Here is a 72,089-nt window from a genome sequence, read left to right on the forward strand (position 1 = left end):
AAAGCTGAGCTGGAGGCAGCGAAGAGGTGGTGGTATGAGGAGGCTGCACGTAAGCGCGGCTGGTAGCCAGAGAGGCAGCCCCAAAAATTTATTGGGGGAGGGCACACGGGGAGTGGTGTTAAGCCAGGTAGGAGACCTGAGCCAACTCCCCGTGCTTACCGTGGAGAGAGAGCGACCGGGCAGGCACCGTGTTATGCAGAGATGCGCACGGTGTCCCCGGTGCGTGTGCATAGCCCGGTGCGGTACATTCCAGCACCTCGTATCGGCCGGGCTAGGGTGGGCATCGAGCCAGGTGCCATGAAACCGGCTCTACGCATCTGGTCACCAGTGCGTCTCCTTGGGCCGGGGTACATGGCACCAGCCCTATGTATGGTGTCTCCCATACGTGTTCATAGCCCATTGTGGCTGATTCCACCTCGCCGCACTGGCATGGCCACGGGGAGTATTCAGCCAGGTAGGGTTGGGCAGGCTCGGTGCTTGAGACCTGTAGTGCACCTCCACGGTCCGGTCTATCCGGTGCCTTCTCCACGCACCAGTCTGCCTGTGGCAGCCCCTCGCACCAGCCCAGTACCACCAGTGTCAACATCACGCACCAAGCCTCTTGTGCGTCTCCAGAGCGCTGTACGCCCTGTTCCTCCTCCCCGCACTCGCCCAGTGGTGCGTTTCCCCAGTCCGGTACCACCAGTTCCGGCACCACGCACCAGGCCTACTGTGCGCCTCAGCAGGCCAGAGTCTGCCGTCTGCCCAGCGCCGCCTGAGCTGCCCGTCTGCCCAGCGCCGCCTGAGCTGCCCGTCTGCCCAGTGCCGCCTGCGCTGCCCGTCTGCCCAGCGCCATCTGAGCCGCCCGTCTGCCCAGCGCCGCTAGAGCCGCCCATCAGTCAGGAGCCGCTAGAGCGGTCCGTCAGTCAGGAGCCGCCAGAGCCGTCCGCCAGTCAGGAGCAGCCAGAGCCGCCCGCCAGTCAGGAGCCGCCAGAGCCGCCCCGCAGTCAGGAGCCGCAGAGCCTCCCGCCAGTCAGGAGCCGCCATAGCCGCCCGCCAGTCAGGAGCTGGCTTCAGCCGGAGCTGCCTTCAGTCTGAGCTACCCCTCAGTCCTGAGTTGCCCTCAGTCCGGAGTTGCCCCTCAGTCCGGAGTTACCCCTCTGTCTCGGAGTTGCCCCTCATTTCTGGAGCTGCCCGTCAGTCCGGAGTGCCGTCAGTCCGGAGTTTGCCGTCAGTCCGGAGTTGCTCCTCAGTCCGGAGTTGCCCCTCAGTCCGGAGCTGCCCCTCAGTCCGAGCTGCCCTCAGTCCAGTGGGGCCATTTAGTAGGTTGCCAATCCTAGGTCGGCGGCGAGGGTCGCCGTTCCTAGGAGGACACTAAAGCCGACAAAGACTATGGTGGAGTGAGGTCCACGTCCTGCGCCAGAGCCGCCACCACGGACAGATGCCCACCCAGACCCTCCCCTATAGGTTCAGGTTTGCGGCCGAAGTCCGCACCTTGTGGGGTTACTGTCACGTTCTGACATAGTTCTTTTGTGTTTTCTTGTTTAGTGTTGGTCAGGACGTGAGCTGAGTGGGCATTCTATGTTGTGTGTCTAGTTTTCCCGTTTCTTGTTTGGCCTGGTATGTTCTCAATCAGAGGCAGGTGTTAGTCATTGTCTCTGATTGGGAACCAATATTTAGGTAGCCTGTTTTTGTTGGGTTTGTGGGTGTGTCTTCTGTTCTTCGTGTGTCTGCACCAGACAGAACTGTTTCGGTTTTTCACATTTGTTGTTTTGTATTTTGTAGTGTTCACGTTTATTGTCTTTATTAAAAATGATGAACACTAACCACGCTGCGCTTTGGTCCTCTCCTTCGTCCACAGAAGAAAGCCGTTACAATTGCAATATTGGCATTTGCAATATCCATATCGCAAGAGGATGCCATATTTTGAAACGCCACTTAGCCATCTGTAATGCCCTTTTTTAAACTTTTGATTTATTGCTTGAGTTGACGGAGTTCTCTCTCAGTCTCTCCTCCATTGGTCGCTTTCCAATCCCACATACACCAAGCCCTGTCACTCAAGCAGGCACTTCCTCGTGCTCGAGATTCAGTCTGCATGCACTGACCAAACAGCAAGCAGTCAACAAATTTTTCCAAACAAGAACAACGCAGCTTTCCACTTTTCTTCCTAATATAAATCGACGTTTTCTGTACTATACTATTCGTTTGTGTAACTTTCTCTCGGAAGAATGCTAGTTAGTTGATTTTAGCAAGCTGCAAATGTGCCTAAAAGATGTGTGTTAGCCCTTAATACTAATCGCTAGCTAGCTAATCCACAGAGATAGGACAAAATTTGTAACCAAGCGTTTGCTCTAATACAGGCCATTAACAGTGGTGGAGTAAATCAGCATTGTTTGTGCAACAGCTTGTTCTTAATCAGAGATAATATTCTAAAATCTTTGTCTGAATGTACCCATCTATTTAAATCTAATTAGGGCCCCGTGGGAAACACCTACCAACACTTTGGCTCCTACTCTGTCACAACCATCCCCTCCCTTACTTTTTCCTTCATTGTCACAAAACTGCATTCTAAGTGCCCACTGTATTCCAACTATAAAATCATAATGATCATTCCATTTCTATGATTCCAACAGTTGACCAAAATGTTTTGATCTGTAATCACAAGTAAAATCGCAATCATAATATTTGGTACAAAAATCTAAAATAAAAATTATTTTCCCATATCGTTCAGCCCTTCTGGGAACTAACCAAGTCGATGAGTGTGTATGGGGACTGGACATCACTAAGTGCAGAGTAGAGGGACAAGCTCAGACGAACAGTGTAGTCCATTCCTGCCTCAACGCTGGTCTTGGGATATCTGAGCAGACGAGAGAGAGATGGATGTCACAAAACACTACACAAAATCACACACAAGAAAAGGGTGTGCAAACAAAAACAGGCATAATTACAGGGTGTATACAGTCTCAGAGTGGAATCATATACACAAAACGTACATCACATACTACACACACACTTGCACACACTTGCATTACTCACTCTCTCACACGCAACAGACATACACAGAGAGAGATATTAGGTGTGTGTTTACTGTGATCCAAGGTGGAAGAATATCATTTGGTTGTCATCATCAGGCATGGTGTTGACACAGCGGCAGTTTGTTGAGATCACATTGGGGCGCAAGACTGTCATCAACACCTCCTCCCACTGGTTCTGTCATATTTGTGCGTACTGGTAGCGAAGTCAGGTGCAGGAGAGCAGAGATTTGAACAGGCGCACACTTTATTTAGGCAAAAGTGCAAAACGCACAAAACAGTCACAAGAATTATGTTTAACAATAAACATCTTCGTGAAAAATAACACGGAAAAAACAAGCCAGTCTGGCGTGTCAACAAAACACACGTAACACAAACAATCTTACAGAAAGATATGATGGGGAACAGAGGAATAAATACATGTAGATTGATTGGGGAATGAAAACCAGGTGTGCAGGGAACAAGACAAAACAAATGGATACATGAAAAATGGAGCGGCGATGGCTAGAAAGCCGGTGACGTCGAAGTCGTGACAGGTCCGGTAACTATGCCAACACAACAGGTTCATAGACATTGGAGTTTGATACCCCTGGTCAGGACTTCCCCGAGAAAGGTGGAGGGAAACATATTTGCTGATTTGTGTAAGGCACAAGATGAGTTAAGGAACACCCATGACCCCAAAATCCTTAGAAGAAAGATGTCAAGGTCAAAGGTGACTCACAGGTCCAAACTCGGCATTCTCTGCCTCATAGGTGTAGTGGTCCAGGGCAATGAACTAGACTAGACCTTGTCAGACATGTTTTCTACACACACCCTGATCTGTCTCCTGGGAAAACAACTGCAGTGAGAGACAGTAAAAATTTGATGTCAGGAAATGTAATAGACAGAGTTCAATTGGAGTTGACAAGTTTTAACATGTTAGTGTTGCATTCAAGGTCATTTAAAGACTGCTGCTGTATCAAAAGAGGCAACTATGGATAATCATTTTGCCAAATAAGTGATAACATACTATGTCGGATTGAGGCGAGCTGTACCAATCCACGTCACTCGTCAGTCAGTATGGTTCAGTATTTAACAGCTTGCTGTCATTTAATGCCCAACCCTCGTCGTAGAGAGCTATCCTCCTGTAGGTTTTCACTTCATCCCTTACCTAACCTACTTCTACACATTCAGTATATGTCCATCCTCTGTATAGAACCATATTTCTAACCAAATAAACAACGGTTGGACAAAGTCAATAACATGTCATCCTCTCTGCTTGATAAATATCATAATAACAATGCCTCCATACAGCGTCAAAGCAATTAGAGGAACTCTCAATACCACTAATGATTAAGTTAAGGGATGATTGATAGAAATCATGGTTACCTGCAGGAAGTTCCCAGAGTGCTGTGCATAGAGAGCCAAGGTACATGGAACAGAGTGGACTCCTGTAACTCCTATTTCTGTGAGATAAGCAGAGAACAACTTCCCGACCACATACTACAAGTGGGCCTGCATGGAGACAGGGATGGAGAGAGAGAAGATGGTTGGAGGTCATTCTCGTATATTGTAACTGCAACAAAAATGCCTGAGTAAAGTAATCAAATGTGTATTTCAAATAGACTGTATCTCAAAGTACGCAATTAGATCTTTACAATGTTGGCTGTTTAGTTCTGAGTTTGACCTCTCACGGCTCCCTCTCACCCCGTCTCAATCAAGGGCCTCTTCCCCAGTGAGGGCCTTCCCTGTCTGTTCTCCCCCTGCCTCTCCCTCCTCCACCACTCCCTCCCAGTCATGCTAGTCTTCCAAGACCTCCTTCTCTACTAACCCCTTGCTGATTTAGCCAGGTAGCTACAATAATCTTGGTTAAACCAAAGATACTGGTAACTTTTATATGTGGGTAAACATTAGATAGATAACTAGCTAACTAGCTAGCTAGCTAGTTAGCTTCCTCGCTAGCTGCTACAGTAGCTGACCTAACCTATGTAGCTTGCCTAATCAATAGCCTGCTTTTGATTAGGCAAGCTAGGTTAGTTAATTAGTTGGTTGGTTAGGTTCTTTACTGAAAAACTATTGAGCTTACCTTTTCATCATTGGTCATCATCCCTACTTCACCACCCTCACCTTGCATTTCACCGGCAAAATCCTGTAGATAACACAGCCACAAAGTCAAAACTGTCTGCATCATAAAAATTTGGGAAAACAAAAATGTGCTTGTTGGTCTTAATTTAAGGTTAGGGAAAGGCATACGGTTAGCAGTGTGGTTAAGGTTAGGGTTAGGTTTAAAACCAGAGTTTAAGAAGATAAATTGTTTAAATAGGCGGGGTTTAGACATAATAATTCTGACTTTGTGCAAAACAAAACAAAATCTCTGCTTTTGAATTAATATTTTGTGTGCCGCAATGATATTCTGCTTTCTCAGTCACAATGCAACTCTAGTTTAATCTGCATCCCCCCGCTGCCTGTGTGCTTGCAGGACCCATCCTCTACTCGCTCGACTACATTCTGCGCTCTCGACTGGTCTGTGCACTCGTGGGACTCATCCTCTGCTTGCGGGACCCATCCTCTGCACTCTTGACTCAGTGTTTGCTTGCTCAATGATGTTTCATCTTGCTCGACAGCGCCATCTCGCACGCTGATTTGATGCCATACACCTTGGTGGTACATGCACTGCCTCACTGCGTGTGTGTGTGTGTGTGTGTGCGGGTGTGTGTGTGTGTGTGTGCGTGCGTGCATGCGTATTATGGAAAACTGCAGTCTGTAAAAGAGCTTCTTTGTGTGGGTGGGTCTAGTTTTGCAGTAAACAGTGCATGAGATTTCTCTGGTGAAATGTTACTGATCAAATCAAATGTATTTKTATAGCCCTTCTTACTTCAGCTGATATATCAAAGTGCTGTACAGAAACCCAGCCTAAAACCCCAAACAGCAAGCAATGCAGGTGTAGAAGCACGGTGGCTAGGAAAAACTCCCTAGAAAGGCCAAAACCTAGGAAGAAACCTAGAGAGGAACCAGTATATGAGGGGTGGTCCTCTTCTGGCTGTGCCGGGTGGAGATTATAACAGAACATGGCAAAGATGTTCAAATGAGCATGGTCAAATAATAATAATCACAGTAGTTGTCGAGGGTGCAACAAGTCAGCACCTCAGGAGTAAATGTCAGTTGGCTTTTCATAGCCGATCATTGAGAGTATCTCTACCGCTCCTGCTGTCTCTAGAGAGTTGAAAACAGCAGGTCTGGGACAGGTAGCACGTCCGGTGAACAGGTCAGGGTTCCATAGCCGCAGGCAGAACAGTTGAAACTGGAGCAGCAGCACGGCCAGGTGGACTGGGGACAGCAAGGAGTATTCATGCCAGGTAGTCCTGAGGCATGGTGTTACGGCTGTCTAATGCCTCCTCCTCGGATGAGGAGGAGGAGTAAGGGTCGGACCAAAACGCAGCGTTGAATGAGGAAATAATGAATTTATTTACAGACAGACGAAGACGGTAAAACTCTTAAACAAACTACAAAACAACAAACGACGTAGACAGACCTGAACTTGAGAACTTACATATACACGAAGAACGCACGAACAGGTACCTGTCTCTTATACACATCTAGATGTGTATAAGAGACAGGACGTAGACAGACCTGAACTTGAGAACTTACATATACACGAAGAACGCACGAACAGGTACAGACTACACAAACGAACGAAAACACGAAACAGTCCCGTGTGGTGACACAGACACAGGAACAATCACCCACAAACAAACAGTGAGAACAGCCTACCTTAATATGGTTCTCAATCAGAGGAAACGTCAAACACCTGCCTCTAATTGAGAACCATATCAGGCAACACATTTAACCCAACATAGAAACACATAACATAGAATGCCCACCCCAACTCACGCCCTGACCAACTAAACACATACAAAAACAAGGAAAACAGGTCAGGAACGTGACACATGGTCCTAGGGCTCAGGTCCTCCGAGAGAGAGAAAGAAAGACAGAAAGAGAGAATTAGAGAGAGCATACTTAAATTCACACAGGACACAGGATAAGACAGGAGAAATACTCCAGATATAACAGACTGACCCTAGCCCCCTGACACATAAACTACTGCAGCTGATACTTAACACTTTCCCTGAGTCTTCCCACCTTCTCCACCTGGCCTCAATACCTTTATGCATCCCCAAAGCAGGAAAGGGCCAATTATCCTCTCACAAGATTTCAGAACTTCAAACTAACACATCAAACTTGATAAGGGGATGGGATGTTGAAAAAAATAGAGCTTTGGGAGAGGTTTCCATTCAGGGCATGTGTGTTCACTTTGACATGCCTTTTGTCCAAGCTGTGACTGCCTTGCTTGTTAGTTCAATAGAACTGCTGGAGGTTGTAAAACTCCTACTTGTGCCTATACTGAAGCAGAGTCATGTGGCAACAGAATCTTGTCTCAAATCAAATCAAATTGTTWTAGTCACATGCGCCGAATACAACAGGTGTAGACCTTACAGTGAAATGCTAACTTACGAGCACCTAACCAACAGTGCAGTTTAAAAAAATATYGATAAGAATAAGAGATAAAAGTAACAAGTAATCAAAGAGCAGCAGTAAAAAATAACAATATATATAGGGGAGTGCCGGTACAGAGTCAATGTGCGGGGGCACCGGTTAGTTGAGGTAGTATGTACATGTAGGTAGAGTTAATTAAAGTAACTATGCATAGATGACAACAGAGAGTGGCAGTGGTGTGGAGAGGGGAGGGGGTGGGGGCAATGTGAATAGTCTGGGTAGCAATTTGAGTAGATGTTCAGGAGTCTTATGGCTTGGGGGTAGAAGCTGTTTAGAAGCCTCTTGGACCTAGAATTGTCTGATGATTGGTGCTGGACCAATTGGCATATAAAGAAAAGGTGACAGGTTGATGAAAAAGCTTAGCAACGGATTCGAAATTGTCATTTAGTAGTATCAATATCCTAAATTTACAATTTAATGGCAATTATTTTGTTATTGATAACCAAATATCTATGCTGGTCATCACTAGTTACCATAGCCACAAAGTCATAAACCCTGTCTATTTCTACAATTTCTCCTCTTAAAATCTGATTTGAAACCTAACCCTAACCCTAACCTTAAACCACACTGAATATAACCAATTTTGACAATATGTCTGTGTTAACTAGTGACAATCCTGAAAACACCAGTAGAGCCATTCTCACAAAAGCTCCATCAGTTCCAGAAAATGTATTTGCATGAGTATAATTTGCATGGAATACAAGAAAGGGAAAAGGGTACGCCTAGTCAGCTGCACAACTAAATGCATTCAACCGAAATGTGCTTTACACATTCAACCCAATCCCTCTGAATCGACATCCATTTAAACCGGCGCCCGGAGAGCAGTTGTTGTAGGAGGTTAACTGGGAAGAACAGCACATTTTTCCACCTTGCTAGCTCGAGGATTTGAACCAGCAACCTTTCGGATACTGGCCCAATGCTTTTAACCAGGGCATCCCAACATCCATTTTCTCATTGAACCATAGGAGTACAATAGGTGACAACAACGCAGAGCACCCAGAGACATCCAACTCAGCGAGGGCAAAGATGGACCCAACTGCAGMACCACTCAATCAGACCAATTCTAACCTGTCTGACTCTGCCTGCATTAAAAATGACTGGGTGGACGGGCACATGTACCCAGCAGCCTACTCCCTCTTCTTCATCGTGGGCTTCCCGGCTAACTGCCTTTCTCTGTATGTGGCCTGGATGTTAATGAGGAAAGGAAACAACTTGGCCGTGTACCTGGTGAATCTGTCCATCTCAGACCTCCTCTATACGGTCTCCCTGCCTGTATGGATCGAGCTGGCCCTGGGTCGGCCCGTAGGGGACACCCTCTGTAGCCTGGTGTCTGTGGTGATGTACAACAGCTTCTACATCGGGTCTGGTCTCCTCTGCTGCATCTCAGTGGATCGCTACCTGGCCGTGGTCTATCCTCTCTACTTCAACTGGGTGCGGCAGGTGCGTACTGCAGTGGCAGTTTGCGCTGCATTGTGGTGTGTAGAACTGTCTATCCACATCTATCTTCTTCACCAAACGGGGGCGCTGCAGGACTTCTCCTCCAGGCGGCTGTGTAAGGAGGGTATGCCCATGGCCCAGGCGGACGCCCACGTTGCTCTGACCCGGGTGGCTCTGGGGTTCCTGCTCCCCCTTCTCATCATGACCTTCTGCTTCCATCAGATTGTTTTGGCACTCCGCGACAGTGCCTCCTTGCTGGCCCGGGAGCGGAGGAAAGTCAGCCTCCTGTTGCTGCTCCTCCTGGTGACATATGTGGTGGCCTTCGCCCCCTTCCAGGCTGTTATGTTCCTCAGAGGGGTGCTGGAGCCAGGGGAATGTAGCATGGCAGTGAAGCTCAGGGACCCATACATGGTGCTGGTTGCCTGGACGACACTCAACAGCATGCTGGACCCTATTTTCTACTGTCTCATCAGTCAGAGTGCCAAGAACGAGATGACTAAAGTGCTGCAAAGATGCAATAGATGTAGCAGTCGGTTAAAGAAGTGCAAAAACATTTACACAATTACATAAGCTAAGAAAAGATTCATGATAAATCCATTAAAAGTATTTTACTGTGAAAATGTCATGAAAAAAATCTGAATTGGGACCTGTAACTAGCCTCTTTTGTATGAGTGACCTTACATTGTTAGTAGACAGTAGGCTCCAGTATAGAGTACTGTAACTAACCTTATTTGCAATATATTCAAATGGTGCCTTTGTGAGGCTATTATAGTACTGTTGTTTAACAATCCACTACTGTATAATCTTGTTYAAATYTTTTCTATGCAAATGTATATTCAGACCCTAACACATATTTCTGTGAAGGTACAATGCCTGAATAGTATCTGATAAAGTTATGGTATCCTATATCCTTCAACTATTTTATATGGACAACCTACAGGTAATTGCCAAAATAAAATAAAAACAACATAACCTGTGTTAGTAGGGCATTGGGCCACCACGAGCCGCCAGAACAGCTGCAATGCGCCTTGGCATAGATTCTGCAAGTATTTTTCCAAGACAAATTGCATAATTTGGTGTTTTGTTAATGATGGAGGGAAACACTGTTCTAGGCGCGCTGCAGAATCTCCTATAGTGTCCAATTGGGTTGAGATCTGGTTACCCAACACACACACACACACACACACACACACACACACACACACACAACACACACACACACACACACACACACACACACACACACACACACACACACACACAAAACCCCTATGATCCTTTGAGACCACTCTTCAAAGTGACAGCTCTTCTAGCAAAATATGGAGCAACTGGGCATTTTTATACATGACCCTAGCATGATGGATGTTAATTGCTTAATTAACTCAGGAACCACACCTGTGTGGAAGCAACTGCTTTCAATTCCTTTGTATCCCTCATTTACTCAAGCGTTTCCTTTTTTGGCAGTTACCTGTAAGTACAGTGCCTTCAGAAAGTATTCACACCCCTTGACTTCTTCACATGTTGTGTGTTACAACCTGAATTGAAAATGGATTAAATTGAGAGTTTGTGTCACTGGCCGACACACAATAGCCTATAAAAGAGTTTCCCAAATAATGACTGATTCACTTTTTTATTGTTAGATATTATAGACTGTAAAACACCAGGAATTCAGCTCCAAGTGATATTATTTAAGATATCTGTTCAAGTATTCCCATGCATAATAGCGAATGTGACCGTATACAAATGTAAGCAAGGTTTAAATGATTATGTTTTAGTCAAACTTATACGTGTCTGTTTGGGCTTCTTGCTGTCCATTTGCAATTACATATGTTTTGTAATTATGTTTTCATTATACATTCAGTCATTTAGTAGACGGTCTTATCCAGAGCAACATTCATGAGCAATTAGAGTTAAGTGCCATGTTCAAGGCACATCTACAGATTTTTCTCGTAGTTGGCTCGGGATTTGATCCTTGACTTTTCGATTACTGGCCAATGCTTTTCACTGCTAGTCTACCTACCTGTACGGCCCCCAACCACCCACGTCCGTTCCTGACCTATTTCTGTTAGTTTGTTTATATGTGTTAGTTGGTCAGGAGTGGTTGGGTGGGCATTCTAGTTTTCTGTGTTCTATGTTGGTTTTGGGTTGCCTGGTATGGCTCTTAATTAGAGGCAGGTGTTTGGCGTTTCCTCTAATTAAGAGTCATATTTAGGTAGGTGTTTCACAGTGTCGTTGTGTGGTGCTTGTCTCCTGTGTTTGTGTATGTCGTTACGCCACACGGGACTGGTTTCGGTTTGTTTTGTTCAGTGTTTTTATGTGTAGGCTTTTTCCTGTTCGTTGTGTTCTCGTGGTTATGTGAGTCCGTCGTTCAGATCTGTTACACGTTTATTTGTTTTGTTAGTTTATTTTGTCAAGTTCGTGTATTCGTGTTTTTCTTTAATAAATCATGTCAACAAACTCAGCTGCATTTTGGTTCGATCCCTGCTCCTCCTCTTCTGATGAAGAGGAGGAGGAAGCCGTAGCAGATCACCACCAATCCAGAACCAAGCGGCATGAGTTCAAGCAGGATTATACACAGGAATCATGGACTTGAGAGGAATATTGGACGGGAGAAGTCATGGCCCAGTCGGAGAATATCGCCGCGCTCGTGAGGAGATGGAGGCGCGAGAGCCCAAGAGCGTTGGTATGAGGAGGCAGCAAGGAGACGTGTGCTGGAAGTCCGAGAGGAGACCCCAAATTTCTTGGGGGGGAGCTAAGAGGTAGTGGGCCAAGGCAGGTAGGAGACCTGCGCCCACTTCCCAGGCTTTCCGTGGAGAGCGGGAGTACGGGCAGGCGCCGGTTACGCAGTAGAGCGCACTGGTGTCTCCTGTACGAGTGCATAGCCCAGTGCGGGTTATTCCACCTCCCCGCACTGTAGGGCTAGATTGGGCATTGAGCCAGGTGTCATGAGGCCGGCTCAACGCGTCTGGTCTCCAGTGCGTCCTTTCGGGCCGGCTTACATGCACCAGCCTTACGCATGGTGTCCCCGGTTCGCCTACATAGCCGGTGCGGGTTATTCCACTCCCCGCACTGGTCGGGCGACGGGAGCATTCAACCAGGTAAGGTTGGGCAGGCTCGGTGTCAAAGGGCCAGTACGCCTTCACGGTCCGGTATTTCCGGCATTACCTCCCCGCCCCAGCCCTAGACCACCAGTGCCTACACCACGCACCAGGTCCAGTGCGTTTCAGAGCCGTTGCTCCTCCACGCACTCTCCCTAAGTGCGTGTCTCCAAGCCTAGTGCCTCCAGTTCCGGACCGCGCACTAAGCACATGTGCGTCTCCTAATCCTGTGCACCACTGTTGTTCTCCCGTACTCGTCCTGATGTGCGTGCACTCAGCCCCGGTGCCACCAGTGCCGGTACACGCACCAGAATATAGCACGCTTTTGAGAGTCCAGTGTGCCCTGTCCCTGCTCCCGCACTAGGCTTGAGTGCGTGTCCTCGTCAGGTGCCTCCAGTTACGGCACCACGCACCAAGCTACAGTGCGTCTCAGCCGGCCAGAGTTGCCGTCTGCCCAACGGCGCAATGAACTGCCTGTCTGCCATGAGCCTGCAAGCTGCCCGTCTGCCATGAGCTTACAGGCCTTCCGCCAGACAGGAGCAGCCAGAGCTTCCGCCAGACAGGTGCAGTCTGAGCCATCCGTCTCCGCAGCGCCATCTGAGCCATCCGTCTCCCCAGCGCCGTCTGAGCCATCCGTCTCCCCAGCGCCGTCTGAGCCATCCGTCTCTCAGCGCGTCTGAGCATCCGTCTCCCCAGCGCCGTCTGAGCCATCCGTCTGCCTGAGCATTAGAGCCGCCCGTCGTCCCGGCCGTCAGAGCGAGTCAGAGGATCTGCCAGAGCCGCCACCGACAGGATCTGCCAGAGCCGCCAACCAGACGGATCTGCCAAGCCGCCAACCAGACAGGATCTGCCAGAGCCGCCAACCGAGCAGATCTGCCAGAGCCGTCAGCGGCCATGAGCGTCGGAGCCGTCAGCCACAGGCGTGAGAGCGTCAGCCCAGCCATGCAGCGGAGAGCGTCAGCCAGCATGAGCGTCGAGCCGTCAGCAGCTAGCGCGAGGCGTCAGCAGCATGGCGTCGAGAGCCGTCAGCCAGCCATGAGCGTCCAGAGCCGTTAGCCAGTCATAGCTGTCCCTTAGCCCGGAGCGGCTATTTACCCAGAACGCCCTCAGTCCAGAACTGTCTCTCTGTCCGGAGGCTGCCTTTCAGTCCGGAGTTGCCCTCTATCCTGATCTCCCTCTCTATCCTGAGCTACCTCTATATCCTGATCTATCCTCTGTCTTGAGCTATCCCTCTGTCTTGATCTCATCCCTCTGCCCGGTGGGCCCTGTTGTTGATGTTACCAAGAGGTATTGGTGGGTAAGATGAGGGGGGACTTTCATGAGGGAGATGAAGCTGGATTGATTATGGTGGGGTGGGACCTCGCCCGGAGCCTGAGCCACCACCGTGTCGATGCCCACCCAGACCTTCCCTAGACTTTGTGCTGGTGCGCCCGGAGTTCGCACCTTATGGGGGGGTTATGTCACGTTCCTGACCTATTTCTGTAGTTTTGTTATGTGTTAGTTGGTCAGGACGTAGTTGGTGGGCATCTATGTTTTCTGTTTCTATGTTGGTTTAGTGGTGCCTGGTATGGCTATATTAGAGGCAGGTGTTGCGTTCCTCTAATTAGAATCATATTTAGGTAGGTGTTTTCCAGTGTTCGTTGTGGGTGTTGTCTCCTGTGTTTGTGTATGTCGTTTACCACACGGACTGGTTTCGTTTGTTTTGTTCAGGTTTTTTTGTGTAGGCTTTTTCCCTGTTCGTTGCGTTCTCGTGGTTTATGTGAGTCCGTCGTTCAGATCTGTCTACACCGTTATTTTGTTTTGTTAGTTTTTTTGCAAGTTCGTGTATTCGGTTTTTCTTTATAAATCATGTCTACCAAACTCAGCTGCATTTTGGTTCGATCCCTGCTCCTCCTCTTCTGATGGGAGGAGGGGAAAGCCGTTACACCCACTGAAGAAAAATTGTCAGTAGCTGAATCCAGTTGATGATCCCTGCCCTATAATGTCAACGTGGATAAAGAAATGAAAAAATGAAGATGTCAATTTTTATTAGTCACATGCGCCAAATACAACAGGTGATTTGATGACCTTACAGTGAATGCTTAATTTATAAGCCTTAACCCAATCAGTGAAGGTTTAAAAAAATTATTGTTAAGTAAAAGTTATAAAAGTAACAGTGATCTAAAGAGCAGCAGTAAAATATAACAATATATATAGGGGAGTCCGGTTACAGGAGTCAATGTGCGGGCACAGGTTAGTCGAGGTACTTGAGGTAATATGTACAATGAGTACAGTTAAAGAAAAGTGTTAAATAAACATATTTACATCTTCAAATTGAGGCCAAAAATAAACTGGACCAGTGTGCCATATAAATTGACAAAAATGTTGGGAAGAGATTTTGGATGTACCCATTTCCATGCCACAATGGATTTATGAATGATATGCAAAACACGCCGGATTAAACACTTCGAGTTTTTCTATTTACATTACTATACGATTTGGCAACTAATACTGTATATATATATGGGGATACAATCTTCCAGCTCTGCAGATTCTGGCTGTGAGGGGCTTTATCTTATCATTATTTGTGTATTGTCCAGATGTCGCTCGATTTTGGTCACAGTCCAGATATGCTGAGAATGGCAACATTGCCTGAATAACGCTGAACAGTAGCCATACTGGGTGAATTTGAAAAGCCATAGGTCACTAATCAATAATATTAATTATATATTTTAGCAAAAAAAAATTTTTTATTTTAACAATCTGTAGAAGCTATGAGATAAACGGTTCAATTATTTTGTGAAGCATTCACAGCACAGTTGAAAATATATGCGGCAATAAGAAATTAAATGGAATGGGATGTTGACAGATAGATGGGGGTTGATGGAGCTGAAGGTGGGGACTAACTAAGAGAATGTTTTAGTTTACTCCCAATTGGGGATCGGTGGTAGGGTTTGCGGGAATAATCTAACGGTATATTCTTTTAAAAAGTATGGTATGTCTATATTAGGTATGTGTATGTTATTATATGTGTTATGTTGCATGCGTGTATGGATATATTACCCAAAAATAATATGGGGATTGGATGATGCAGACAATTACATTGATGGAGCACATTCTTTCCGCAATCTTAAGCTGATTCACCCCTTTAGAAAAAGAAGGAAAAAAGCATGGCCAGCCGTAGAAAAATGCTTATTGATCATTCTCGATTATTGAGATTTTATCGTAGTGACAGTGTTTCCGAGCTCATGCAGTGGGCAGCTGAGGAGGAGGTGCTCTTATTCCCATGGACTACAGTGTCTTTTTGGAATTAGTGCTGCAGGATGCAAATTTCGGGTAGGAAAAGCTAGCCTTTTGCTTTTCCTAATGATGAAGTATATTGGTATCGGACACTGAAAAGCTTGCATATCGTGGGGCTATTTCGATGCGTAGTGCAGTACGCAAGGAGTTTTGGTGCTGGTCAAGGGCAGTCAAATCTGTCGTGAACCAAGGGGCTAGATCTGTTTTAGGTCTACCTTTTTTGAAAGGGCTGGCGTATTTAAGATGGTGAGGAAAGAACTTAAAGAAACAGGCATCTCTACGGACAGGATGAGGTCAAATCCTTCCTGAGATTTCCTTATATTTGTGTGGAGATTAGAGGCATCTAGCTGAGATTGTAGGACGCGGGTGTTACGATAAGGCACATCAATTCAACATATGGTGTCCAGGTCAGCTGGGGTGGGGGGTCTATAAAAGCGGCAACCGCAGGGAACTTATTTCTGGAGAGATGGATTTGTAAAAGTAGAGCTCAAACATGTTTAGACTAGCCTGGATAGTATGACACGAACTCTGCAGCTTCTTCTCCATAGATTGCAAGCACCTTATTCTTCTTAAACTGCACTGTTGTTAAGATAAGTGACTAATAAAGTAACAATAAAAAGTACATCGATACGAGGCTATTCGGTGCCCGGTACCGAGTCAGTGGGTGAGGTACGGTTAGGTGAGGTAATTGAATGTGGTGGGGGTGAAGTGTCTCTGCTAGAATGAAACGTGGTAGCAGCAGTGTAAAAGAGGGGGGGGTTCTTGAATTTGTACGAGCGATTTTATTGGTGTCAACAGTCTTATGGCTTGGGGGTAGAAACTGTTTAGAAGCCTCTTGGACCTAGACTTGGCGCTCCGGTACCGCTCTCCGTGTGGTAGCAGTGAGAACAGTCTATGAATAGGGTAGCTGGAGTCTTTGACAATTTTTAGGGCCTTCCTCTGACACCGCCTGGTATAGAGGTCCTGGATGGCAGGAAGCTTGGCCCCAGTGATGTACTGGGCCATTCGCATTACCCTCTGTAGTGCCTTGCGGTCAGAGGCCGAGCAGTTGCCATACCAGGCAGTGTTGCAACCAGTCAGGATGCTCTCGATGGTGCAGCATCTCYTCTAAGTGATACTTATTGCATTGTAGGCTGACTTGCACAATGTTTTCGTTTGCTTGTCATGACAGGAGCTGTCCTTTTGTCTGGTGCTGAAAAGCATTCACTGGTGCCTTGGAGAGCGCCATTCAACTTTCAGTCATTCCTCAATGTTAATACGATTTAGTCTCAGAACAATATAAACTTTCATTAAAATTGTGTTTGATATCATCATGTTATATTAGTCGCTTTACTTATGTAGTAAATAAATGTTAGTTGTTGTTATTTCACTCATTTTTTCTTCATGTGGTTTTGTTTGTCTCTCCACCTAAAAGGAACTAAGTGATCTAATTTATTAAATATCATGTAGTCATTGCGCTGGCGCAGACAGAGCGAGCCTAGTCAAATGCGACTTGGACATGGCCCTCCGCAGGCAACGATAGCCTTCAACATTACATACACAGAACAGAAAGACGCCAGGCTGATTCCGTCATCATGTTTAAACTGCAGGCGAAGACTCATGTGAAACAATACAATAAGCCACATTCCCGAAGTCATTTTCCCTTTCAGTTATCGTCAACATGGTTTAACATTCGCTTTTCCCTTGTGCGGGGTACCCCCATGAGAGGTAGAGAAAAATATAAAATAGTTTATTTTCCCTATGAGTTGTATCTACAGCTGTGTTTATATTTTTATATTGTCCCTCAATCGTTCTCATAATCAATGCAATACTCCTTCTGTCGTTGACGAGTATAACAATTTATTGATCAATATAGCATTTCAGAAAGTCCTCTCTTATCTCTCTTCATGCATGATCGATATCCCCCAAAAATTACTTTTGGGTTCATCAGGCTTTCACGTGAGGGTAAGAAACTTGCATTGCGCCTCTGCCGTGGTTCTTTGAATCCAGATGATAGATTTTCGTGCTGTTATTATTCCTTCTTCATTGGCAATTCTTCACAGCGTCCAAAATCTAAGTAATGTTGATAAAAGAATTGGTGGTCCGTGTCCTCTCGAACATTGGGGCGTCATCCGCTACGGTGTCTACTCGAGCGGAGTCCACCTGTAAAACACCTCCGGAGCGGGAAAACTACTCTGCCACAGTCACATGGTGGAGAGGCAGGCTCGAGCGCGACGATTGGAAATCTGGAGATACGTTAATCTGTGATTGGGGCCCGGAGGGAGGAGTCTGCTGAAAAGGAGCGGGCGGGAGCATTGCGCGTCCGAGCCTATGTGTTTCAGCTCTAATATCTCACATATCAATAATTCAACGCGCAAGAAGAAGACCCCGCGCTATGTATTCAACTGCGCTTCAACTCGACAAGGGCCTCGTACCGCTCTCGACTGGTTATTCGATTACGGAGTGACAAGAAAACGCGGGGAGGCTTGAGCCGAGAGGGGGGGAAAAGTTAACAGTGGGAACGACTGGGTAAAGGGGGACTCTTCATTAAAAAAATAAAAATAAACGGGTAAACCAAACCTGTCTTTGACCTTTTCAAATACTTAGAGAAACACACAAGAGGTTTAATTCAAGAAGCGAAAGGGAGTTGGTCATTTTAATAGGCTGAATTTTGCGGAAGAGAAGAAGTACTATATTATCTATCGGAGAAATCAGAAACGTTCCCTTTCTTTGTGCGGGATACAGCAACGAAGTGCATAGTGAAGTTGCCGTAATGTTGACGCTCCTACTGGGTGCAGTGTGGCTAGTGACTCTAGTGAACGCTCAAAACGAGACGGAACCCATCGTACTCGAGGGGAAATGTCTGGTTGTTTGCGATTCCAACCCAACTTCGGATCCCACCGGGACGGCGCTCGGGATATCGGTGCGCTCCGGTAGCGCCAAAGTGGCTTTTTCCGCGGTGAGAAACACAAACCACGAGCCCTCGGAGATGAGTAACCGGACTATGGTTATCTACTTTGACCAGGTAACTTTCACTGGACTGTCTGTCTGCTATATCATACTGTATGGCTGCCTTGGTCATGGGGAGCGAGTGTCTGGAGGGGGTTTGGATGACTGTTGTAAATCTATAAAAAAGCTCACTGGCTATTCTATTCGTGAGGTGGAGAATGGAGGCTCGCTGTTTTAGATGTATATATTAGATGTATAGATAAAGACAGGTGAAAGTAGTCAGCCTTTGAATATTTAAGTTCCTTTTGATGATATGAAATGAAGTCTGACATCTCTCCAAATAATGTAATACCATGTCATGAGGGTGAAGTCTTAATCCATGCTACTCCATATCTCAAAAGGTTAATCGCCGCCAAATGGCTATTCAATTAAATTAAATGTTTCCGCTTGGGCGGATTTTGATCTCACAAAATTAGTAATTTGAGCCTCAAAACTTCATCGATGGATTCATTCCAAAATTGATTAACTTGGTTTCTGTAATTGTTTTAATTTTAAACTAACAAAGTTATAGTCAAATGCCATCTGAGCTACAATACATTGCGTGATTTCCTTTTAACTTTGTAATTGAAAGACATTATAAAGTATTTATACTATGACAACGACGAATGTCTTTGATGTTAGTGTGTCTTTTCCCTTTTCACATTCTTTCTCTCTTCCCCAGATACTTGTAAACGTTGGTAAGAATTTCGACGAGGAAAGGAGCAATTTCATCGCACCGCGCAAAGGGATTTACAGTTTTAATTTTCACGTGGTGAAAGTGTATAATCGCCAAACGATCCAGGTCAGTCCACTGTAAGCCTACAAATAATGAATACTTTATTTAATATGTGTGTGTGTGTGTGTGTGCGCGCGCGCGTGCGTGTGCGTCACGCACACCCGCTGGTAGACCTCATACAAGTTGAATACACTTAGTACATTCAAAAACGATTCCCCTAGAAATAATTTGTAGATTTGTGAAATGTCATTCCCCAGAGAAAATGGTCGTTTGCAGATGAAAGTCAGCCACTGCATCATAATTAATCGATAAGCGTATGGAGACATTTTGGCGCAAGAACAGCCAGTTAGCCAGTACAGTAGCTGCGGGTGCAGTTTCTGGACCTTGGACAGCGGCAGCGTAGAACTCCTCTGTCCTGCTGCGTGACTTGGCGTCTGCATTTGACAGCAAGTGAAAAGTCTAAACTGGTCCAAATAGACCAAACCCAAACAGCTTCACATACACATATACATATTTTGCCGCGCAAATCCATCGAGCAGCGACTCACAACTCATGTTTCCCATGCAAGAAACACAAATGGAGAAGCCTAATCCTTTGATGCGTTAAATAAGCGAATACACTTGATCAGATGTAACCCTCTTTAAATAACATTTAACACAGACAACGTGGCTTTTAAAACCAGCCCCTCTTAATTAGATTGCATATTTCACTAATTAAACCCTGGTCTAATTATGCAGTGAAATCCACAGGGCTACAGTATTACATTCTCATATTTATCTCATATTGGAAGCTAAATTAATTAATTGAAAACAAACCAGGCAAGCAAAATTAAAATGAAAAGCCCTGTAAAACCATATTCATCCATTATGTCATTGAGTCCAACTAACCATAAACAGAGGTACAAATTACAGACACCTGTCTCAAGCAACTAACTACAGTACACTAAAACATATTTCACTGTTAATTATTTTGTCACAAAAGATACAATTACTTTAAGATAACAAATGTAGCATCCTCCATATATCTGGAAATCAAATAACAACGAGGAGAGGATTCACAGCTCAGTTCAGCTCTGATACACTAGTCCAACAGCCACAACTGCTGTGTTAAAAACTCACACTGTTTGATTGCCTTAGAGCAGTTTGTCATGTGGATACAGAGGGAGGGAAGAAGGGGGGTGGGAGGGAGGGAGGGAGGGAGAGAGAGAGAGTAACAGTAACATAGATTTACATGGATTGGTTGAGATAGAGATTGAAAACGTTCCAGTTTCTTTCTAGAAGGATGTGGACACAGGAGGGTCTTACAACTCCAGTGTTTTGCTATTGAAGGAGGAATACAGGCATTACCATCTTGAAACATCCATAAATAGCTCACCTCCTCATAAGCATACACCATGGTCATTGAGTGTTACATATGAGCCCCAACTACAAAGTACTGAACCCTGAAAAAATCTATTACCCAACTAATCAATAACAGTAGTTTAGTATGAGTCCCTATACTAGTGATGGAATTTCAGGATTTTGGGCACTGGCCAGAGGGGCATGTAGACCACAGTTTTCACTAGCCTTGGTCCAAAATCTGTGCTAGTTGGGCATATTTTCTACTAGCCCGTGTCTGAAAGGTACTAGGCTCGTGCTTGCGGACTTTAGCGGGCTAGCTTAATTTCATTTATGTAAGAGTAGGCAAACAGCCATTCAAACTGACAGTGAGATGTGAAGGCTACAGAACCTCACACTATACGGGATGGGGGCTCTTGAGATCATCCTCCACATGCATTAAAGGGAAATTTCACAATTCTTCAACTTCATATTAATAATCTCCAGCATCACCCCAACATCAACATCTGTGAAAATGGCACGTTTCTATGTTTTGTAGTTAAAAAAAAGGCAGAATAAGTTAAGTCTTTCCATGACATCATCAACCAATTAGTAGACAATTAGTAGGCAATTGGTAGGCAATACCTACTCACAATTGGTCAAACTCACACGATGCACACAGATGATGTCATTGGAAACACTTATCTTCCTTAATCTTTTTTACTACAAAACATAGAAACGTGCCATTTTCACAGATGTTGATGTTGAGGTGATGCTGGAGATTATTAATATGAAGTAGACGTTTCCCTTTAAAAGAGAAGTGAATGTGTAGATTGCATAAGGTATTGAATCATGTGAGCACATGAGTGTTTATTATGAGCCACCATAACCGCTGTAAAAATATGTGCATTTTATTAACAATCTTCTCCATGAGTCTCCCTCATGCAACTTTGATCAAGTAAAAAAAAAAAAAATTTAAGTGCACCATACTTTTAAAGATTACTTCTCTCAAAAACATGACATTTCTAAATATATCCTTGCTGCCCACTGGCCAGTCATTGTGTCTCCCTTCACCGAGTAGAGAGAAAGTGGTCTGTTGTCACGTCACTGCTGTCGTCTGTCTGTTTGGACAGGAAATGATGTGTCATGAGAGGAGGATGTCTTCTTTTTCATTACAGCTAAGTGCTGCATTAAACTGTGGGCGGAAACACACTCACCAAATATATATCTAAAGCTTCTCTCTCTGGGCTTAATTGGGTGCTTACGCGTTAATGAATTCAGCAGCTCAATGGAATGCTGACACCATGCACCAGCCTTTATGCCATTTACACATTACACTGTAATTTGCAGTGGCTGGCATGATTGAGTGGTGGTGTTTTTGGGGAAGGGGTGGTGATTATCAGACTCAGTGATCAGACTCACAGAGAACACTAAACACAGGGCTCAGTCAGGCGGTGAGTTGGTACACGTGGTCTGTGTTCCTCACCCTCTCACCCTTCTTCCTAGCCTCCCCCTCATTACTCTGCTGAGAACAGGACCATCCTGCCACTGTTCTGTCACTAGTTTATTAGTTCCATACATCACTGCCACAGAAGAGGGATGTGCCCCAGTTTGACCATCCAGCTGAACGAGGTTCCCTCTCCCCTCCTCAGTGTAGGTGGGATGGTGCTGGTGTTGGTGCTGGGCTGAGGGTGGGGCTGGGTGGGAGCTGAGTGAGTCTCCCTTGGGCCCTGGCTGGGTGGGAGTGATGTATGTAGAGGCTTGGGCTTCCTCCCGTCCACCTCCATGCTCACTGTGGACTCATTTAGCACACTGAACAGAGGCTGCTCTGTCCTGCCTCTCTTAGATGACATCTCTCTCGCTCTATCTCGCTCTAAAACCTAGCACCTCTTAATCTTTCAGGCCTAAGATGAGTGTTTTGATCTCTTTTATGCACTCATATGCATGATTTAGATGGTGTCTATTTGAATGGTAAAGGCATGTATCAGTCAATGGGTGTTTTTACTCTTTACTCTTAAACTCGGCACAAGGAGGGTGAACCGTGCATGAGTCTGAATGAGTGAAATGATGTAATGTTCATGTCTGTGTTCTAGTATTGCCCTTAGGTGTGGTGTTGGTGTGTAGTTGTGAATGGTGTGGACTGGTGTATGTGGGTTTTGTGTGTGTGTGTGTTGTGTGTGTGTGTGGTGTGTGTGTGTGTGTGTGTGTGTGTGTGTGTGTGTTGTGTGTGTGTGTGTGCGTGCGTTGAAGTCCACACCCAGAAGTCAGGGCTCAGTGGGGAGTAACCTATAGGCAGAGGAATGACAGTGAGGTGTGTGTGTGGTGTGTGTGTGTGTGTGTGTGTGTGTGTGTGTGTGGTGTTGTGTGTTGTGTGTGTGTTGTGTGTGTGTGTGTGTGTGTGTGTGTTGTGTGTTGTGTGTTGTGTGTGTTTGTGTGTGTGTGTTGTTGTGTGGTGTGGTTGTGTGGGAGCTGTGGGTGTATTAACCATCTGTAACTTGTAGATACATTTCATGCTCCTGTAGGTAAGCCTGATGCATAATGGATGCCTGTAGTCTCGCCTGTCGCTGGGGACCAGGATGTGACTCGTGAGGCTGCCAGTAACGGAGTGCTGATCCAAATGGAGAAGGGGGACCGAGCCTACCTCAAACTGGAGAGAGGAAACCTCATGGGGGGCTGGAAGTACTCCACATTCTCTGGGTTCCTGGTCTTCCCCATGTAGAAGACAAGGAGACTGGAGGGACTAATGCTTCTCAGCTCGGCGGCTTGGGAGACTGTGGAGTGAGAGAGAGGATAAAAGATAGAGGAAGAGAGAGATATATGGGAGAGGAAGTTAAAGAGATGTGGAAGGTATAATTAGCCAGGGCAGGCTCTCCAACACACTCACTCACTCCGCTGCCTGACTACAGCTCTGGACAGCCAAAACTTTTTTATCCTCAGAAATACTATCATTTAAAAATGTTAAAGAGAGTAAAACCTAGAGGCCAAGTCCACCCCTTCCCTCACATCATCTCTTTCTGCATCTGCTTTGAGGAATGTCTCTGTATTACCTACAGTGTCAAAGAGCTGCATCAACCATGTTTCCACATACCATATGGCTATCCATCCCCACCCATTTTCTGTCACTCCATTTTTTTATTCTATACGTCTGTGTACAGTCCGACAATACGCTTTCTACATCCCTTCCACCACTGTCATTACAAGTCCAAGCAGATACTGTACTGTACCATTGAGTCCTCCTCACTCATCAATCCTCCCATCCCCTGTTCTTCACATATATTGATCCTCTGTTCAATACTCCTCCTCTCCTGTCCTGTTGTGTTATCCTCCACTCTGCTGTTCTTATTTCTAGCCTTCTCCTCCCAGTAAAGATGTCCCTGCTTTGTCTTGGTTGGAGGATTGCTGAAACTCTAAAAGACTCTAGCTGTATACTGGATATATATATATATATATATATATATAAATTCTGAAAGTTTCTATATGATATAATCTATGATTAACAGAATCTGGTTGAATATCGTATTTCCGTATTTCAATGTTAACATTTTGTGATTGTGCGTGGATTATGAGGCTGCCCTTAACTACTGATGCTTCTTGTTCTTGTTTCGGTCGAAATGTGGCTAAACTGAAACTATACCAGAAAAACTATAAAGGAATTTTATTCTGATTATTAACTGTAAAATACATGTGAATATTTAGAAGAGACAAATCCTCCCTTTTATTTACCAATCAATCAATTTATCTATTGTTTTTTATTTGCTTTTATCCAATAAAATATACGTGGTACTTTTATTTTTCTTAAACCTAATCCGAAACTCTCATTGCGATTAATTTGCTGAAACCTAGTTGGCATAACCTCTATGACCGTCTCTCTATCCATCTCCCCATCTTCCAATCAATTCCAAAAGTTGGCTGGAGTAAGTGATGATCAAGATGTAATGTGTGTGCGTTTGTGTGCGTGTGCTTGAGAGCCAAAGATCCACGTTGATGTTCTTTATGTGTGTTTGGCGGTGTGTGTTGTTCCCAGTGACGTTGTGCTGCCTGCCTGGCCCAAGATCCGTTGTAGAGAGAGAGAGATTCAGTCTGGTGATTGGGGGCTTCCACCACTCTTCTATTACTGCTGCTCACTCTCAAGACTTTAATGAGCTCCTGGGGGGAAATTAGTGCTGGTATAATAAGCTCTACTGCTTATACAAAGATCATGTTGTGTTCATTTCTCCCATTTTCTCTTTTGCTCTCTTCATTCCCCTTTTCTCACACTTTCTACTTCCTAATGATACACATTTAAAGAGAAAGGAATGGAATCMTGACCGTGTGATTTGTTTTATGTCTTAATGATTACATAATCTTGTTTATCTAGGTATTTATGGGTAACCTTTTGGTGTGACCTTTTTTAAAAATCTGTTTATCACCTATTAGTTTATGAATTTAGCTTGTGTGTACAGGGCTTTTGTTGCTGTGCGGTCAATCCAAGGTCTACTTCCTCTAACATCATTTGATTGAGGGAGATGGACTGAAATGTAATTGTCTACAGCATGTCACAGCCTAGCAAGCAGGGTGGTGGGGAGACAGCCAGGCTGGCACCCACCCTACCTCACCCCTCTGCCCTCCCTCATCTTTTATCTCAATGTCAGGGAAACAGCTGACAGGGAAAATGAGGCCCATGTATGGAAATGTACCCAGATTTCCTGCTGGCCTCCACACTTTTCACGTAGTAATCTCATATCACAAGACAGGGGCAATGGAAGAAGAGATTCCGCCCTGCTTCATACACCCTACTCACCCCATGACACTTACCCCCTCTCACCATGATCCAGTTCACCCTTTTGCTTTCATATGTTTCACACGTGTTTGTATAGGCCTACCATATGTGCTGTGCATTGTAAAAAAAAAAAGAAGTATATTTCATGGTGCAAAGTGGGTGAGGAAAGATTGTCATCAGAGATTTAGAATATAGTGAGAGTGTGCACGTGAGCTGACTTGTGAGTGATATGTGTTTGGAGATGATATGAGTTTTGCGATCCATGGAGTGAGCTGAGAGGGGTGCATAACCTTTGGCTGTTTGGGAAGTTGATATTATTCTGACATGACTGACTGAATGTGCCATATGCACTGATTTTACTAGGCTGGTGGAGAGAGATGAACTGAGCGATGAGAGATAAGGTTAGAAAACTAGCTTCATTTGTTTACACGTAACTTATTCATTGCTTCATGTATAAATATTTCAGTGGATGTTCTGATTCTGTAACATGTAGTTTCAGTGTTGGCAGCGAAGCGTCAAAGAGGGCAGAAAAAGAGTGGAGAGTGGCAGCCAGAGTGCAGCACTACGTATCTATTGAGTCTGGGCAGTGTGGTGGTAGTCAGTCTGCCCCCCCCCCCCCCCCCCCCCCCCCACCCCCCCCCCCCCCCCCCCCCCCCCCCACCCCCCCCCCCCCCCCCCACCCCCCCTACCCCCCCCCCCCCCCCCCCCCCCCCCCCCCCCCCCCCCCCGTTGTGTAGTAGTCTGGGCAGTGTGGTGGTAGTAGTCTGGCATGTGGTGTAGTAGTCTGGCGTGTGTGGTAGTAGTCTGGCAGTGTGGTGGTGTAGTCTGGCAGTGTGGGGTAGTAGTCTGGCAGTGTGGGTAGTAGTCTGGCAGTGTGGTGGAGTAGTCTGGCGTGTGTGTAGTAGTCTGGGCAGTGTGGTGTAGTAGTCTGGCCAGTGTGGTGGTGAGTCTGGGCCAGTGTGGTGGTAGTAAGCTGGGCAGTGTGTGAGTAGTCTGGGCAGGTGGGTAGCTAGTCTGGGCAGGTTGTAGTGGGTTTCTGGGCAGTTGGTAGTAGTCGGGCAGGTGGTGGTAGTTAGTCTGGGCATGGGTTAGATGGCGTTGTGGTGGTAGTAGTCTGGGCAGTGTGGTGGTAGTAGTCTGGCAGTGTGTCTAGTAGTCTGGTCAGTGTGGTGAGTAGTCGTGGGCAGTGTGGGTGGTAGTAGTCTGGGCAGTGTGTGGTCGTAGTCTGGCAGTTGGTGGGTAGTAGTCTGGCAGTTGTGGTGGTAGTAGTCTGGGCAGTGTGGTAGAGTAGTCTGGCAGTGTCTCCGGGGTTCGTTAGGGAGTCTTATGTAATGCTCAGTTAGTAGTTCCTTTGGACAGAGTTGTTCATTCCGATTAGGTAGCTCATAGTTTCGGAAAAGTTTAGTTTAGTCTGTAAGTTTCATCGGTAGTTAGAGTAGAGTCTGGACAAAGTGTATGTGACGTTAGTGATACGGCTGGGCAGTTGTGTAAGTAGCTTAACACGACGGCACGTAGTTCTTGGGCGTTCATAGTAGTCTGGGCAGTGTGGTGGTAGTAGTCTGGGCAGTGTGGTGGTAGTAGTCTGGGCAGTGTGGTGGTAGTAGTCTGGGCAGTGTGTGTTGCCCCCATTAGTATCCACTGGCAGACGACCCAGCCGTTTGTGTTGTGACACTAATGAGAGAGAGAGAGAGATGTGCTATTTTTCTGTTCGACCTACCATGGAACAGGTGGGGCTCACAGGAATAAAGTGATATGACATTTTTTTTTGTGGTGTAAACTACATTTGTAGAGGGTAAGGAGATGCTTGTGATGGAGCTGTTGGTAAGGCCTGTAGTGGAGGTTAGGTCTACCAGAACTAGGGAAAGATCCTGTCCAGGTGCTGAATTACATTTGAAATATTGTAAATGATGTGTATTTACTCCGCCCACTCACTCTATGTGTGTGTGTGAGGGTCAGTGATATAGTAGCCAATGTGCTGTCTGAGGATATGGGCTAATGATTATTTATCGTTGTGAAACCGGGTGAGATTCGGTTGGCCACTGTCATTTGTTTTATCGCATAAACCAGCAGACGGGCACATTCCCGGTCCATTGACTGGAGTGATTCATGCGATCCATCTTTTCTGCTCTTGCAAATTTCGAACGCGGCCCTAGAACAACGACGTCGGGGAAGAGCAGAGCTTTAAAGTAACAGGGATAGAACGGCCATACCGTAGCTCTCGTCATTAGGAGAGCTACCGTACGGCCGCTCAGCTAATGATCAATAGATGGGATAGGCCTACATACAGTAGGTGACAATCAAACCGCACACAAGTCTACACACACGCAAATGCACTATTGTACACACCATACATGCGCACACACATACACACTCACTACTTAATTGTACTACTACCTCAATTTTAGCTTTTATTTGTCGATGACAGCACTTCTTATGTAATATTATAACAAGCAATGCAGATTTACAAATACGTTTAAAGAACACTTAAATTTGTGCGTTATTAGCCTACTTTGCCTATAATGCAAAACACTATATTCCAATACCGACATTGAAAGGTGGATCATATTCAAAGATATTGATGGTTTGAGTCCAAGGAGAATCCGGCATGGGAAGGTATCCACATAGACGTGACCTCCAGAACACTCTGATCAGGCTTCAGACAGTGTAGACTACAGTATGTTATTTAAAACTACACTCATAATTGCTGAGCCAGGAATAGACTGCCTGACATGCCATGTCATATTGTGGCTAATTGGCAAAAACACACTGTTGCTGTACTCGCAAATAAAACACAGTTAAAGGAGAGGAAATACAATTACTGGAGAAACATGTCAGGCTCATTTTAGTGTAGAGTCTACATAAGTGGCTCCGTGCATTGAATATGAATTGCATTGAGTAATTGTAAATACTGGTATAGAGGAATGTTTTCTCTAGAGAGCTGCACTTTGGTCCCAGCTCCCTGAAGGATTAGGCTCGAAGAAATGTCGCTCTAAAGTATGTTGAGTTAATAGCAAAGACACTGAAATCACATTTGAAGTAATAGTTGTATAAAATATGCCCACTTGCAAAGTTATACATAGGCCTAGCTATTATATTGCTGTCATAGTAGGCCACACTGAGATACAGACCAGGGCTATGTGAGTTATGGTTTGAATCTTGATTCATAATGTGAATCTAATAGATTATCACATGAATGGTTTGCAGCTCATCCAATTAATTTGATAAATACATTTTGTGGAATATAATCGAGAGGCAGTGGACTAACACATAGTCTACTTAAAATGAATAGCCTAATATGATACTCTACAGGCCTACTAACAATTACATTAATCTATTCATTTTGCAGGTCAATTTGTTCATAAATATCCACAACTGATCGATTAAATTGATTAGAGGGAATATGACAAGCAGTTGTTTAGAGGGCATATCAGTCTTCCCCAAAATCCTCCCCCAAATTGCTCAGTGAGCACATCAATAGAGTTTCCCTCTCCTCTCACAATCCTAGCACGCTGAGGGGATGCGCAGTCACTCGCCCGGTCCATCATAGCCAATTTTACACTAAGTTAGTCTCCAAGCAAGCTCGATAAAGACAGACTCGAGTTGGCAACCCGTGTGAGTGTAAACATGATTGTTTCTAGGAAGTGGCTTCAAATTTGGGGACAGTGACAAGCAATTATTGGCCAAGTTAACAGTGCAATTCTTCAAATGCTGTGGTTAAAAGATAGGCGGAGAGCAAGCGCAGCCATTAAAAGGGAAAGTGGCGAGACACCACAGATTGAATCTTAATTGCCGTATGCGGGACCATATTAAGGATGTTTACTTTTACTATGATGCTCGGGCGAGATGGGAGTAATTATACCGGTTCTGAAATTAAGTTAACAGCCCGCTGGATTTGATCTGTTTACTGCTGTAGCGATTGTGAGTCGGGATTGTAGGGATTGTGAGRGTATGGTAGTGGTTTTGACACCACTCTCAATTTTCTGAGGTTATTTGAAAACCTAACCGGCAGAGACAATTACGCACGCTTTCGGCACTCAGAAGAGATTGTTTTGAACGTGCCCATGATTGTTCCGTTTTCCATATTTACCTTATCAAGTCCGTAAACTATAGTATAGTGGGGTTCATGTAGATGTATCTTTTCTGGCTTTTACACAGGTTCATTAGTAAATACATGTGTATTATCCTACGCATCGATTCGTTGGAACTACGCGTAACAACGAGTTGTTAATCGCCTGCCACGTCCCACATTGGTAAACACTCTTAATTCGCATAATCAACTAAATTAGATTATCTTCTAAATGTATTCGTTTCATTGTGGCTTTTTAATATACCGTGCTCTATGTGGAGAATAACGGCTGATACATAGAAGACCGGACCGCCAGGTAACACTTTTTGATTTTGTGATAAACCACGCTGTTTCGTGCGTAATGGGTGCTGTTGGAATTATGGAATCTGCTTKAGGGCGCAGTGCCAAATACAGTTATGACATGATTAACCTATTGTCATCCATGTAGCATTATAGTTGTGTTATTTTTTTTATCGGAATAGGCCCTCTTCTCTGAGTGGTGGAGATGGAGTGTCTCGCCCGGGTTCAGGTGGCTTTTAGCCCATTCTCTTGCGCACGTACTTGTGATCAAATTCCAATTAACATTATTGCTTCTTTATTTCTATTTGTACTTATCCCAGGCCCCTATCATCACAATCACGACGCCAGAGCTACAGAAAAGATTGAAAAGTCCGCTGAGATCAGGTAAAAGGATGAAAACAGTGGGAGGAAGAGACGCTCGAGGGGATTCCCATCACTTCTCAACTTGGCAGTGTGTCACCTGGGTCTCGAGGCACGTTGTTGCCTTTTTTGATCAGAAAGGACACCATTTCGTTTTCACTACTCCTACTGCACCTGTTCATGTCGCTTACCAGCTTTATACCAACGGTGTAGGCCTAAGTGTAGCCTAGTTCCTCTATGCTAACTGGAAACCAAACACGATGACAATAGAGGCGATGCATAACAAGCATCATCAAAGGAGGATAAACTATCAGTTATTGCTTTCTTGTGATCCTCGGCACTAGAATATTGTGCCCCAGGCGTGCCTTTCCTCGGGGAAATAAAGCGGCAAACCACAGGGATTATTAACATGATTTACAAAATGGTCGAACACAACACTGTAAACTGCTAGAAAACCTGGGGAATCGATGTTGCTGTGGACTGTCTCTCCTGATAAGTTTCGATGTATTTCCTCTCATTTCTTCCCGAGAAGTATAGGCTATGTGCATCCTGCGTAAATATGGTGGTAATTTTGGAATAGATGGTGTTAATTTGTGCCCCAAAATCTTATTTTAGCTTTCCAATAGGCAGTGTAATAGGTGCTACTGATATGTGACAATCTCACCACAGAAACACTCTTTCCTACTGATGAGTCCAGATCAGGAAGAGACTAATTGTGTTCCTTTTCTCACATTACTCCGTCACAAACTAATAGCATCACAGCCATTACCAAAAGATGTGGGATTTACAGATGTCACCAACTTCTCTAGTGTTCTTGCTTCTTGTGTAGGTCTCTTCCGTTTAAAGTGTGTTTTCCAAGTGCCTAGTGATAGAGCATGAGACAGCTTCTGTCCACTGACTGCCCTGTGGTGCTGAACGTTAGGTCTCGGAAAATCCTTACTGTGCTTATGTCAACGGTATTGAAATCTCAGACCACCTCTTTACATTGGGCCTTCTGTGTGTGTGAGTGTGAGTGTGAGTGTGAGTGTGAGTGTGAGTGTGAGTGTGAGTGTGAGTGTGAGTGTGTGTGTGTGTGTGTGTGTGTGTGTGTGTGTGTGTGTGTGTGTGTGTTTGTGTGAGTGTGTGTGTGTGTGTTTGTGCGTGTGTGTGAGAGCATGGGTGTGCATGTAAGTATGTGAAAGAGTGTGAGAGCACATTTGCTGAGTGGTTCAGTAATTCGGAGGAATAGGGTTATTTTAAATGAAGCTAAACACATAGACCATTACAATATTACATTTATTGCCCTGCGATTCCTCCTAGAGCTCTTAAGGAGCTGTAAAACTGTCTCTGCGCCTGAATTTGTCATTGCTATAAAGGCCTACAAATCTATAAGTCATAAAATATGGATAGAGGTAAATAGATGAGCAGCTGCACACAGAACAGAGAGCAATGATATGACTTATTATGACTGAATATGTAGTCTTTATATAATGACGCTGAAGACATAGAGAGAAAGTGTGGGTGGGTGGGGAGGAAAGGATTCAGATGTGGCTTAGTTGACTGTTTGGAATCTTTGCTATTGTTTATCTTTTACTAAGTTTCCATCCTCATGCAGCCCTATGACAATTTTATTAATATCTGATTATATTAAAGATAATCAGAAATGAATATATTTCCGACAGATGGTCATTAGGAGTAATATMCAAAATGATAACACATTATAATCCTCAACTTTTCTCTAACGTTTAATTAAGCTCTACATCCATAATGCTTATTCCGTGGCTATAATTAATTATCAAAATTGCATGTCAAATTCCTTATAATGTGTTATTATCATCACACAYTGATCATCAGCCATTTAGAGTTTAGAAAAATTGTCACATATGAAGACATAACATATTGTATTATGATTTCATTATTAAATATCAAAAGGGCTCAAAATGCTTATGACAKGTTATAATCTATTATACCTGTGGCTTTAATAAAGAGTTACCCAAATTACAATATCATATACGTTTAACATATTAATAAAGCTGGTTAAACTATGTTTCATATTGTTTAAGGTCTTGACCATGTTTTCAGTGATAAGAGGGGTTATCACCCCATGAATAAAGTTATCGCATGCTGTGAATGAACTTCTACAGAACGGTATGTGCAGATTGCATGGATGTGTCCTTGAGGCAGAGCCGTAGACAAAGTCCTCACTAGATGGTGTGCCTACTGGAGTGGCTGACTCCCTCCCACGGCAGGGAGGAGAGGATGGTCATGTATAGCAGCTCGTTTCTGAACACACTGACCCTGCTCCCCATCACCCCTCACACACGCAGCCCATCTAAGAAAAGAGACAGCACCATTGAAGATGATGAAAACTCACCATCTGACATTTAGTAACCTTTCAATAAAGAGAAATGGAGATGTAAGAGTGAGGGCGTAGAAAGGATAGAGAGAAAGAGAGGGGAGGGGAAGGGGAGACCTGTATGTGGCATTCTTATTTCCTCACTCCTAGGCCGGCCTTGTTTCCGCCCCTCTCATTGGTGACGGACTATAGAACGGAAGCTATTCAACGCATCTGGTGTGTGTGTCTGTGTGTGTGAGTGTGTGTGTGTTCATCTTGCCATATACAATAAAATATAGTAGAAAGAGGAGGAAGGGAAGCGCTACTAAGGTACACAATAGTACATTTTGGTAGATAGAAGGTTCTCTTTGGTAAAAGGGGTAAATTGGTCATCAAAAAGAAAGGAGGACCAAGGCTCTCTTCATATAATTAATTAAAATGCGAAGGCCATGCAGCCGAAACGCGTCGGTTTTTAAAACTTTGTTTCTATTGAACATGCCATACTAATAAAGGCATTTTAATGAATTATATGAAGAGTGCCTTGGTCCTCCTTTCTTTTTGATGATACAATAAAATATAATTCATTTCAGCAGAGTTACGGTCACTTCAGCAGTTTACCGTCATTTCAGCAGAATTTACATTAATTTCAGAAGAGTTTACAGTCATTTCAGCAGTTTGCAGTTCACATTATTCTCTATCCAAACTATTTAGAATCACATCACATGGAAATGCCTAATAAAGTGATCTGAAATTAAAGTAAAATGTTTGTCTTTTTTTCTCTTCCACAGTGGCTGATGATCATATTGTCTTTATTGCTAGAGTGTGTGTAGTGATGTGCTGCATGCTGATTACTGATGTTTCACTTTAGAGACCAGCTCGTTAATACTTGTGCCAGCACACAGTTGATCAACTGAGGGGGTAGGGAGGAGAGAGAGAGAGAGAGCGAGGGWGGTTAGAGAGAGTGGGTCTGTGTACATAAGCGAGATGATGATGGATAGAGAGATATCCTAGCTTGATCATTTATTACTTTTCATGTATGTATATTTGCATGCATAACATGATCCCAAATGACCCTAGTAAACACATAACATGAGTCATTTGGCTTGGACTTTCAGGTACACCAAGGTACACCAAAAATATCATCAAGGACAACAACCACCCGAGCCACTGCCTGTTCACCCCACTATCATCCAGAAGGCGAGGTCAGTACAGGCGCATCAAAGCTGGGACCGAGAGATTGAAAAACAGCTTCTATCTCAAGGCCATCAGACTGTTAAACAGCCATCACTAACATAGAGTGGCTGCTGCCAACATACAGACTCAAATCTCTGGCCACTTTAATACATTTAATAAATTGATTTATTAAAGGTATCACGAGTCCCTTTAAATAACGGCACTTTAATAATGTCTCAATATCCTACATTACTCATATGTATATACTGTATTCTATACCATCTACTGCATCTTGCCTATGCCGTACGGCCATCGCTCATCCATATATTTATATGTACATATTCTTATTCATCCCTTTACATTTGTGAGTATAAGTCGTTGTGAATTTGTTAGATTACTTGTTAGATGTTACTGCACTGTCGGAACTAGAAGCACAAGCATTTCGCTACACTCGCAGTAGCATCTGCAAACCATGTGTTTGTGACCAATAAAATTTGATTTGATTTGAAATGTAGGTTATTTCTACATTTGTCTATCTATGTCAGTGGAGGCTCCTCGGAGGGGGAAGGGGAAGACCATCCTCTTCAGAGAATTTCATAAAACTTTAAATGTTAAAACAAACTTTAAAAAGTTATCCTTTTAAGATTAAACTATACTAAATATAATCACGTCACCAAATAACCGATTAAAACACTATTTTGCAAAGAAGGTCTACAGTAGCCTCAACAGCACTCTGTAGGGTAGTACCATTGTGTAGCCGGAGGACAACTAGCTTCTGTCCTCCTCTGGGTACATTGACTTCAATACAAAACCTTGGAGGCTCATTGTTCTCACCCACTTCCATAGACTTACTCAGTAATTATGACAACTTCCGGAGGATGTCCTCCAGGCTATTAGAGCTCTTGCAGCATGAACTGACATGTTGTCCACCCTATCAAAGGATCAGAGAATTAATCTAGTACTGAAATCATAAACTACAGTTAGCTAGCACTGTAGTGTATACAATGTGATGAGTAGTTTACTCAAAGAGAGATAAAGCCAATAGTTGAACAGTTTTGAACAAATTAATTTCTTCCAAAATGAAGGAGAAGCAAGAGAGAAATAGAGAGAAAGATTTCATAATTTTTTTCACCTTCAATTTCACTTACTTAGCTAGCAAATGCAGCTAGCTAGTTTAGCCTACTGAAACACCCTGCTCATACAGAGGGATGCTATGTTAGCTAGGTGGCTATGAATTTCCAACACAACAGTGGAACTCTTCCAAGTCAAGGTAAGCTTTTGGTATTACTAATTTATTGCCACCAGGGCCCACTGGTGTAACTGCTTACTGACTGTACAGTAACGTTACTGCATGATTGTAATGGGTTTACTAACGCTTTAGTTATATTAGCTATGCTGAATATGACGTTACTTTAGCTAATATGGTGACAACGATGTAGGCTGTGTGTTAGCGGTTTGGCTTGGAAAGGTTTTTTCGCCTGGTCACGTACAGCTGATGTGTTGTACATTAACGTCCACAAGCGAAAGGAAGAGAAGGAATACAACGTGGCTGTTATGAGAGTGAACTCTGTATACGCGTGATCAGGGGTGTATTCATTACTCCGAAACTGTTGAAAAAAAAATCTTAAACGGAAGCAAGCAAAACAAAACGGGGATAAACATAGCTGAATTTGTCCAATAGAAACTCTCGTTAGCCACTGTTGGACTAATGATTACACCCTATATCAACTAGATGCAGGCAAGAGTGTGCAAGGTGGTATTGAATTGTCTCTCGACCTGTGTGCACCTACGTTGTAAACTTTTATTCATAGGCTAGGTTGTAGCAACCTCATGATGGTATAGAGAAAATTAGAGTATCATGTAGTAGCCTAAACCTATCCCTGTTACGTTGAACTGGACGAATGAATATGAATGAAAGTAATCCAATATGCTATAATAGAAATAAGGCCATTGTCATGAAAAAAAATCATCCTCCTCATCTTAAACGGCACTGACCGCCACTGTTCTATGTCGTTTATTTCCACATCTTTATATTCTTGCCTGCTGACTGGAAGCGAGAAAGAAAGAAAAAACGCTTTTAGTCTCCATCCCTATGCTGACACTTGAAGTGGTTGTGATGGATATCTCAGTGACTACACCCTCAACTGTGAATTTACTACTAACAACCCAAACTAGCCTTGCTGAAGTGTCCTGCATTGCCCTGTTGTTGTCTGTGACCCTGCAGGCTCTATGGGCTGTGCCTGGGGAGAGGGCCTGAGAGATGCTCTGTCACCGACTGCTGACCCCAGATTAGTGCAGCTGTGGGGCCAGATAAAACCCACCTGCAGAGGGATGAATGGGAGCCAGATAGAGGAGAGGAGATGGTTGAGAGGTYGACTGGGAGGATCCAGCTGGGACTTATACTTAAACACTCAAACCATAGGGTAGGCAGGAAAGATACTACCACTTAGCTGTCATCCTAGCCCTCCATTTTCCCCCCTCACACGTTTCATGGTCTTTTCCTAGGGCTCGATTCAATCAGATCCGCTTTAGCCAACATCCTCATAGCGGTTGTTTTGGTGGAACTGGATTAGCAGGTGGAAGGTGGAACTGGATTAGCACTGGCAAATCCAAGTGGGTCCCGGCATTACACCTAAAGCAGACATTGCCATTGGCTGCACGGAGACGCGTTAACAGAAATCCCATGCAGCCTTGTTTACAAATTCGAACACTGGAATGTGAGATGTAATCTATAGCTCGATTAGGATAATAGAAATCCTCAATATTCTGTTGAATGATTTTTCAATTTGAACGTAATTATTTCTATATAGCCTGCCCTTTCTCTTTCTGAACTTCTAACTCGATTGGGGTGGGTGTGGTTTCGTGACAATGATCGCAAGAGCAGCTGCTCACCGCTTTGACGGCTCGCCTCTGACACCGCCATCGCAGGTTAACACTTGATCTGATTGAATACAGGCCCTTTTCCCTTTTTATCTCAATATAATCCCATCTCTCAAATAAAAAAACTCAACTCCCAACAGCCATACCTTTATGAAACAGTGCAAAAACAATGTTTTTTTCTTATGAACTGCGAGAAAGATTTGTCAGGCTATAGGGTGAAATATGCATGAGTGTCACTTTTTGATAGATGTCTATGTACACAATCAAAATCAGTCGACCTCTACTCAAGTGCTGTTTATTTCAATTAATTAAGGTCTTATGTACATTTTTATGATGAAACAACCCACTGGGCAGAGATGTCAATTCAACATCTATTCCATTTTGGTTCAACGTCATTTCATTGAAATGACATAGAAACAACGTTGATTCAACCAGTGTGTGCCCAGTGTGAAGTGGATAATTTATTATGCAGTGCATGCTAATACCCCTAAAACAACATCAAGCTGTTACTTTTGCGAAAGCGTGGCTTTAAGTTGTAGGCTTTTACTGTAGATAACAGACGTTGTGTTTTTACAGTGTTGTGTCAATGACTTCATACCAGACTCTCTCCAGGCTATTGGGAAATGTATTTGGGGACGTTKCAAGCTCTTTGTGAAAATCTAACTAAAGGAGTCTGCACAGCTTTTACCTGATCCGGAAAGACCTCTATTATCTACCAGCTCTCACTGTCTCACGTCAGACGTTCATCCATGTATCTCAAACGCCAAATTTTGAAGTTGTTCCGAATGTAAAATCCCAAAGTGTTTAAGGTTAAGCTTAGATAATCATTATCAAGGATAGGGTTAAGTTCAGGCATTAACTCCAAATTCTTAAGAAATTAGGCATTAATTCCGAATGGTTAAGGTAAGGGTTAAGGGCTTAAAATAGGCTTAAAATAGGCTTAAAATAAAAATATTAAAAACAACTTTCTGTCGCTGAATTTGAACTTGCAACCTTTAGAATCAGAGGCATATGCTTACGCCAAGCCACCATCCCTGTCCACAATAAGCCTACCAAAACAGCGCTCACTGATTCCTCTAATGGCTGGTTTCCACGTCATCTCCTGACGTCCTCAGACGGATGGATTTTGAATACTGACTTGTATCACGGGTGACCTGGCTGCTATTATTCCCTCAAATCTGTCCCCTTTCATACATTTTTCCTCTTTTTCCTATCTTCCGTTTCAACATACACTACCGTTCAAAAGTTTGGTGTCACTTAGAAATGTCCTTGTTTTTGATAGAAAAGCWAAAAAAATTGCCCATTAAAATAAACTCAACTTGATCAGAAATACAGTGTAGYCATTGTTAATGTTGTAAATTACTATTGTAGCTGGAAACTGATGATTTTTAATGGAATATCTACATAAGCGTACAGAGGCCKATTATCAGCAACCATCACTCCTGTAATTCCAATGGCACGTTGTGTTAGCTAATCCAAGTTCATCATTTTAAAAGGCTAATTGATCATTAGAAAACCCTTTTTCAATTTTGTTAGCACAGCTGAAAAATGGTTTCCTGATTAAAGAAGCAATAAAACTGGCCTTCTTTAGACTAGTTGAGTATCTGGAGCATCAGCATTTGTGGGTTCGATTAAAGGCTCAAAATGGCCAGAAACAAAGAGCTTTCTTCTTAAACTCTTCAGTCAATTCTTGTTCTGAGAAATGAAGGCTATTCAATGCGAGAACTTGCCAAGAAACTGAGGATCAAGGACAATGCTGTGTACTACTCCCTTCACAGAACAGTGTAAACTGGCTCTAACCAGAATGGAAAAAGGAGTGGGAGGCCCCGGCGCACAACTGAGCAAGAGGACAAGTACATTAGAGTGTTTAGATACAGGCGTGCCTATGTAGATATTCCATAAAAACATTTCAGCTCAATAGTCATTTACAACATTAACAATGTCTACACTGTTTTTCTGATCAATATGATGTTATTTTAATGGACAAAAAATMTGCTTTTCTTTCAAAAACCAGGACATTTCTAAGTGATCCCAAACGTTTGAACGGTAGTGTATGTTAAAAGGGAAAGGGAAAGGGGGATACCTAGTCAGTTGTACAACTGAATGCCTTCAACTGAAATGTGTCTTCTGCATTTAACCCAACTCCTCTGACTCAGAGAGGTGCGGGGGGCTGCCTTAATCGACATCCACGTCTTCGGCGCCCGGGGAACAGTGGGTTAACTGCCTTGCTCAGGGGCAGAACAACATATGTTTACCTTGTCAGCTCAGGGATTCAAAACAACATATTTCAATGTACTTTAGAATATCTAATGAAGGAAATTGCATTTAAATTGATTAAAGGACCCTGTCCCACTATTCAAACACAATTCATGGGAAGTGGGACAGTACTATGAATCTGATTTTCATCAAATATCAAATCTGTATACAAMAATTATATTTCAAAACACTTTTAATACCTATTCATTTTAACACCAACAGCTAGATTGTTCAATTATAATTGACAGAATGACAGCCTAACCATTCTAGCGCAAGGTATCATAGTACAGTGGTTTTCATGATTTTCAGCAGGTCACACCTAAGAAACCTGACCACACACACTACAGTGATGTCCCACCAACCAATTTTTTTTTCATCCACAGAACACGTGCAGCAACAACACATTAGCATTTGTTGTTATTGGTTTACACAATTTCCATAGTACAGTACCCTCAAACACAGTACCCTCAAAGTACCCTCAAAGTACCCTCAAACACAAACACACCTGATGTCCTACTAATGCTGACTTCACCCTATTGAAAATAAATACATTGGGAATCGAAATCTATTCTGCTCTAGGAGAACATATTAACGTTTTTTTCCTTCATTTTAAGAGAGGAATGCATTTTTTTCTCTCCAGAATTATATTACCCACTGTGTTGAGATGGTGTTGGGTAAATAACCTGTTTTAAAAGTGACAGCAAACGTGAGTTACAATATGGAGGCCTATCTGGAAATTGAGGAAAAAGGTGATGATAGTTCAAGTATTTGCAAGTATTTGTTTGATATAAATCTGTAATAATAGACATTGTGTCTACACGCTGAATGTTTAAACAAGCATTAGCTGCACTCCTCTGGTTGTTTTTTTAATAATACTTTTTAATGAGCTTGTCTCTCAGCTATTCCCTTTTGGAAGCAGCTCAATTAATGGCTRGTTCCGTATCTCCACATCTCGAGGACTGAATCCCCCCCTGGGCCCGCCTCCCTACCACCCAGCCCAAAGACTTCCCTCCGAGTCAGAGAGGGATATTTTGTTGATTTTCAAATTAATTCCAGCCTTTTGTGGAGTCTCCCAGGTGCATCTGTACTAGTAGAGAAAAAGATTTAAAAGCACTATAAACATCCTTCTCTGCTAGCTGTAGTGATGTTCTGAGAGACCAGACACACTCTTGAGGTTTGGTCTGATCATTCACCAGAAACCAGGCTGCCAGCCAGAACCTACTATAAGTAATATAAATACTTGGTAAGGTCACAGCCTGTGTGTGTGTGGGGGGGGGTTGTGTGTCTGTGTGCATGTGTGTAATGCATTTCCTTGATGATAAACTACCGTGTTTAAAAAGATGGTAATGAAAATACCTATGGATCACGTTGTGACATTTTGTCCCAGATTACCTTTTGAATGTTACTATTCCTTGTGTCATCTGTTTATTGATCAAACACATGGCTCTCTCTTTCATCGAGTGTCTGGATGGGGCCAACTCAATCAGCTCCTGATATTTGTCCTGCCTCATCTCTGTGCCCAGGGTCATGGCTGGACTTCATTGCCAGGGATGAGCTCAGAAACAGAGAGACCCTGCTGAACACAGTGTGTCAGTTTACAAAGCAGCATGGCGTAAAATTGGACACCCTTGTAAAACATTCATCCCCACAGCTAGAGAGCATGTTATTTTCTGGCTATAAATCATCCTATAATTGTATACATTCAGAGTGTTGGCTTATGCAGGTTTCATGCAGCATTTATCTGTACATCAGATCCATGTGAGGAATACTCTCCCCAGCAGGTAGTCATGTCAGAATAAACAGACACTATCTGGGTCTGGCTCTCTGTGAGGAGGAGTGGTCCCTGAGACATTCAGCACACTGCACGCCGCACCACTGTGGGATAACACCAGTAGTGTGTGTGCCCCTCCTCTACTTCCCTCGCCACCTGCATTGCAGCAAAAGGTGCATCCAGCACACAGTATCTGCTGTAAGCCCACCATACACTGCAATGCATGGCATAATGCAACAGCTAAAAACAACACACAAACAGCACATAGTATAGGCCACAACCAGTATAACAGAGAATCATTGGAACTGTAAATCATACATATTTATACAGCATCAATGAAATAATAATCTGAGTATAGCTCCATTTAGGGCCAATATTTGTTTTGTTGTTTCCTTTTTTCCAGCCTCACTCTCTAACTTCAGTGGTCTCTTTTCATCTCCCTCTACATGTACTGTATGTACCTATACTTTATATCTCTCCTGCATCTCCATGGTACAAACCACTGCCAGTAGAGCGGGAGGCAACCCATGCATCTACTGTACAAAACCACTGCATMATATATATTTATGTATGGAAACAGGATCCAGGATGCCAGGGTGATCTGAATGCAGATGTGGCTTTCCCCAGTCCCCTGCTGAGCCAGTYATAACAGCAGGAGATAGCAGGGCTCATCACAGATTACAGGCAGGTGAGAAAGGGTCTTTTGTGTGCTGTCTCTAGTTACGTTTCTATAGGAAAGGGATGTGTATCATGTGCCAGATAACAGGCTCCAAACAGCCCGGTGATATACTGCTCCCTAGCCTGGGGCAGGACACATACTGTACAATGAAACAAATAAAAGCTGCATCCTCTGATACCCTCAATTCCACAAGATTCCATGAAACAACCTCTTGTGTGTCTTATAGTGTAGTGGCTCAGAGGTYCAGATTATTTGAGGAAAGGTTGCCTTCATCTATAGTAGAACAGAGGGACCTTGTCTGTTCTGTCCCTAATCCATAGATCATACAATAACTCAATTCAATCTATTGAACCACCCAACACCAACCATATTATATAACTTAGTGACTGACAGCATTGAGGTGATAATCCTTTTTATTTGTTAGAAGGTAACAACAAAAGGTACTGTCATGTACTTGATCAAAGGTAATGTCAGTAGTTCAAGGCATGATGCCATGACAATGACAAATTGGTTGTTCTTTCAGACAGGCCAGTCACCTTTATATCAGTTTGTTACATCAAGTTGCAAGGAATTTCATTAATTTGAAGTGAAACGTTTTAGCTTTTGTGATTACAATAGTTGTTATTAGTAAGCGTCTCCATGCCCCATGCAGATATCTTTCAAGGCTCCTCGTTTGAGTGCACTGTTAGCAGTTTTTGTAATTTTACACTGACTTGCTGTATTAATCAACAGTATGACACTGTATAAACTGAATATAGTATATTACCGTAGAATGCACAGTAAAATACRGTACATTTGTTTTACAGCCCACTGTAAGACCTTTCTGTAATTTCACCAGTAAAACACTGTAGAATGCACAGTAAAATAGCATAAATGTGTTTTACATTATTAATTATGGTGCATTGTGGGAAAATGTTGTGGGCGGTGATTTACTCTAATTCAGAATACAGTACCATATTTTTGAAGCACCCATAAACTTTTGCACAACAGAGCGTGTGTGGTGTTGTTGTTTCTAACTCATTAACATGTTTCGAGACATGTCTGGCAAGAGACTATATTTGTTGCACTCATTAGTGAAGAGTGTTGTARCAATTTGAGTGATATGTGGTTGTAGGTCCCTAACAATTACATTTATATAGGTGTCACGGCTGTTGAATGAAGTAGACCAAGGTGCAGCGTGGTGAGCGTACATATTACTTTATTATTATGATGCCGACAAAAACAATAAACAATCCAAAACAAACCGTGAAGCTTAAGGCTAAGTGCCACAAACAAAGTCAACTTCCCACCATGACAAGTGGGAAAAAGGGCTACCTAAGTATGGTTCTCAATCAGAGACAACGATAGACAGCTGTCCCTGATTGAGAACCCTACCCGGCCAAAACATAGAAATACAAATAATAGAATGAAATAACATAGAATACACCCTGACCCAACCAAATCACACCCTGACCCAACCAAATAGAGACATAAAAAGGATCTCTAAGGTCAGGGCGTGACAATAGGGGACAGTTCATCATGGCAGCAAGTCTCAAAACTTTCATGCTTGATTGGCTAGCCCTGTCCTTTTGATCTGTTTTGCCCTGTAGTCAGTCTAGAAGCCTTTGTTAAGTCCTAACGTGCAAGTGATATAAAACCCCAAAAATCTGATGGTATGCTGTAATATATAATTAAATATTCATTATAAAAGTTGCTGAGTTTAGTTTCAATACAATTCAAGAATACAGTACTGTATTGCTGCTTTGCTATATATTTACTGCAGCATACTGTAAATGATGGTGCATTGTTGAGAAATATTGTGGGAGGAGAAAGAATTGCTGTCTCATTAACATATTTTAAGGTGTACTTTGTTAGCGTCTATATTTGTGGCACCCATTAATGAGAGTCCTGCACAAATTTAAGTGATATATGGTAGTCGTTCTCAAACGATTAAATGTATATAGGGAACAGAACAGAGTGGTAGTGGATCTTACACCTTTTATTGGTGGAATATTTACCCATGTGCCATGTCCATTTTGCCCTGAAATCACGGCCAGTTTGGAAGCCTTTGTTTAGGCCCCTAGAAGTGCAAGCAATATAAAACACCTAGTATTAATTAATATGATGTAATATGCAAATGACTACAGCCAACCTGCTTGCTCTAATCTCTTGTAATTACAGTAAAATACTGTATAACTCATTTTATTACAGTTCAAAAGTCTATTTTACTGTAGTGTACTGTATTTCATTGCTTTGGCATTAAGTTACCGTGAATATCTCAGTATTGTTTTGGTACTATCCAGAGATAGTCAGAGAAAAATTATAAGATATCTTGTAAATATAATTCTTTTGAAGACCAGGGTATCCTTAACTACAACCACATTTTCAGTAACGGTTACAGACACATTTCACTTGCTATCACTGTGATATGTTTTTTTTTAATCAACCTTGGTTGAATGCACTGACTGTACGTTTTTAAGGACAAGAGCGCCTGCTAAATGACCAAAATGCTAATGTAAATGTAAAATGAAAAGTTGCAATAAACACTGGGTAATATGTCGCTGCATGGGTAATTCCAGTAATGCAGTGCATTCGGAAAGAATTCAGACCCCTTCCCTTGTTTCAACATTATGTTTCGAACATTATGTTACGTTACATCCTTATTCTAAAATTGATTATTTGTTTTACTCATCAATCTACACACAATATCCAATCATGACAAAGTGAAGACAGGTTTTTAGAATTGTTTGCAAATGTATAAAAAAAAAWTAAGAAATACCTTTAAAAAAGTATTCAGAACCTTTGCTATGAGACTTAAAATTGAGCTCAGGTGCATCCTGTTTCCATTTATCATCTTTTCCATTGATCATCCTTGAGATATTTCTATGACTTGATTGCAGTCCATCTGTGGTAAATTCAATTAATTGGACATGATTTGGAAAGGCACACACCTGTCTACAGTGCTTTTCGGAAAGTATTCAGACCCCTTCCCTTGTTCCACATTATGTTACGTTACAGCCTTATTCTAAAATTGATACACTTATTTGTTTTACTCATCAATCTACACACAATATTCCATAATGACAAAGTGAAGACAGGTTTTTAGATTTTTTTGCAAATTTATGTAGATTGATGAGGGGGGAAAAACGATTTAATACATTTTAGAATAAGGCTGTAACATAACATTTTTGGGAAAAAGTCAAGGGGTCTGAATACTTTTCGAATGCACTGTACTGTATACTGTAAATTATATTACAGAAATATTTTTGGTACCGTAAAATGCATTACAGTAGCTGTACTGTAAAATAAATTACACTAACTTATTGGGCAATTTCTGTCACTAAATTATTGTACATTTTACAGTAAATGTTTTACAATGTGGTGTGGGCTGTCTGTGAATGTCTAATAATTGTTTTTTGCATGCGTATGTATGATGCATTTTCAGTGTAAACAACACTTTTACTTGAATTCCATAATTTTTTATTTGTATTAGGATACTGCATTTGAATTGAATATTTTTGAYTGTATAATGCACAAATTCAATCATTGAATTTATAAATTGAACTTTTATGTATTTATTAAATTTTATTTAACCTTTATTTAACCAGGTATGCCAGTTGTGAACAAGTTGTCATTTACATCTGCAACCTGGCCAAGATAAAGCAAAGCAGTGCGACAAAAACAACAACACAGAGTTACACATAAACAAACGTARAGTCAATAACACAATAGAAAAATCTATGTACAGTGTGTGRAAATGTAGAAGACTAGGGAGGTAAGGCAATAAATAGGCCATAGAGGCAAAATAATTGCAATTTAGCACTAACACTGGAGTGATAAATGTGCAGATGATGATGTGCAAGCAGAGATACTGGGGTGCAAAAGAGCAAGAGGATAAAAAACAGTATGGGGATGAGGTAGTTGGGTGTGCTATTTACAGATTGGCTGTGTACAGCTACATCGGTAAGCTGCTCTGACAGCTGATGCTTAAATTTAGAGCGGGAGATATAAGTCTCCAACTTCAGTGATTTTTGCAATTCGATCCAGTTATTGGCAGCAGAGAACTGTAAGGAAAGGCTGCCAATAGAAAATGTTGGCTTTGGGGATGACCAGTGAAATCTACCTGCTGGAGCGCGTGCTATGGTGACGCAGTGAGGTGAGATAAGGCGGGGCTTTACCTAGCAAAGACTTATAGATGACCTGGAGCCAGTGGGTTTGGCGACAAATATGTAGCGAGGACCAGCCAACGAGAGCATACAGGTCGCAGCGGTGGGTAGTATATGGAGTTTTGGTGACAAAACGGATGGCACTGTGATAGACCACATCCAGTTTGCTGAGTAGAGTGTTGGAGGTTATTTTGTAAATGACATCGCCAAAGTCAAGGATCGGTAGGATAGTAAGTTTTACGAGGGTATGTTTGGCAGCATGAATGAAGGAGGCTTTGTTGAGAATTAGGAAGCCGATTCTAGATTTAATTTTGGATTGGAGATGCTTAATATGAGTCTGGAAGGAGAGTTTACAGTCTAACCAGACACCTAGGTATTTGTAGTTGTCCACATATTCTAAGTCAGAACCGTCKAGAGTYGTGATGATCAGGTGAAGAGCATGCATTTAGTTTTACTAGCATTTAAAAGCAGTTGGAGGCCACAGAAGGAGTGTTGTATGGCATTGAAGTTCGTTTGGAGGTTTGTTAACACAGTGTCCAAAGAAGGGCCAGATGTATACAGAATGGTCTCGTCTGCGTAGAGGTGGATCAGAGAATCACCAGCAGCAAGAGCGACATCATTGAAATATACAGAGAAAAGAGTCGGCCCGAGAATTGAACCATGTGGCACCCCCATAGAGACTGCCAGAGGTCCGGACAACAGGCCCTCCGATTTGACACATTGAACTCTATCTGAGAAGTACCAGGCGAGGTAGTCATTTGAGAAACCAAGGCTATCGAGTCTGCCGATAAGAATACAGTGATTGACAGAGTTGAAAGCCTTGGCCAGGTCGATGAAGACGGCTGCACAGTACTGTCTTTTATCAATGGTGGTTATGATATCGTTTAGGACCTTGAGCGTGGCTAAGGTGCACCCATGACCAGCTCGGAAACCAAATTGCATAGCGGAGAAGGTACGGTGGGATTCGAAATGGTCGGTGATCTGTTTGTTAACTTGGCTTTCCAAGATTTTAGAAAGGCAGGGCAGGATGGATATAGGTCTGTAACAGTTTGGGTCTAGAGTGTCTCCCCCTTTGAAGGGGCGGATGACCGCGGCAGCTTTCCAATCTTTGGGGATCTCAGGCGATACGAAAGAGAGGTTGAACAGACTAGTAATAGGGGTTGCAACAATTTTGGCAGATCATTTTAGAAAGAGAGGGTCCAGATTGTCTAGCCCTGCTGATTTGTAGGGATCCACATTTTGCAGCTCTTTCAAAAAATCAGCTGTCTGGATTTGGGTGAAGGAGAAGCGGGCGAGTTGGGGTGCTGAGCTGTTGGCCGGGGTAGGGGTAGCCAGGTGGAAAGCATGGCCAGCTGTAGAAAAATGCTTATTGAAATCATCGATTATTGTAGATTTATCAGTGGTGACAGTGTTTCCTAGCCTCTGTGCAGTGGGCAGCTGGGAGGAGGTGCTCTTATTCTCCATGGACTTTACAGTGTTCCAAAACTTTTGGGAATTAGTGCTACAGGATGCACATTTTTGTTTGTAAAAGCTAGACTTAGCTTTCCTAACTGACTGAGTATATTGGTTCCTGACTTCCCTGAAAAGTTGCATATTGCGGGGACTATTCAATGCTAATGCAGAACACCACAGGATGTTTTTGTGCTGGTCAAGGGACAGTCAAGTCTGGGGTGAACCAAGGGCTATATCTATTCTTGGTTCTACATTTTTTGAATGGGGCATGCTTATTTAAGATGGCAAGGAAAGCACTTATAAAGAGAAACCAGGCATCCTCTACTGACGGGATGAGGTCAATATGCTTCCAGGATACCCGGGCCAGGTTGATTAGAAAGGCCTGCTCACTGAAGTGTTTTAGGGAGCCTTTGACAGTGATGAAGGGTGGTCGTTTGACCGCGGACCCATCACGCATGCAGGCAATGAGGCAGTGATCGCGGAGATCCTGGTTGAAGACAYCAGAGGTGTATTTAGAGGGCAAGTTTGGTCAGGATGAAATCTAAGAGGGTGGCCATGGTTACGGATTTAGGGTTGTACCTGGTAGGTTCCTTGATAATTTGTGTGAGATTGAGGATATCTAGCTTAGATTGTAAGACGGCCGGGGTGTTAATCATATCCCAGTTTAGGTCACCTAACAGTACAAACTCTGAAGATAGATGGGCGGCAATCAATTCACATATGATCTCCAGGGCACAGCTGGGGGCTGAAGGGGGTCTATAACAAGCGGCAACGGTGAGAGACTTGTTTCTGGAAAGGTGGATTTTTAAAAGTAGAGGCTTGAATTGTTTGGGCACAGACCTGGATAGCATGACAGAACTCTGCAGGCTATCTCTGCAGTAGATTGCAACTCCGCCCCCTTTGGCAGTTCTATCTTGTCAGAAAATGTTATAGTCAGGGATGGACATTTCAGGATTTTTGGTGGCCTTCCTAAGCCATGATTCAGACACGGCTAGGACATCAGGGTTAAAGCAGTGAATAAAACAAACTTAGGGAGGAGGCTTCTAATGTTAACATGCATGAAACCAAGGCTTTTACGGCTACAGAAGTCAAAAAATGAGAGCGCCTGGGGAATGGGAGTGGTGCTGGGGGCTGCAGGGCATGGGTTAACCTTTACATCACCAGAGGAACAGAGGAGGAGTAGGATAAGGGTACGGCGAAAGGCTATAAGAACTGGTCATCTAATTATTTCGGAACAGAGAGTAAAGGAGCAGATTTCTGGGCGTGGAAGAATAGATTCAAGGCATAATGTACAGACAAGGGTATGGTAGGATGTGAGTACAGTGGGGGTAAACCTAGGCATTGAGTGACGATGAGAGAGTTTTTGTCTCTAGAGGCACCAGTTAAGCCAGGTGAGGTCACTGCATGTGTGTGGGGTGGAACAAAAGGGCTATCTAAGGTATATTGGGCAGGGCTAGGGGCTCTACAGTGAAATAAGACAATACTCACTAACCAAAACAGCAATAGACAAGGCATATTTAAATTACGAAGATACATGTGTAGCCGAGTGATCATAGGGTCCGATGCATAGCACTAGATGAGTCAGGGGGCCAAATTCCATAGTCGCTGCTATGCTAGGCGAGCTGGAGACACGGCGATTCAGACAGCTAGCGGGCCGGGGCTAGCAGATGGGCATCCGTCAATGTCTCAACGGAAGAGCCTGTTGAGACCATCGCGGACGGTTACGTCGGCAGACCAGTCGTGATGGATCGGCGGCGCTCCGTGTCGGCAGTAAAGGMTCCAGGCCAATTGGCAAAATAGGTATTGTAGACCAAGAATTGGCTGGTGGACCTCTTTGGCTAGCCGGGAGATGGGCCTAGCTTGATATTAGCTCCAGGCTAACTGGTGCTTGCTTCGGGACAGAGACGTTCGCCAGGAGTAGCCACTCGGATAGCAGCTAGCTAGCTGCAATGATCCGGTGTAAAGGTTCAGAGCTTGTGGTAGGAATCCAGAGATGTGGTAGAGAAAAAGCAGTCCGATATGCTCTGGGTTGATATCGTGCTGTGCAGACTGGCAGGAATTGGCCGGGTTGTGGCTGGCTGATGTCCGAGTTAACGGTGAGGACCTCTAGCAGTGGCTAACTGACTACTAGCTAATAGCTAGTTAGCTGGCTAGCTTCTGAAGGGGGTTCCGGTTCTAAAGTATGAAGTCTAAAAATAGCAGATCCATACCACATTGGGTGAGGTAGGTTGCAGGAGTATATTCAGTATATTCAGTCCGTAGATAGAAAGTGAGATTAAAATATGTACTAAATATATACCAAGAACGATATATAAATGAGACAGGACGGGACAAGACAAAGACAAAGACACACGTCCGACTGCTACGKCATCTTGGAGTTTGTAAGATCAATGTCATAAGATCATATTTCATGATCTAAAACTTAATTGAATACATTTTGCATTCTGTTTTAAAATAAATTGAAATATTATTGAATATTCAAGTTCGTTATATTCAGTTTCAATATTGTAGATATTGCATTCATTGTCTGTGTATCAAGTTTCCAAACTATAATTTCAGTTCTCTAAATTAAGATTCAAAACCAGAGACAACATCTTGGTACTTTGCCAGCAAGTAAAGGTAAAGAAGTACTTCTACAGTACGGTAGAATCAAACGCTCACTGTGGTAAACCGACATTTCTGAAACCAATGTGGCATTTTGAATTTATTTTCCTCCAATGACTTAGGCTCTACCATTTTAACCGTTTTGACAATGAGCTATTATGACCTCATTCCTGAAAGATAAGACTCTCTGGAGCGTTGATGTGCCTTGATATGTCGACTATTTGTATTTCCCTTGATTAGGGATCCCCTTCCTGGGGTCAAAACTCATTAAGGCATCACACATTAAACAAAAGATAAAACAGTACATCATATAACATTAATACACCACTACATACAGTATCTACAGTACAAAATGTATAATACCACCATACAACAATATTACAATGTACGTGTGTATAGAGTGTGTGTGCTAGCGTTTGTACGCATATGTGTGTCTCTTACACCATATGGAACCTGCTGTTCCATAAGGTGTATTTTTATCTGTTTTTTAATCTGATTCTACTGCTTGCATCAGTTACCTGATGTGGAATAGAGTTCCATGTAGTCATGGCTCTATGTAGAACTGTGCGCCTCCCTTAGTCTGTTCTGGCCTTGGGGATTGTGAAGAAACCTCTGGTGGCATCTCTTGTGGTATATGCATGGGTGTCCGAGCTACAGTTGAAGTTGGAAGTTTACATACACCTTAGCCTAATACATTTAAACTCAGGTTTTAACAATTCCTGACATTTAATCKTAATAAAAATTCCCTGTTTTAGGTCAGTTAGGATCACCAGTTTATTTTAAGAATGTGAAATGTCAGAATAATTGTAGAGAGAATGATTTATCTCATATTTTATTTCTTTCATCACATTCCCAGTGGGTCAAAAGTTTACATACACTCAATAAGTATTTGGTAGCATTGCCTTTAAATTGTTTAAAGTTCAGTCAAACGTTTCAGGTAGCCTTCCACAAGCTTCCCACAATAAGTTGGGTGAATTTTGGCCCATTCTTCCTGACAGAGCTGGTGTAACTGAGTCAGGTTTTTGTAGGCCTCCTGGCTCACACACGGTCTTTCWGTTCTGCCCATGAATTTTATATGGGATTGAGGTCAGGGATTTGTGATGGCCACTCCAATACCTTGACTTTGTTGTCCTTAAGCCATTTTGCCAAAACTTTGGAAGTATGCTTGGGGTCATTGTCCATTTGGAAGACCAATTTGTGTCCAAACTTTAACTTTCTGACTGATGTCTTGAGATGTTGCTTCAATATATCCACATAATTTTCCTACCTCATGATGCAATCTATTTTGAGAAGTGCACCAGTCCCTCCTGCAGCAAAGCACCCCCACAACATGTTACTGCCACCCCCGTGCTTCACGGTTGGGATGGTGTTCTTTGGCTTGCAAGCGACCCTCTTTTTACTCCTAACATAATGATGGTCATTATGGCCAAACATTTCTATTTTTGTTTCATCAGACCAGAGGACATTTCTCCAAAAAGTACGATCTTTGTCCCCATGTGCAGTTGCAGACCGTAGTCTGGCTTTTTTATGGAGGTTTTTGGAGCAGTGGCTTCTTCCTTGCTGAGCGGCCTTTCAGGTTATGTCGATATAGGACTTGTTTTACTGTGGATATAGATACTTTTGTACTTGTTTCCTCCAGCATCTTCACAAGGTCCTTTGCTGTTGTTCTGGGATTGATTTGCACTTTTCGCACCAAAGTACGTTCATCTCTAGAAGACAGAAAATGTCTCCTTCCTGAGCGGTATGACGACTGCATGGTCCCATGGTGTTTATACTTGTGTACTATTGTTTGTACAGATGAACGTGGTACCTTCAGGCATTTGGAAATTGCTCCCAAGGATGAACCAGACTTGTGGAGGTCTACAATGTTTTTCTGAGGACTTGGCTGATTTCTTTAGATTTTCCCATGAMGTCAAGCAAAGAGGCACTGAGTTTGAAGGTAGGTCTTGAAATACATTCACAGGTACACCTCCAATTGACTCAAATTATGTCAATTAGAAGCTTCTAAAGCCATGACATKATTTTATAGAATTTTCCAAGCTGTTTAAAYGCACAGTCAACTTAGTGTATGTAAACTTCTGACCCACTGGAATTGTGAATTGTGAAATAATCTGTCTGTAAACAATTGTTAGAAAAATTACTTGTTTCATGCACAAAGTAGATGTCCTAACCGACTTGCCAAAACTATAGCTTGTTACCAAGACATTTGTGGAGTGGTTGAAAAACAAGTTTTTAAGTGTATGTAAACTTCCGACTTCAACTGTATGTGCTAGTAGTTTAAACAGACAGCTCGGTGCATTCAGCTTGTCAACACTTCTTACAAAAAATAGTATAGATTAAGTTAATCTCTCGTCCACCTTCAGCCTTGAGACATTGACATGCATGTTATTAATGTTACCTCTCCATGTACATTTAAGGTCCAGCTGTGCTGCCCTGTTCTGAGCCATTTGTAATTTTCTTTGTGGCACCTGACCACACGACTGAACAGTAGTCCAGGTGTGACAAAACTAGGGCCTGTAGGACCTGCCTTGTTGGTAGTGTTGTTAACAAAGAGCTGCAGGTAGTTTCAGAATGGGTGGCAAGGAATAAGTTAGTCCTAAATATTTCCAAAAAGTAATTCACTTAACCATAAACCTCAACTAATTCTTGTAATGAATAATGTGGAAATTGAGCAAATTGAGGTGACTAAACTGCTTGGAGTATCCCTGGATTGTAAATTGTCATGGTCAAAACATTAATACAACAGTAGCTAAGATGGGGAGAAGTCTGTCCGTAATAAAACGCAGCTCTGCTTTTGGTGTCCCATCATTTCCTAGGACATTTCCCAGGACATAGACATATCTGATATTAGCAGAAAGCMTAAATTATAGTTAATCTAACTGCACTGTCCAATTTACAGTAGCTATTACAGTGAAATAATACCATGCTCGTGTTTGAGGAGAGTGCACAATTTTGAACATGAAAAGTTATTAGTGAACAAATTAGGCACATTTGGGCAGTCTTGATACAACATTTTGAACAGAAATGCAAGGGTTCATTGGATCAGTCTAAAACTTTACACATACACTGCTGTCATCTAGTGGCCAAAATCTGGGCTGGAATAATACATTATGGCCTTTCTCTTGCATTTCAAAGATGATGGTACAAAAAAATACAAAAAAACGGTTGTTTTTATCTTTGTAATATCTTTTACCAGATCTACTGTGTTGTATTCTCCTACATTAATGTCACATTTCCACAAACTTCAAAGTGTTTCCTTTCAAATGGTACCAAGAATACGCATATCCTTGCTTCGGGGCCTGAGCTACACGCAGTTAGATTTGGGTATGTTATTTTTGGCAACAATTTAAAAAAAGGTGTCGGATCCTTAAGAATAAAGCAAAGACATCAAAACTATGAAATAACACATATAGAATCATGTAGTAACCAAAATAGTGTTAAACAAATCAAAACATATTTAATATTTGAGATTCTTCAAATAGCCACCGTTTGCCTTGATGACAGCTTTGCACACTCTTGGCATTCTCTCAACCAGCTTCATGAGATAGTCACCTGGAATGCATTTCAATTAACAGGTGTGCCTTCGTAAAAGTTCATTTGTTCAATTTCTTTCCTTCGTAATGCATTTGAGACAATCAGTTGTGTTGTGACTAGGTAGGGAGGTACACAGAAGATAGTCCTATTTGGTAAAAGACCAAGTCCATATTATGGCAAGAACAGCTCAAATAAGCAAAGAAAAATGACAGTCCATCATTACTTTAAGACATGAAGGTCAGTCAATACGTAATATTTCAAGAACTTTGAAAGCTTTTTCAAGTGCAGTTGCAAACCATCAAGCACTATGATGAAACTGGCTCTCATGAGTACCGAAACAGGAATCGCAGATGACAAGTTCATTAGAGTTACCAGCCTCAGAAATGGCAGCCCAAATAAATGCTTCACAGAATTCAAGGAACAGACACATCTCAACATCAACATTTTCAGAGGAGATTGTGTGAATCAAGCCTTGCTGCAAGGAAACCACCACTAAAGGACACCAACAAGAAGAACAGACTTGCTTGGGCCAAGAAACACGACCAAGAAACACAAGCAATGAGACGCGGTGTGGGTGAACAGACGATCTCCGCATGTGTATTTCCCACCGTAAAGCATGGAGGAGGAGGTGTTATGGTGTCGCGGTGCTTTGCTGGTGACACTGTCTGTAATTTATTTAGAATTTAAGGCACATTTAACCAGAATGGCTACCACAGCATTCTGCAGCGATATGCCATCACATTTGGTTTGGGCTTAGTGGGACTATCATGTGTTTTTCAACAGGACAATGACCCAACACACCTCCAGGCTGTGTAAGGGCTATTTCACCAAGAAGGAGAGTGATGGAGTGCTGTATCAGATGACCTGGTCTCCACAATCCCCAACCTCAACAAAATTGAGATGGTTTGGGATGAGTCAGACTGCAGAGTGAAGGAAAAGCAGCCAACAAATGCTCAGCATATTTGGGAACTCCTTCAAGACTGTTGTAAAAGCATTCCAGGTGAAGCTGGTTGAGAGAATGCCAAGAGTGTGCAAAAATGTCATCAAGGCAAAGGGTGGCACAAATGAAGAATCTCAAATATTAAATATATTTTGATTTATTTAACACTTTTTTGGTTACTATATGATTCCATATGTGTCATTTCATAGTTTTGATGTCTTCACTATTATTCTACAATGTAAAAAATAGCAAAAATAAAGAAAAACACTTGAATGAGTAGGTGTTCTAAAACTTTTGACCAGTAGTGTACATGTACAGTATGTGAGTGATTGCCAATGTGCATGCTCATGTATGTGTGTGCTTGTGTGTGTGCATGTGTGTGCATGTGTGTGTGGCCCACTGGATGAATAAGAATCCCTCATTTCTCCAATTAGATGGGTCCAGCACTGCAGGGAACCCAGGGATAAATAATAAAACGTGCCATGGAGTCAGCGACTTTAACCTTTTTCTAGCTCTTTAAAGCGTCACTTTCAATAAATCCGTACCTCCATCACTTAGTGTTGTGCAAGACGAYGAGAAGAGCGAGAATGAGAGACACAAAGATGTGCCGCTCTCCAGAAGGTCAAAGCTGGAGATCTCGTTTCCTTGTCATCCAAACCCTGCAATAGAAAAATGAAGTGAGGGAAACAAGGAAAACAATATTAAAATGGAAAACATCATGCTYGCCCACAAAACAGATGTAGGAGACAGGTTCCTAATGGGGGAGAAGGAGAAAGGAGAAAGGAGGAAGAAGGTCAAGAAGAGGAATCCGCCAGGTTTGATGGCTTGATTCAGATGGTTCTGCGTGGCCTTGGGGATGATGGGAAATAAAATTAGGGACTCTTGTTAGTGGCCCTGAGTGTAGAAAACATCAAGGTCATTGTGGGGTCACTGATTACATTGTAATGGTGCTTTTAAGTAGTGTGCTGTGTGTTCTGTTCTCAGTAACAGTCAAAATGCAATGGGGTTGGTTACCATCTCATCCAACTACTTCAATGATGACATGCAATAACATGGTGAACAAAGAGGAGTGACTAGATGGTCTGGAATTTGGCTCTGCAAAGCCTGATACTGAAGAGAGAAAGAGAAGCACAAAAATGTACACAAATAAGGCACATACTATGGAGCGATTTCAGTGCCAACAGAAATTGAAATGTATCGTTTTTAATTTGTATTAGGATATTTACTTTGATTGTAATCGTTTTTGTTTAATACACAAGTTGAATCATTGAATTCATACATTTTACTTGTATTTCATGATGTGAAACTGAATTGAAAGAATATTGGATTCACTTTTTTTTTTAAACTTAAATTTAATTGAATATTCAAATTCAACATTTATATATTCCGTTTCAATGTGGTGTATAATGCGTTCATTGTATGTGTATCATGTTTGCAAAACATCAATTCAAGTTAAACAAAGTTTCATATATTCAACTTCTCAGATGCATTCAAATTCAGTTCTCTAAAATCAGATTTAAAACCAGAGAAAACATTCTGGTACTTTTCCAGTCAGGAAAGGTAGAGGAGAACAGAAAGAATCAAATGGTCTCTGTGGTCAACAGAAGCTTCTGACTGTTTCTGAAGCCAATGTGACATGTTTAATTTATTTTCTTCCTCATGAATTTGGCTCTAGCCACTTTGGCTATAAGCTATTATGACCCCATGTCTGAAAGCTAAGACTCTCTGGAGCATGATGGTCTATGATGATCACATTAAAAGGGAGTGTCACAAAATAATTTGGCCCCACATGAATATAGTTGAATAGCCCTGTCATAGCGCTTCTAAGAATAGCCTTTCCACTCCCTATTTAATCTTGCTCTTGTGACTGACTGGGTTCGAACCAGGTCTCCTGCATGTCACAAGACTGTTAACCCATAGGGATTATTTCAGGAAGCTAACTGAAGTCTTCAAGTCTCCAGCAAGGTTCATCGAACCACCTTGGTTACATTTCACCCCTCTTTGACCTCATACTCAGAGATRARGGCACCAATGTAACTGACTGGGTTTGAAATCAGGCTACTGCACGACAACAATCAATCAATCAAGTTTATTTTATATAGCCCTTCGTACATCAGCTAATATCTCGAAGTGCTGTACAGAAACCCAGCCTAAAACCCCAAACAGCAAGCAATGCAGGTGTAGAAGCACAACAACACTTTCTGGGACAAACAGAAGCAGAAGGATATGTCTACCCATTTAATGAGCGTGCAAGAGAGGTGGTTTGGTGATCATGGACTACAGAAAGCGGAGGGGCCAAGCACACCCCCATTCACATCAACAGGTTTGTAGTGGAGCGTGTTGAGTGCTTCAAGATCCTTGATGTCCACATCACTAAGGACCTGTCATGGTCCAAACACACCAACAGAGTCGTGAAGAGGGCACAACCACACCCTTTCCCTTCAGGAAGCTGAAAAGATTTGGCATTTAGAGAATATTGACTGGCTGCATCACTGCTTGGTACGACCACTGCTTGGCATCTGACCACAAGGCGCTACAGAGGGTAGTGCGTACGGCCCAGTACATCACTGGGGCTGAGCTCCCTGCTATCCAGGACCTCAATACTAGGCGGTGTCAGAGGAAGGCCCTAAAAATTGTCAAAGGCTTCAGCCACCCAAGTCATAGGCTGCTCTCTTTGCTACTACAAGTGGTACCGGAGCACCAAGTGTGAGACCAAAAGGTTCCTGAACAGCTTCTAGCCCCAAGCCAAAAAACTGCTGAACAGTCAATCAAAAAGCTACCCAGACTATTTGTCAGAGGTTGGAACAAAAATTTAGGTCTGAACAGAACCATTGTTTTTTTTTTCACTCTGTTCCACTGTTCCGACCAGCAAAATAAAGTTCTGAACTGGTTCAAACCCCAAGAAAAGTACCGGTTTAGATCGTTCCTTTGTGTTCCTTTTTAAACCTCTAATATACCTTTTTTTTTTTTTTTTTACATTTTACATTAAATATCTTCTATCAGCACAGATAGAACAGCTTGCAAGCAATTTAATCTGTATAGAAAAGTTGTTAAGAGCAAATTGTATTTTGCAGTAACAGTTGGTTCAATCATAATGAAAGACACACACACACAGTCAGTGCTGCCAGTCACAGTGTAGGGCACGAGATGCAACTGAAATGTTGAGGGTGAGGAGAGAGTGAAAGAGGATGGAAGAAACATCCTGTAATGAACACGATGGGAGACAGAGAGCAGGTGTTTCTTTGCAAAGGACCACAGGCAGGTAGCTGGGTCCAGGGGCAGGCAGAAGGTCAAACAGGCAACAGTACAGGCAGGGAAAAGGCTAGTAACATTGTCCGGGAGATCAGGCAATAAGTTGATAACAGGAAATCCTAAAGTACAGGCAGGGAATAGGAAAAAGGCGTCGTTAGTGAGACAGGCAAAAACTATCATACGCAGGATGATTAACTCACGGGAACAACAGCGCTCCGACTAGAAGTGTGTCACAAAACAAACAATACCTCACAATGATGGGGTGCAAAGAATTGWACTAAGTAGTGTGTGATAATGACAAACAGGTGTGTGAACAGGGGATCAGAATTCAGCTGATTGGGATCTGGAGAGTGAGCTGCGTTCAGGGGATTGATGWGTTTGAGAGTGTGAGCTGGAAAGTGAGCTGCGTTCAGGGGATATATGTGTTTGAGAGTGTGAGTTGGAAGCAGACGTTACACTTCACTTGAAGCACTGGGCATCTTATGACACGCATTATCTGAATTAGGCGCACAGAATTATACCTACGGAGGAGCAGCTTCTGTGGACGAACTTTGAATGTCTTTGAACTTCTGAGTTGTATTAACATTGGACCAGAGCAAACGTTATCTATCTAGCTAAAAAGCGTGTGTGTGCAGAGCAGCACTAGAAAAAAAGCATGTCTTCACTTTCCATACTTAATAAATCCAATGGGAAATGTGACAACTATAGTATCCRTAACTAGCATTGAAAAGGGAAATACATTCTTCTATAATAAATYTTTTTTCTGAATGATGCTTGCGTTGTCTTCAGTAAGCTACAGTAACCTACACTTCAGAGGGTCGGGGCAGGTAGCCTACACACACACACACACCCACTGGTAAAGATTTCCAGCTGGCAGGCAGACGCTGGCATACGTTTCTGAGTGATATAGTGAGGGCTTGCATTGTCATGGTCGTTTGTAGAATTAACGGACCAAGGCTCAGCGTGCGTAGAGTTCCACATGTTTAATTAAAGAAAATAATTTTTTTGTGGGACTGGAAAACAATGCCCAGGACGTAAAATAATGGCTCAGACTGGTACTCCGTATATATCGTCTCGTTATTGTTATTTTATTGTGTTACTATTTAATTTTAAAAAATGTGCTAATAATTCTTACCATTTAACTATGCATTGTTGGTAAAGAGCTCGTAAGTAATCATTTTACAGTAAAATTGACACCAGTTGTATTCATCGAATGTGACAAATAAAATTMGATAATTAAATTGTTTTGATCCATTCATGTAATAAGTACAGTAGCCTAGTAATTACCAGACTGATTACAGCATGTAGCGAACCATTCATGCAAGCTTGCGGGATCAGGTCGCTCGTAACGCTATGTGATYAGTAACCTTGGCTGAGARATGAAGACGTGTTAGTTTGACTGATGGGATTCTAACCCAGGTCTCCTGTGCATCAGACAATGCAGCTTTTCAGGTCTCAGAGAAGTTACTCATCACGTGAGCGTGGTCAACAAACCACCTGCATTACACTTCAGCCCATGCATTGTCACAGGACCAATGCCTAGGCTTTAGCTTAACATGCTAACACAGTCTTAACCTAGCCAGTCAAATATTAACCTGAAAAATAACTACCCTTGCCGGAGACTTGAAACGAGGGGCGGACTGGGWCCAAAAATCATCCCTGGCATTTCTAACACACCGGACCATTATTTTCCTTGAGGCCCCCACACCGGCCCATTCTTTTCCTCCAGGGCCTCACACTGGCCCATTATTTTCCTTGAGGCCCCCATTATTAGCCAGATAATTCTAATGTTGTGCAAAAAAAACTTGTTCGACAAGCCCACTGGGCAAAAAATGGACAGCCCATCTGGCAACTCTCCGAAATGCCAGATGGTCAGTCCACCKCTGCTTGAAACTAGAATATATCTAACACAAACAAACATGTCTTCAGGTCTCAGGCAAGGTTCTCATCACATAAGCATGGATCATCAAACCACGCGAGTAACCTTGCTGGATCTTGAAAACTTGTATTAGTGTAGCATATGGGGATCTGTAAAACTCACTCGGCCTGAAGTATCGCGCTTTGCGGAATTGAAGAAGGCCTTTTATAATAGCACGATGGGTTAGAATGCTTGAGGAGGTTGGTTACGTGTGTTTTCGAGGCACAAGTCCTGAGTGCAAGTCTCCATATGAGCTAAATGAGGGAGAAGTGGTACTCATTAAGCAAGCAGCGTGTCATCCTCTACATGAACTTCCTGAACTTATCCCTATAGAATTTAGCTAAGTGCGCTAACACAGTCTTGTGGCATGCAGGATACCTGGTTCGAACCCAGTCAGTCGCAATAGCAAGATTAAATAGGTAGTGGAAAGGATATCCTTAGACAGGGCATTTCAACTATATTCGTATGGCGGGCAAATTTTGTTGTTGTTGACATTCCCTTTAACCTGTGATCATCATATATTTTTTTAATTGGCAAGATTAACAAACTTATGCATGACATACCAGCAACAAACACAGACACTACACATCCAAGCATAACTGACCAAATTATGAAAGACAAGAATTGTAATTTTGAATTCCCTAAATTGAGTTTGGAAAAGGTGAAAAAAMTATTGTTGTCTATCAACAATGGCAAGCCACCTGGGACTGACAACTTGGATGGACAATTACCGAGGATAATAGTGGACGATATTGCCACTCCTATTTGCCATATTTTCAATCTCAGTCTACTAGAATGTGTGTGCCCTCTGGCCTGTACGGAAGCAAAAGTCATTCCGCTACACAAGAATAGTAAAGCCCTCTTTACTGGCTAAAATAGCCGACCAATCAGCCTGTTACCAACCCTTGGTAAACTTTTGAAAAAAATAGTATTTGACCAGATACAATGCTATTTTACAGTAAACAAATGAACAACAGACTTTCAGAACTCTTATAGGGAAGGACATTAGACAAGCACAGCACTTACACAAATCACTGATGATTGGCTGAGAGAAATTGATGATAAAAAGATTGTGGGGGCTGTTTTGTTAGATTGCAGTGCGGCTTTTGACATTATCAATCGTAGTCTGCTGTTGYAAAAACCAATGTGTTATGGCTTTACACCCCCTGCTATACTGTGGATAAAAAGTTACCTGTCTAACAGAGCACAGAGGGTGTTCTTTAATGGAAGCCTCCCCAACATAATCTCGGTAGAATCAGGAATTCCCCAGGGCAGCTGTCTAGGCCTGTTACTTTTTTCAATCTTTACTAACGARGTGCCACTTTGAGTAAAGCCAGTGTGTCTATGTATGTGGATGACTCAACACTATACACGTCAGCTACTACAGCAACTAAAATGACTGCAAGTGTAACGGATGTGAAATGGCTAGTTAGTTAGCGGTGCTGCGCGCCTAATAGCATTTCAATCGGTGACGTCACTCGCTTTGAGACCCTGAAGTAGTGGTTCCCCTTGCTCTGCAAGGACCGCGGCTTTGTGGAGCGATGGGTAACGACCCTTCGTGGGTGACTGTTGTTGATGTGTGCAGAGGGTCCCTGGTTCGCGCGAGGGGACGTCTAAAGTTAATACTGTTACATTGATGCTGTTGACCCGGATCACTGGTTGCTGCGGAAAAGGAGGAGGTCGAAAGGGGGGTGAGTGTAACGGATGTGAAATGGCTAGTTAGTTAGCGGTGCTGCGCGCTAATAGCATTTCAATCGGTGACGTCACTACTGTTACGCAACACTTAAAGGTGTGTTAATTACAGGCAGGAAATACACCGCTTAACTTCTTTCYGATCATTGGGATGCTAGCATCCCACCTCGACAACATCCGGTGAAATTGCAGAGAGCGAAACTCAAAAAACAAAAGTAGTAATATTAAACATTCATAAAAATACAAGTGTTATACACCATTCTTTAGCTTAGAATCTTGGTAATCYAACCYCTGTGTCCGATTTACAATAGGCTTTACGGCGAAAGCATAGCATTTGATCATCTGAGGACAGCGCCTCACCCACTTCCTGTATTAACATGAATTCATAACCTGCACAGGTGTCACAAAACTCAAAAATAGCGAAAATAAATCACTTACCTTTGAAGATCTTCATCTTTTTGCAATCCAAAGGGTCCCAGTTACACAATGAATGGTCGTTTTGTTCGATAAAGTCCTTCTTTATATCCCCAAAAAGTCTGTTTAGTTGGTGCGCTTCATTCAATAATCCACCGGTTTCCCCACGTTACCAATATACTTCGTCCAAACAAGTCAAACAATGTTCCTAATAAATCCTCAGGTACCCTAATATGTAAATAAATGATCAAATTTAAGACGGAAAATAGTATGTTCATTACCAGAGATAAATAACCAAGTGCGCGCCCTCACCGGAGCGCGCCACAAACATTTTCCAACCAAGCAGAGACATAACAAAAGTCAGAAATAGCGCTAAAATAAATCACTTACCTTTGAAGATCTTCATCTTTTTGCAATCCAAAGAAATCCACCTGTTCCAACTCGCCCAACATGCCTACAAAGGAAGAAAAAAAAAGTTACCTTTAAACTTCGTCCAAACAATTCAAACAACGTTTCTAATCCAACCTCAGGTACTCTAATATGTAAATAACCAATCAAATTTACGACGGAATAAACTGTGTTCAATACCAGAGAAAAATTATGAGTAGCGCGTACTCATTCACGCACGCCATAAGACCAGAGTCCTTCTGAGGGATACTTCAAAAGAATACGAATACTTCTTAATTTTTCAAAAAACAATCATGAAACAATTTCTAAAGACTGTTGACATCTAGCGGAAGCCATAGGAACTGCAATCTGGGTCCTAATTATTAGACTTTCCCATAGAAAAGCATTGAAAAGTCCAATGACCTCAAAAAAAAAWTCCTGGATGGCTTGTCCTCGGGATTTTGCCTGCCAAATCAGTTCTGTTATACTCACAGACATTATTTTAACAGTTTTAGAATCTTTAGAGTGTTTTCTATCCAATACTYCCATGCATATGCATATCCTAGCTTCTGGGCCTGAGTAACAGGCAGTTTACTTTGGGCACCTCAGTCATCCAAACTTCCGAATACTGCCCCCTAGCCTTAAAAAGAGAACAGAATTAAGCAACACTGTAATACAGAGCTCTCCAACCCTGCTCCTGGACAATGATGGGAAAAGTACCCAATTGTCATACTTGAGTAAAAATAAAGATACCTATAAATTCATTATATGAAGCAAACCAGACTGCATATTTTTCTTTCTTTAATTTATTTACAGATAGCCAGGGGCATGCTCCAACACAGACATAATTTACAAACAATGCATGTGTTTAGTGAGTCTGCCAGATRAGAGGTAGAAGGGATGATCAGGGATGTTCTCTTGATAAGTGTGTGAATTAGACAATTTTCCTGTACTGCTAAGCATTCAAAATGTAACGAGTACTTCTGGGTGTCAGGGAATATGTGTAGAGTAAAAAGTACATCATTTTCATTAGGAATGTAGTGAAGTAAAAGCAAAAGTTACAAAAAAGATTAATTGTAAAGTAAATACCTGAAAAAACGACATAAGTAGTACTAGTATTTTTACTTCGTTTTTTTCCAACTGCTTACACACGTTTACAAAACTCTACACACAATTCCCGAAACTGCACACACAAAATGCAAWATGCCTCACATCTCCTTCAAAATGTAACACTGCATTCAAAATGCCAAAAACACATGTCAGAATGAAGCATTTGCATCAAATGGCAAACACTGCTTTCATAATAGTACATTTTTGGATATACCATGTAAACACTGTTGTTCTAAATCGCTTTGGTCTTTCATAGGCTTATATCTACATTTCAATACAATGTTCTACAGTGAAGGTAATCTGCTGAGAGGGGTAACAAGTACACTGTAAACACCAATGCAATGTAGAAACAGAAAATATTTATTAGGCCAAACATTACTGTTGTATACAGTAGCATACAACAAAACCATAAACATATGTAAACCAAAAGTATATTCTTTAGAATACAGTAAAGAACACAATTGTGTGTGTGGGGTCCCGGGGGSGCAGTCCAGYAATTGGTAGGKGGGGGSGCAGTCACCAGTGCTAAGCTACGCTTCATCTCTTCTCCGGSCTGGGTCTGGCCACAATACTTRGTCCACATCACAAGATACGTTTTCTCTTGCCAAACATCGAGGGAAYTATCTCCTAGCATGGCGTATRCAACCTTGGACAGAGGCAACCTCTATGTCCCCACGTGCGTCCTCCATTGCCTGGAGAAGCGGCATGCGGGCATAGGGTTGGCGATCATACACTTTCCAGCGCCAGGCTGAGAAGAATTCCTCTATGGGATTTAGAAAAGGTGAATATGGGGGTAGGTACAAAACTACAAATTGTGGATGGGTGGAAAACCAGTTTTGGACCAGAACAGCCCGGTGAAAACTAACATTGTCCCATAAAACCACAAATCTAGCAGGCTCCTGATCTGGATCAGGGACAAGCATTGTGTAAATTGCATCCAGAAAAGTGAGCATATGGCCAGTGTGGCATTGTGATGGAGGACCCCGTTTTGAGTGATTGCAGCACACATAGTTATATTACCCCCACGCTGTCCAGGGACATTGGTAKWTGCCCTCTGTCCTATTACATTTCTTCCYCGGCGCCTGGTTTTGGTGAGGTTGAAGCCAACCTCATCCACATAAATAAATTAATGGCGAATTACATGGGCATCCAGCTCCAATACTCTCTGTAACAGACAAAAGGATATACAGATGAGTAAATATGGTATGTCTGAAGTACTGGAAGTAGTGTTGCATACATACCTCTACAAAGTCATGTCGCATATTCTTGACTCTGTCAGAGTTTCTCTCAAATGGCACCTTGTAAAGTTGTTTCATCGTCACTCGGTGCCGTTGGAGGATGCGTTGTATGGTCGACAGGCTTACAGCATTGATGTTGTTAAATATGGTGTCATTATTCAAGATATGCTCTCTTATCTCTCGAATCCTAATTGCATTGTTGGCCAAAACCATATTTATAATTGCAGTCTCTTGTACATCTGTAAACAAGCGTCCTCGTCCTCCATGATGTCTTTGCCTTTCCACTCTGTACAGAATTCAAACACAGTATGTGTTCAGCATAGGAACTGTAAACAATGTACAAAAAAATGTAGTACAGCATGATAACCAACCTCATTCATTCAATGCAGTGCAGTAAATGGATGGCTTACAGTTACAAATGTTTATGCAATACTATGCAGTCATACGTATTTTACAGTACATTACTGTAATGCTAAAATAGTCATTAGATAGTTGCATATCTGTTCTCATTTCTGAAGGTTCGAATTATGGACGCCACTGTAAATCGACTCAAGTTGATCAACAAGTGTTGCCCTAATCTCATCAGAGATGGCTCTCCTTCCTTCTCTTCTTTGCCCTCGTCCTCTTCTTCCTCTTCCTCTCCCTCATACGCCTCTTGCTCTCTGTCCATTGTTGGCATCCATTGTTCAAAACAGGTAATCTGACCGTTGACCTATTTATAGGCCTATACTACAGTAAAGCAGTGATTGGTTAGTGATCAGTTAAGCTATTAGTGTTTGCACATGTGAGGGGTGTGTGTGTGACCTGGTGAATAAGTGTAGCATTTTGAATGGTTGTGTTTGGAAAAGGAAAGCAAGTCACTTCCTGTTAGATTTTTGTGTTTTAGGTAGAGAATTGTGTGTAGTGTTTTGAAAAAAGTGTTTTATGCAATTGACAACTGAGTCAAAGGCTGAGAAATAGCTTATGGTTTTGGATATTTGGTGTGTAGTTTTGCACTTTGAGTGAGAGGTTTCAAAAATTGTGTGACATGAAAAGATTTTGTGTGTAAGCAGTTGGAAAAAACTGTAAGTACGTTACACCACTGCTCCTGGAGAGCTGCCCTCCTGTAGGTTTTCGCTCCAACCACAGTTGTAACTGACCTGATTCAGCTGATCAATCATCTAATTATTAGAATCAGGTGCGCTAGATCAGGGTTTGAGCGAAAACCTACAGGACGGTAGCTCTCCAGGAACAGGGTTTGTCGTCCTGCTGTAATATAACAACGTTCTTTTAGACATTAGTCAGATCCCAAATGACCAGATAAAAAATTGCTATTATCTGTATGTTTTATTGCCTTTTGACATGGATATTATTGCTTTCATCTTATTAAGAGGGAGGCTTTGAGTTGGCCTTTCTCCATTAGATATAAGCTGTTTTTTATTTATCCACCTCTCCCAGTTGTATCCTCTTCAGTCATCTTTCAGATATATACGCTGCTTTGACAGATATCACATAATATTCTGTTTGATTGACAGGGCTCTTCTACTGCCTCCTACAAAACCGTCTGCTCTACATCTGTGATGAATATGAGAGAGAGAGTGTGTGTGTGTGTGTGTGTGTGTGTGTGTGTGTGTTGTGTGTGTGTGTGTGTGGTGTGGTGTGTGTGTGTGTGTGTGGTGTGTGTGTGTGTGTGTGGTGTGTGTGTGTGGGTGTGTGTGTGTGTGGTGTGTGTGTGTGTTGTGTTGTGTGTGTGTGTGTGTGTGTGTGTTGTGGTGGTGTGTGTGTGTGTGTGTGTGTGTGTACTGTACAACTTTGCATCAAAGAGAAAATCGTATTTCTAAAAAAGAATCGTAGCTCGGCCTTTTTCTGTAGGACGCTAACTTTAATGTCTATATGTTTTTGAACTGTGATATCTTGTTGTCTATTATTTTCTCCTGCCAACAGCCTGTCAATTTGGTTCAATTGGAATGTGTGCTCGTTTGTGAGCTGTCAGAGGCACTAACAGTGAAGCGGGGTGGGCTCCTTTAGTCCTGTAACGAGACGCACCGCCAGGGCTTTGAGTTTCCRCTCTCAGTACGAGCTGCTTTATGAGGGCCTATCAATATCATTGATCATAGTAGTTCATGCAGCCACTTTCCCCCTATCCTGGTTTAGTGCCACACTCTGTCTCCCAGCCATGTGATTGTGCAATTATTATTCCTAATAGATGGCGATTTATGATGGCTGGGGTGCTAACGTTTTTATAATTGACTTCAGATCTGGCAGATCCGTACGGTGGAGGGATGACAGATGCTACAACTCATTGTGTCATGTTGCAGCTCCTGCCATTGATGATTTGGAATCCTTCCTGCACCATATGGAGTGTTCTTAAGTGCAGGCCAGAATCTGAGAGTTCTATGATGTTCTCTCTGACCATTCCCCTCCATAGACCATGTCAAGGCCAGGCTCTAAAGATTTCTAAAGAACAATGTTTATTCTGTACTATCAATGTTGTTTATTAGTACATACTGGACAGGGAAGATGTTTGGGTAGAATAGGAACATTGTTAGTCATTATCAACTCAATGTGGCATTATTATGGTGATGTTGACCTTCATCCTATGACCCTATACAGGTTTTCTCTTTTCACTCTACCCAACAGTGAACGTAACGCTTGTTGTACAGTAGGAGCAGTACATATATGTTCTCACTGTGCTTCTATTCCATTTACATTCAGGAGTATCACACCATACTATAGTGGTTTGAGAACAGTGGGTTGTATTCCAATAGGACGATGGAGGAATATAGAGAAGCTTCTAATTAGCCACGTCTGCAGAGTCAACCATTCATTATTACTATCACACAGTCAATTAAACTGCCACAATTGCTTGTTTGTTTCCATCTGTTTGTTTGTCTGTATATGTCAGTTTGTGCATGTGTGAGTGAGTGTGTTCATGTGCATGTTTGACTGTGTTCATTTAGTGTTTCCTTGCCTAAATCTGTTCTGCTCTGTTGATATTAAGTCCAAAACACAGCTGAACAGCTTTGTGGTAGAACTGGTACATGACTGTAATATCCCACACAAAAGACATCACCAAAGATGCTGTTAATTTGTTTTCCATCCCGCAATCTGTGTTCCTTCTCCTTCTGCTTTCATCTTCTCAATACAATATGGGTTTTAATAAAATAAAAAAATATTGCTTATGAACCTCAAAGCTATAATGTAATTTACCACCAGTCCCTGACTTCATTAGTATTGACTGTCTCAGGCCTATGATGTCACAGGTGGCTGCTGACCAATCCCCAGCCAGTCTGTGGGGTGGATACATACTGTGTATGGAGGTTTAGGATGGAGGTCAGGGAGGCGCTGTCAGCGGACATAACTTCATAACGAACAGACTGCAGGGGCCACAACAACCCATGGAGGGCTGGGTGGTAGTCTGCTGCCTATTGTTGTATTGTTAAAGTAAAAGTAAGGCTATTTACAGATGGGCTGTGTACAGCAGCAGTGATCGGTAAGCTGCTCTGACAGCTGATGCTTAAATTTAGTGAGGGAGATGTAAGTCTCCAACTTCAGTGATTTTTGCAATTCGTTCRAGTCATTGGCAGCAGAGAACTGGTGTTGGCTTTAGGGATGACCAGTGAAAAATACCTGCTGGAGCGCATGCTACAGTGGATGTTGCTATGGTGACCAGTGAGCTGAGATAAGGTGGAGCTTTACCTAGCAAAGACTTATAGATGACCTGGTGCCAGTGTGTTTGGCGACGAATATGTAGCGAGGACCAGCCAGCGAGAGCATACAGGTCGCAGTGGTGGGTAGTATATGAGGCTTTGGTGACAAAACGGGTGGCACTGTGATAGAATGCATCCAATTTGCTGAYTAGAGTGTTGGAGGCTATTTTATAAATGACATCGCCGAAGTCAAGGATCGGAAGGATAGTCCGTTTTACGAGGGTATGTTTGGCAGCATGAGTGAAGGAGGATTTGTTGCGAAATAGGAAGTCGATTCTAGATTTCATTTTGGATTGGAGATGCTTAATATGAGTCTGGAAGGAGAGTTTACAGTCTAGCCAGACACCTAGGTATTTATAGTTGTCCACAAGTCAGAACCGTCCAGAGTAGTGATGCTAGTCGGGCAGGCGGGTGCGGGCAGCGATCAGTTGAAGAGCATGCATTTAGTTTTACTTGCATTTAAGAGCATTTGGAGGCCATGGAAGGAGTATTGAATGGCATTGAAGCTCGTTTGGAGGTTTGTTAACACAGTGTCCAAAGAAGGGKCAGATGTATACAGAATGGTGTCGCCTGCGTAGAGCTGGATCAGAGAATCACCCGGAGCAAGAGCGACATCATTGATATATACAGAGAAAAGAGTCGGCCCGAGAATTGAACCKTGTGGCACCCCCATAGAGACTGCCAGAGGTCCGGACAACAGGCCGTCCGATTTGACTCACTGAACTCTATCTGAGAAGTGGTTAGTGAACCAGGCGAGGCAGTCATTAGAGAAACCAAAGCTGTTGAGTCTGCCGATAAGAATGCGGTGATTGACAAAGTCGAAAGCCTTGGCTAGGTCGATGAAGAGGGCCTCACAGTACTGTATTTTATCGATGGCGGTAATGATATCATTTAGGACCTTGAGTGTGGCTGAGGTGCACCCGTGACCAGCTCGGAAACTGGATTGCATAGCAGAGAAGGTACGGTGGGATTCGAAATGGTCGGGGATCTGTTTGTTCACTTGGCTTTTGAAGACTTTAGAAAGGCAGGGCAGGATCGATATAGGTCTGTAACAGTTTGGGTCTAGAGTGTCTCCCCCTTTGAAGAYGGGGATGACCGCAGCCGCTTTCCAATCTTTAGGAGTCTCAGACGATACGAAAGAGAGGTTGAACAGACTAGTAATAGGGGTTGCAACAATGGCGGTGGATAATTTTAAGAAGAGAGAGTCCCAGATTGTCCTAGCCCAACTGATTTTAGGGATCCAGATTTTGCAGCTCTATCAGAACATCAGCTGTCTGGATTTGGGCGAAGGAAAAGCGGGGGGGGGGGGGGTCTTGGGCTAGTTGCTGCGGGAGGTGCAGAGTTGTTGGTTGGGGTAGCCACGAGGAAGCATGGCCAGCCGTAGAGAAATGCTTATTGAAATTCTCGATTATCGTGAATTTATCAGTGGTGACAGTGTTTCCTAGCCTCTGTGCAGTGGGCAGCTGGGAGGAGGTGCTCTTATTCTCCATGGACTTTACAGTGTCCCAAAAACTTTTTGGAATTAGTGCTGCAGGATGCACATTTCTGTTTGATATAGCTAGCCTTTGTTTCCTAACTGACTGTGTATATTGGTTCCTGACTTCCCTGAAAAGTTGCATATCGTGGGGACTATTCGAAGCTAGTGCAGTACGCCACAGGCTGTTTTTGTGCTGGTCAAGGGCAGTCAAGTTTGGAGTGAACCAAGGTTTATATCTGTTCTTAATTCTAAAAAATGTTATGAATTGTAATTCGTAACATAACATACGAAATGGACATACACAATTAATACATACTCTACCATACAAAACGTAACATGTCATACATATCATAAATTGAGCGTCTCAGTTTCACGTACAGAATCATACAAAATGCTCTGAGACAAGGTTGATCTCTCTTTCTCTTCAGCTAAAGCTAATCTCTTCTGTATCTGTATGGAACAGGCTGACATTGAGTTTTTCACACACTTTATCAACAGATGTTCAGGCAACAGAAAATATTTAATTGGACATTTAAAAAAAACACCTGTATGTGTTGAATCAGACGTGGAAGACAGGTAGAGGTGGAGTCTGTATAGATACTGTAGAAAAAGGTCAGGAATCATTTGCTTTGTTCTGTCAGCTGTGTGTGTGTGCTGCTTGCATATTTGCGTGTGTGCGTACATGTGTGTGTGTGCATGCTCAAATATCTGTGTGCGCATGCATGCATCCATGTGTGTGTGTGTGTGTGTGTGTGTGTGTGTGTGTGTGTGTGTGTGTGTGTGTGTGTGTGTGTGTGTGTGTGTGTGTGTGTGTGTGTGTGTGTGTGTGTGTGTGTGTGTGTGTGTGTGTGTGTGTGTGTGTGTGTGGTGTGTGTGTGTGTGTGGTGTGTGTGTGTGTGTGTGTGTGTGTGTGTGTTTTGTGTGTTGTGGGTGGGTGTGGGTGGGTGCGGGTGTGTGTCCACCCTGCCGGTGTACTACGTGAGCGCTTAAATACCAGTCAGCTGCAGTTTGTTTCTGAATCCCTGGATGAGTATTCACAGGGCAGTCTGCCCTTTCCACTGGAGCTGTCTCTACTCAGCCTCATCTGTCTGTCCCAGGGAGAATCACACCACCATTATCTGTCATGAGACAGGCTGGAGCTGGCCTGGGCCTGCACTGATGGAGGTTGAATTGAAAGGGACACACAGCATCCTGGACCTAGGAACACGGGATACAGTAATATTGTTGCATTGCATGAGATGGAAGTCCAGCTTACTGTATGGCACTGGGATCTTCCTAAGTTATGGCCGTGTTATAACATAGCCACAATATGTGTAGACATTTTGTGTGGACAATATGTCTTAGTGAGCTTGTGGGGTGCTGGCTGACATACCTTACATTACTGCAGTGATGAATGCATGCAATATGTGTTTGTGCCAGAGGGGCTCTATCATCATTGTTTGAAGGGAATCTTCACTGTGATTCATTAGAGAGGGAAGGAGAGAGAGGGGGGGGGGGCAGAGGGGAGGGAGAGAGAGGGGTGGAGGGAAGGGAAGAGGGGGGAGGGGGAAGGAGAGAGAGCGGAGGGGGAGGGTGGAGGGGGAAGGAAGGGGAAGGAGGGGGAGGGAGGAGGTTAGACGTGAGAAAGTGGGTTGAGATACAGTGGAAGGAGAAAGAAAGGAAGTGAGAGAATAAGAGCGGGAGAAAAGAGAGGGAAACAGAAGTGTGTCAGTGGTGGAAGAGTGAGAGAGAGAGAGAGAGAGAGAGAGAGAGAGAGAGAGAGAGAGAGAGAGAGAGAGAGAGAGAGAGAGAGAGAGAGAGAGAGAGAGAGAGAGAGAGAAGAGAGAAGAGGAAAGAGAGAGAGGAGACGGAAGACATCTGCTTTAGTGTCGCTCAGCTGGGACTCAGTGTGATTGGAATTTGAAGCACTATTCTAAAAATGTCTTCGTTTTTAAGGCAATTTGTTGAAGAAATCTTCTAGCAGCTCGAGTGATACCACTGAGCGGTTAGCCAATAAATTACATGCCTTTTTAAACGACTCTATCAGAATCTGATCCAGTGGGACCATGGGGAGGGGGTGGCCCTCTCAGCAGAATGAAAGTGAACATCAGAGAGCGAGGCGAGGGGCCAGGAGGATGTGATTGAGGGTCTCCCTCCACTGGCGCCGGGTGGCCATGATCTGGTTTTGAATCTGAATTTGAAAACTGAATCTGACTGCATCTGAGAAGATGACGATATGAAACTTTGATTACCTTGAAATGATGGTTTGTTAACTTGATACACAGACAATGAATGCAATATCTACCACAGGAGGTTGGTGGCACATTATTGGGGAGGACGGGCTCATGGTAATGGCTGGAATGGAATAGCTGGAATAGTATTGAACTCATCAAACGCATGGTTTCCATGTATTTGATATCATTCCATTCACTCTATTCCAGACATTATTATGAGCTGTCCTCCACTCAGCAGCCCTCTGTGATATCTACCATATTGAAACTGAATATATTCATTCAATTCTGTTTCAAATCATGAAATACAAGTTCAATTTATGAATTCAATTATTACATTTGTGCATTAAACATTCAAAAATATAACATTTTAATGAAATATCATAATACAAATTCAAAATGATAAGATTCAAAAACAATTTCTGTTGGCACTGAAATCGCTCCATAGTATGTGCCTTATTTGTGTACATTTTTGTGCTTCTCTTTCTCTCTTCAGTATCAGGCTTTGCAGAGCCAAATTCCAGACCATCTAGTCACTCCTTTCTGTTCACCATGTTATTGCATGTCATCATTGAAGTAGTTGGATGAGATGGTAACCAACCCCATTGCATTTTGACTGTTACTGAGAACAGAACACACAGCACACTACTTAAAAGCACCATTACAATGTAATCAGTGACCCCACAATGACCTTGATGTTTTCTACACTCAGGGCCACTAACAAGAGTCCCTAATTTTATTTCCCATCATCCCCAAGGCCACGCAGAACCATCTGAATCAAGCCATCAAACCTGGCTGATTCATCTTCTTGACCTTCTTCCTCCTTTCTCCTTTCTCCTTCTCCCCCATTAGGAACCTGTCTCCTACATCTGTTTTGTGGGCCAGCATGATGTTTTCCATTTTAATATTGTTTTCCTTGTTTCCCTCACTTCATTTTTCTATTGCAGGGTTTGGATGACAAGGAAACGAGATCTCCAGCTTTGACCTTCTGGAGAACAACACATCTCTGCAGAATGAAAGTGACCATCAGACATCAAAGATAGAGGCGAGGGGCAATGGGGATGTGACTTTAGGGTCTCCCTCTGCCGGGTG

At 42.9% G+C, this 72,089-nt stretch overlaps 2 protein-coding genes, 1 long non-coding RNA gene and 1 pseudogene across 3 annotated transcripts; all 4 read left to right on the forward strand.

The window, feature by feature from the left end:
* The window catches only part of LOC111952721 (plasmanylethanolamine desaturase 1-like), a 75,881-nt pseudogene extending 75,815 nt beyond the window's left edge, over positions 1–66 (forward strand).
* An 8,504-nt stretch (positions 67–8,570) lies between these two features.
* On the forward strand, positions 8,571–9,551 carry LOC111952722 (G-protein coupled receptor 4-like). The gene has a single exon (XM_023971616.1). The coding sequence runs from the start codon at positions 8,571–8,573 to the stop codon at positions 9,549–9,551; it is 981 nt and encodes a 326-aa protein (XP_023827384.1).
* Positions 9,552–17,694: 8,143 nt separating this feature from the next.
* LOC111953060 (cerebellin-1-like) lies at positions 17,695–23,350 on the forward strand. Its single transcript, XM_023972148.2, is given in 4 exon segments — positions 17,695–18,362; positions 19,008–19,127; positions 22,900–22,918; positions 22,921–23,350. Coding segments are annotated over 4 exon segments (567 nt in total). The 5' UTR covers positions 17,695–18,110; the 3' UTR covers positions 23,097–23,350.
* A 2,891-nt stretch (positions 23,351–26,241) lies between these two features.
* Positions 26,242–31,888, forward strand: LOC139023053 (uncharacterized). The gene is made up of 2 exons (XR_011474191.1): positions 26,242–26,281; positions 26,681–31,888. It is a non-coding gene; the product is annotated as an uncharacterized lncRNA (long non-coding RNA).
* Positions 31,889–72,089: the final 40,201 nt, after the last annotated feature.

This window comes from Salvelinus sp. IW2-2015, linkage group LG26, assembly GCF_002910315.2.
Source record: "Salvelinus sp. IW2-2015 linkage group LG26, ASM291031v2, whole genome shotgun sequence".
Classification (NCBI taxonomy): domain Eukaryota; kingdom Metazoa; phylum Chordata; class Actinopteri; order Salmoniformes; family Salmonidae; genus Salvelinus; species Salvelinus sp. IW2-2015.